The sequence below is a fragment of the Quercus lobata genome, chromosome 3 (genome assembly GCF_001633185.2).
Source record: "Quercus lobata isolate SW786 chromosome 3, ValleyOak3.0 Primary Assembly, whole genome shotgun sequence".
Lineage (NCBI taxonomy): Eukaryota > Viridiplantae > Streptophyta > Magnoliopsida > Fagales > Fagaceae > Quercus > Quercus lobata.
The window spans coordinates 52,300,557-52,372,645 of NC_044906.1; the positions used below are offsets into that span (position 1 = coordinate 52,300,557).

The 72,089-nt window shown below is 37.1% G+C and overlaps 5 protein-coding genes across 5 annotated transcripts; all 5 read right to left on the reverse strand.

Moving 5' to 3' along the window:
• Positions 1-9,282: 9,282 nt before the first annotated feature.
• Positions 9,283-9,777, reverse strand: LOC115981037. Its single transcript, XM_031103227.1, has one exon. The coding sequence runs from the start codon at positions 9,775-9,777 to the stop codon at positions 9,283-9,285; it is 495 nt and encodes a 164-aa protein (XP_030959087.1).
• Positions 9,778-18,239: 8,462 nt separating this feature from the next.
• On the reverse strand, positions 18,240-19,435 carry LOC115981038. The gene is made up of 2 exons (XM_031103228.1): positions 19,086-19,435; positions 18,240-19,014 (listed from the first exon to the last, which is right to left on the reverse strand). Exons 1-2 carry the CDS (start codon positions 19,433-19,435, stop codon positions 18,240-18,242), a joined length of 1,125 nt encoding a protein of 374 aa, XP_030959088.1.
• Positions 19,436-23,487: 4,052 nt separating this feature from the next.
• Positions 23,488-24,456, reverse strand: LOC115981039. The gene has a single exon (XM_031103229.1). The coding sequence runs from the start codon at positions 24,454-24,456 to the stop codon at positions 23,488-23,490; it is 969 nt and encodes a 322-aa protein (XP_030959089.1).
• A 25,481-nt stretch (positions 24,457-49,937) lies between these two features.
• Positions 49,938-50,444, reverse strand: LOC115981040. Its single transcript, XM_031103230.1, has one exon. It carries the CDS (start codon positions 50,442-50,444, stop codon positions 49,938-49,940), a length of 507 nt encoding a protein of 168 aa, XP_030959090.1.
• A 2,109-nt stretch (positions 50,445-52,553) lies between these two features.
• On the reverse strand, positions 52,554-53,115 carry LOC115981042 (uncharacterized protein DDB_G0290685-like). Its single transcript, XM_031103231.1, has 2 exons — positions 52,800-53,115; positions 52,554-52,717 (listed from the first exon to the last, which is right to left on the reverse strand). The coding sequence occupies exons 1-2, from the start codon at positions 53,113-53,115 to the stop codon at positions 52,554-52,556; spliced, it is 480 nt and encodes a 159-aa protein (XP_030959091.1).
• Positions 53,116-72,089: the final 18,974 nt, after the last annotated feature.

Genomic DNA, 72,089 nt, shown 5'->3' on the forward strand with positions numbered 1-72,089 from the left:
AATTTTATTTTTTATTTTGCGCTTAATTAGAATTGTTACAAATTACAATTAAAAATAATTAATATTTATTATCACATCTCACCTACCATAATGTTCACTTCGTAGTTTTCTTCTCATAAACTTACAATATACTCTTTTTTTTTAGGATTTCTATTTTTTTTTTCTTATGAACTATTGAACATTGAGGTCTAATTCCCAATTGTATATCTCCTCCACTATTTACCTATCTTCAACAACAATAACCAAAAAAAAAAAAAAAAAAAAAATCAGAGGAACATAATTTGCTATTCAAAATTAAAGTTTCTCTGTCGCTAAGAAAGGTGGTTCCTCCATCTTCTCTAAGGCAGTAGAATTGCAGTCCCTTCTTGTAAGGTTTTCTCTTCCCCTTTCGTAACAATGTTACATGTAGGGCTAGTGATGTTTTTTCTCTCTTTTCGGGGTGTGGGAAACAGTTCTCTTACCTTATTTTTATTTTTATGTTTATTTTTTTCCTAACAAACAAATCTCTAGTGTTCTTCTTTTTAATTTTGCAGTACTATGGACGATCTCACAAAACATTGGAACTGCCTTTCCCTTTTTGAAAGGGAGGGGGATGATATTTGTTTCAAAAAAGATCTTTGTTCAAAGGAGCATATCATTGTAGGAATGTTCTTAACCCAACGTGCCCTCAATATTGATGTAGTGGCGAGGACTTTCAAGCCACTTTAGAGCGTTGACAATGGGCCTGTAGTTAGTAACGAAGGCGCTCACAAGGTCCTCTTTATCTTCGATAATAAGGAGGATGTAGATTGTATTTTATCTAGTGAGTCATGAAGCTTTGATAAATCTTTGGTTGTTTTACAAAGATATGACAGGAAAACTCCCCTTGAAGAACTGAATTTCGACAAGACATCCTTTTGGGTGCATGAAGACACTGCATTTTGTACCTCTTACGACTTGAGCACCCGTTTCCCAATGATACTCGAACTCTAAGGCCCAAGGCCAATTTAGAGCCTAATCAGATAATAAATTGACTTGAGGAGTGTTAAAATGGAAAATATAACTTTTTAAATGAGCAAAAATTTATTTTTGGAAATAAAATGACCAAAGTGGCCCTTGGCCTACGTATGTGAGTTGCAGCTTGTGTATGCGAGCCAATGCATGCGTACGCAGGCACATTCTTGCGTATGCAGTTATGGTTTCAAAAGCATAAGAAAAGCAAATTTTCTGCAATAATGGTTGAGGTTTGAAATAAATCCCTCATTGTCTAGGAGCTATTCCAAACCTTATTTTTTTCCACTATAAAAAGCCTTACATGGTATATTTTCAAGACACACAAAAATCCCACGGGAAAGACCTAAGATTTACTAGAAAATAGTGAATCAAAAGAGAGTTTTTCACAAAACACCCTCAAGTCAATTTTATTTGATTGGGACCTTCTCTAGCCCCAATCCTTTTAGTTCAACGTTATTAATCACTCTCTTATTGGTTTGTGAATAGATTTGACTGAGGGGAACAATCAAAATCAAGCTTGGAAAATTTTTGTTTAAGGTATTAAGTCTAACCTTTTTTTTTCTTTTTTTTTTCTTCCTTTTCTATTTTTCTTTTGTGTTTTAATCCTATTTTTTTTATGTTTGTACATGTTTTCTTAGATTAACCCTTTAGTTCTTTTCATATTTTGTGTACGTGAGGTTGCTAGTTTGTTGTTTTAAAGTTCTGCTTTGTTTCTATGTTTTTAGGTTTCTGGGTAAGGATCTGCGTATGCATGATCTAGCCTACGCTCGCAGGCTTGATTTTGTGTGCGCAGACTTGTTCTAGCATGCGTGATGTCGTTGCTTAGAAACCCTAATTTTTGTTTGTTTTGTTTCTGTATTCACATGTTTGTTCCGTGCAGCCTCTTCTTTATATGTTTTAAGCCCCATAAGTTCTTGTTCACCATTTAACATGCTTGTTTGTCTTTAACATGTTTAGATTAGGGTTTTATGTTTGTTTCTTGCCTTGATGCCATAGACATGCATTCACATGCCCATTCATGTTGCCATAGGTGCTGTGTTGCTGAGAGGTAAGTAAAAGGCAAGTCATGCATTAGCAATGTCCATGCATTTGTGCTTTGGCCTTAGGATGTGATGAAACATGCTTAGATTCATGATTAGGGTTTCTAGTTTGTTGACGTTTGGTTTATAAGATGTATTAGATGTATGATAGGTTTTCACATGATAGATGAATGCTAGGATTTCTTTGATATGTTTGGTTTTCTTTTGTTTGGGTAGATGGATAAGTATGTTGTTTTGGAATAAAAATGCCATATTATATGCATAGATGTATGCTAGTGTGTGTGTGAGTATAGATCCAAGTGTTGAATATGCTTTTAATAAGGTTAAGACATAAGACACAATGATGGGAGGCTAACCTTAGGGTTGGGCGATCTTGGGTGCCTAACACCTTCCCAAGAGCGTACCTAAACTCCAAACCCATACTCTGGTAGTAAGATCAAAGGTCCTTCCTTGAAAGGACGCTATATTCATGGTTCTTAGACCATATAACTAGGTGGCTACTCCTAAAACCCCTTGTGTCCATAGTGTAGGTCCATAATATACCAATTGGATACAGGAATAAATTAGTGGCAGAAGATATTTGTGAAGCTATTGGTCTAGTTGATTGCTCAACTAAAGCTTCGGAGAGTGAGGGGGGAAGCTTTATCCATGTTTGAGTCACCTTGGATGTTTTTCAACCTATTTGCCGAGGAAGGATAATAAAGCTTGAGGACGGAGAAAAAAAATTGGGTTAACTTCAAGTATGAGTGATTACCTAATATATGCTATTGGTGTGGATGTTTTGATCATGGTGACAAGGATTGTGACATTTGGATCCAAAGCAAGGGCATTCTTCAACCAAGTTCACAGCAGTATGATTCGTGGATATGAGCAAATCAGTCGGGTCCATCCAAGAAGAATGTAGTTTGGGTTTCGGGATTCTATGAAGACAGAGAGGAGAATATTTCCACATGGCAGCGAAGGGAAGGAAAATCCAGTTCGATTCCGGTAACACTACTAGAAACGGTGAACCAACTTGCTAAGGAAACTACAGGATGTGGAAGCAGATTTTGCGAATATTCAAAATTTAGAATCCTACTAGTCTGCGGTTCCAAAAGGAAATTCAACTTCTCCTTTTCAGGCTCACGAGAATAAAGGGGATTATTTTGCTCAGAAAATAAAGGAGATTGATAAGGATCTTAGGATTTATGAGGATCCCCCGAAATCAGTACAGGTCAAGAAATTTAAGTCCTAAAAGGAAACTTCTCCACTTTTTGACTTACAAAATTTAGGGATAGAGCTTGACACAAATCAGAGTTTGCCAAGAAGTCCAAGTCTGGTACCCTTGACTCATAAGGAAGTTATAATTTCTCTCCACGATGTCTCAAACTTTCCTTAGATTCCTGTAGGTTTTGAAATTCCTATCCATGCCAAGTGGAAATGCCACCAGCATGTAGTTGAAGGACTCCTTTCCATCACAGAAGACACAGTTGGCTCAGAATGTCCCATTGATTTGATTACTAATCAGAGTGAGTTACCAAGCAAGAGAATTTTGGTTTCACACAATGATAAAGAAAACATCCCGGTATTGGCAGAGGCTAGTTTCCAACCCCGCTAGGCGCAATAAGTTGCATTGTTTGGAACTGCAAGGGGCTTAGGAACCAATTGGCAGTTCAAGAGCTTGTGAATTTGGTGTAGGCAAAAGCTCTCACTATCGTGTTTGTAGCCGAAACATAGGCGGATGAAGCAAGGATAGACTATGTAAAGGATCGGATTCAGTTTGATAAAAAAAAAATTGTTCAAAGGAATAATAAAGGTGGAGGGTTAGAATTGTACTGGAAGAAAGAAATTGAGGTTGATGTGGAATCCTCTTCATTGAACCACATTGATGTCACAATCAATAAAAATACAAAAGCAGCATGGTGATTTTCTGGCTTCTATGGTGAACCTGAAACTTATAAACAACATGAATCATGGGACCTTCTTCATCGTTTACATAAACAAAACTCCTTACCTTGGTTATGTGCAGGCAATTTTAATGAGATAATTAAACAAACCAAGAAGCAAGGAGGGAGATTAATGCCTCATGGTCAGATGTAGATTTTTAGAGAGGCCTTAGAAGAATGTGGATTTATGGACTTGGGATTCAAAGGCTTTCCATTTACTTGGAGTAAACACTACAACAGTGGAGTTTCGATTTGGGAGAGATTAGATAGAGCAGTAGCTTTTTATGAGTGGTTCTTAGCATTTCCTGGTACATGAGTGTATCACATGGACAGCATGATATCTGACCATAAAATGCTATGGATAGCGCGATCAGAATTGGACTTCTTGTAAAATTAAAAATTATTCAAGTTCGAAGAAATGTGGTTAGGGGACAAGGGTTGTGGGGAAACTGTTGAAGGGGTGTGGCAAGCAAGTTATGATGATGCTAAGAATAGAAGGGTGCTTCGGAAATTGGAGAATTGTGGGAAGGCATTGACTAGATGGAGCCAAGATTGTTTTGGGAACATTCGAAAGGAGTTGGAAAAGAAAAGAAAGGAACTTGCTTGATAGAGAGGGCAGTCTTGCAGAGTGGTGGATCAAACAAGATTTTCTAGTTAAAAAAAGAGATAAACTCTCTCATGGATAAAGAGGAGAGAATGTGCCAACAAAGATCACGTGCACTATATATCAAGGATGGGGACTAAAATACCCACTTCTTCCATTGTAGAGCCACTTAGAGAAAATGCAGAAACTTCATTGTAGGTTTTAGAAATCAAGAAAATGAATGGTGCAATCATCAAGACCAGGTTTCAGATATTTTCTTGGAGTACTACTAGCAGCTTTTCACATCTTCAAATTCGGATAAGCTTGTGGCAGATTTAGACTAAATTCCACAAATAGTTACAGAAGACATGAATGAGATTTTGAGTAGTGAGTTTCAAGCGTGGGAGGTTGAAAATGCTTTGAAATAGATGGCTCCACTCAAAGCTCCAGGTCTGGATGGGATGTCTCCTTTTTTTTATCAGAATTTTTGGGATTTGGTAAGAAAAGATGTAGTTACTTCAGTTCTAGATTTTTTGAATTCGGGCTCTTTACCCAGCATCTCATCAAGCTTTACACTTGAAGTCTTCTCCAATTGAGCTCTGACTTAAAATAGCTCTGCTTCAAGCTTCTTGGTCTTCTCAGCCAAGAAATTGTTCTCGTACCTCAGTGCTCCAATAGTCTGGTTAGCCTCATCAAACTTTGTGGAAAGCTCTTCACAATTAAGTTCCACATCACTGAGCTTCTTGGTGGTCAGCCTATAAAGTTTCTCATATTTCTTAGAAAGCTTGTATAATTTCTCATAGGCTGTATGGATATCATCTTGATCATCCATCTTCTCAAACTTGGATTCCACCAGTTCCTCTTCTTCAACCACATCTTCAACAATCCCATCAGTAGGATTAACAGTGGCAGTGAAGGCATTCAAGATTCCGTCATCCTCATTGTCGGAATCATCCTCAGCCTCGGTGTCGCTCAAGGTAACAACAAGTGCCTTGCTCTTCCCAGTGCTCTTGAGATATGTAGGACACTCTTGCTTCATGTGACCGAAGCCTTGACACCCAAAGCACTTAGGTCCTACGAGAATAGTGTACTGACCGCCATCCCTTGCATCCTTCTTCCCTTTGTCTTGGATCTTGAATTGAGAAGAACTGGATTGCCTACGGTCCTTGTTGAAGCCCTTTCCATTTGCATTCTTCATAAACTTCTTGAACTGCCTGGTGATGTAGGACTTCATCTTAGAATCTTCATCATCTAAAGACTCATCTGTCTCATTGCTCTTAGCCTTCAGTGCCATGCTCTTGCCTTTACCCGTTTTGTTAATCCTAGTCAACCCTAGCTTGTAGCTCTACAGATTTCCAATCAACTCTGTCAAAGGAATCTTGTCAATGTCCTTTGATTCCTCAATTGCCGTAATCTTGGCATGGAATCTCTCAGGTAGAGATCTGAGCACTTTTCTCACAATCTTGGGTTCAGGAATGGTTTCCCCAAGATTGAAAGCTGAGTTCACTATGTCCTTGAGCTTGGCATAGAACTTATCGACCGACTCATCCTCCTCCATCTTAATCTCTTCAAAGCTTGTAGTGAGCCTTTGAAGCTTTGAATCCTTAACCGCCTTTGTTCCTTTATAGGTTGTCTGGAGGATGGTCCATGCTTCCTTAGCAGTTTCAGTGGAGGATATCTTCTTGAACTCCTCATTGGTGACCGCACTGAAAAAGGCATTCAACTCTTTGCTGTTGAAGTTTGCTGCCTTGATCTTGGCATCATCCTAGTCGGTTAGCGCTTCCATCGGCTTGGTCCAGCCTATCTCAATAGCTTACCACACTTTCTCATCTAAAGATTGCAATTTGTCTCTGGTTACAAATTTCTTGAACAAACTTTGCTCAACACTTGTGCAACTTGTGTACACTTTGACGGCCCTTAAAATAATCCTTTTATATGTCTAGGGTTAAAAGAAAAGAAGGCCCAAACACATAATCACGGATTAGAGTCAAAACAGAACTGGAATTCTGTTTTTCATAAAGGTTGACAGATAACTATCTGTCGAGGTGCTGTCAAGCAGCTGTCAAGCCACGGTGCTGGAACAGCTTCTTAAGCTCGATGGATAGCTAACTGTCGAGCTGTAATGAATAGCACTTCTTCAGCTTGAATCTTAGACAAACTTGCATGTCTTCAACACTTGATCTTGAAACACAGTTTCTTGAAGTATTAAACACATCCTAGATTTACCCAAATACAAGTAAAGTGCGTTTTGTCAAAGGATAAACCAATTACATAAAATAGTGACATATGTTCCTAACAAGTGAATTACATATGTCCTAACATTACATATGTACATAGACAAGGAAATAGTGTCGCTCATGCTTTGGCTAAATGGGTGATTAAGTCTCCCAGTTTAACTGTCCAGATGGAAGATGTACCACCAAACATTTTCTTTGTTATTTAGGTTAATTTAGCCTCCTTTAATGAATTATAAGAACATGTTTCATTCTCCAAAAAAAAAAAAAAAAAATTCCAATTGTATAATTCTCACCTACCATGATGAGGGGCATAACTGCATTCATCATGGCACCGATTTAGATTTCCTTAATTTTTTGTGTGTGAGATTTTAGGCATTTAACCATTACCTCTAATTATGAGGAGTTCATTGATTTTCTCATGCACATCGACTATAAATTGTTCAAAGTTTTAACTTTACAAGAATTTAAAATTTTCTTTTCTTTCTTTTCTTTAATAACAATTCGATAGTCATAGACTCACAAGTGAGGGAGGAAGGATTTGAATCCTGTATGTTTCTATTGGAAATATCAAGAAGTGCCAATTAGTTGAGCTACAAAACTCTTGACAAATTATTGAGCTTTGTTCTCCTTCAATAAACACATGGACTTTCAATTTAGGCCTATTTTCATTGAACCACATTGAAGTGTAACCCATTTACAACCCATGGTTAGCATGTGTTTAGTTTCACTTAAAATAAAATGGGTTTAAAGTTTAAACCCTGTTTTTGGGAATCCAATTCCAATAGGTGGGAAAAGGGGTTTCGCGGAAGTCATTCCCACCACTAATGAAATGATATGGTGGTTACATCACTTACATGCAAATCTATAGACACTTCCAATTAGGGATGACAATTTTGCCCCGCCTCGCTTAACCTGCCCTTCCCCGCTTCGCCTTGCCTTGGTTTTCCCCGCCCCTCAAAGTTGGTGGGGCAAGGATGTGGCAAGATTTTAGCCCCACACCACGTGGCAGGGCGGGGCAAAGATGGGTTTAGACTTTTAAGACCCACCCTGCCTCGCCCCTCCCCATCCCCATCCCTCCCCGTGTTGCTAAGGGGTTATAATTGTAAAATTTTCATACTCTAAAACCCTACTATTTAAACAAATATATCAATATTAGCTTATTTTATTCTACTTAATGTGGTTCTCTGCCTTTATTTTGTTATGTGCTATACTATGAGATTTTTATTTATTTATTATTTATTTATTTATGATTTTCTTGTTAAACACTTGGATATATTATTCAATTTTTTCTAAAAATTGATTTGATTTGATTTGATGGGATAAATTTAGTTGTAATTTCAAGTATATTTTTATTGATGAAGTAGGTTTCATTAAAAAAATTGTACTAGTTGTAGGGAAAATGAACTAAAAGTAGAGTTTTACGGGGTGGGGTGGGGCTTCATAGGGTCCCAAGGGGCGGGGATGGGGTGAGAAAGATTTTCCCGTCATGCGCGCCGGGGGGGGGGGGGGAAGGATGGGGCATGACAAAACCATGCGGGGTGGGGACGAAGACCCCATCCTTCGGCCTTGCCCCATTGCCATCCCTACTCCCAATTTGTAACCATCAATAACACAATATCAGAGGACAAAAACGTTATTTTATGATAAAAGAGCAAAATTGTCACCTTGATTGTTAAGTTTTCAAAACCTTAATTAAAAATGAATCTATAAAATCTAACTATCAAAATGACATCTCATGTGTTTAGATTGGACAATTGAAATGCAAGATCAAGTCACGTCAAGATTTGAATAGATGATACGCATTCTTAAGCATGTGTGATTAATTATAATTGATTGTCTATGAATTTAATTATAATTAGTCTCATCACACATGCTTTACGCATTTAATGAATCTTTTTTTTTAAAAAAACAAAAAATAGGAATTTGTGGTATTTGTTTTTTTTAGAACATGGGGTAGTTTTTTTTTATAGGAAGATGGGGTAGTTTTGGTTGTCTACCTGGGGTAGTGGGAAGTTTTATAGAACATGGGGTAGTTTTATAAACATGCTAGGTTTTTTGTTTTTAATTTTTGTCAATTTATTGTTTTAACCCCATTTCTTATGTTTCAAGAATAATTATAAGTTAATTAAATTAGGGGTAGTTTTGACAGTAAAAAAATGCAATAACTAACTTTCTGAATCTTCTATATACCTGGGATAGTGGGAAGTTTTCTAGAACATGGGGTAGTTTTATAAACATGGTAGATTTTTTGTTTTTAATTTTTTTCAATTTACTGCTTTAACTCCATTTCTTATGTTTCAAGAATAATGATAAGTTAATTAAATTAGGGGTAGTTTTGATAGTAAAAAATGCAATAACTAAATTTCTGAATCCTCTTAATGTATATAGATTAATTACATATTATAATCTTATTGGTTTTGGCTATAGACAAGAGTGCACCTATTTTTATTGGATAATTCTTTTTTTTTTTTTTTTTTTTAGAATTCCGTCAAAGGATAACTTTATTAAACTGCAAGTGAATCAGCGTTTACAAAAACTGTTAAATCTGGTGGAACAGACTCCAACCAAATGGTAAATGGATAAGAAAATTTTGCTCTCCTAGCTAAAGCATCTGCTACCGCATTGCCTTGTCTTAGGGTATGAGAGAGCGACCAATTCTTAAAAGAATTTAAATGGGACAGTGTGTCCTGTAGTATGTGACCAAACTTTGAGAAAGTCTTGTCTCTATCTTGCAGTGCTTTTATTACTATCTGAGAGTCCTCCTCCAGGATGCAGCTTTCTATCCCCATCTCTCTTGTGAAGGCAACTACTCTCCTAGCAGCAAGCATCTCCAACACTGTAACCAAGGCAGGAGCATGGATCTTTTCAGAGAGCGCAGCTTTTACTTGACCCGTGTTGTTCCGTATCACCACTCCGATGCCTGCCGCTCCATTTTCTGTGAGGAAAGTTCCATCAAAGTTTGTTTTGAAGTGACTTGCTTCTGGTGGTGTCCATCTCATGCTCCGAGGCTTTTGTTACGTCACCGTTGAGCAGTTGTGCTTCTTATACTCAGATAGATAGTGATGGGCTTCTGCCGTAACCTGTTGTAGAGGCAACATGGTTTGGTTCGTCCTTTTCTTGTTTCGGCGAGTCCATCTGAACCATGCTGTTACTGCAAAAAACTCCCTAGTTTTAGGTCTATTACCGAGCAATTCCCACAAGTCCACAAAGCTTCCTCTAACAACTTTTCTCCTGTCAATCTAGTCAAAATCCCGCACCCATATAGCCCTGATTTCGTCACATTTCCACAGAGCATGTATAGTATTTTCTGGAAAGGAGTTGCAAGCTTCACACTTTGGGCAGGCTGTAATCTTCCTTCTCCATAGGTTTTGCTTAGTGGGGAGTGAGTCTGAACAAGCCCTCCACAAAAAGTGCTTAACTTTCCCTGGTACTTGTAGCTTCCAAATTCCTGACCAGAAGCTTCTTCCACTGCCAAAACCTGAGCCCGAGGCACTATCTCCTAAGCTTTCCTCGCACAGAGCCTTATACCCTGATTTTACAGAGTACATTCCGTCACTGCTCTTTGGCCATATTAAGATGTCTTCCAGCGCAACAGAACTGAGGGGAATAGCTTTGATTCTTTGGGCTTCAAAAGGGAGAAGTTTGAATCAATGATCCGGGAGTCTCACCACCCGGAGACTGGGTGTATCAACTCAGCAACTAAGGCGTTAGCTGCTAGAGATGTTCTAGGAGATAACACTTTCCCCGAACCTTCACCCGGAATCCAATTATCACCATAGATCTGTATGCACCTACCATCACCCACACGCCATTTTTCTCCCATAGTAATCACCCTTCTAGCCTTGAAAATACTTTTCCATGCATATGATCCATTAGCAGACTTTGCTTCGAAAATGGTAGAGTTTGGGAAATATTTTGATTTGAACACCTTGTAGAATAAGGACTCCTTGTTATGAATTAGTCGCCAAACTTATTTTGCAAGCATTGCATCATTGAACTTGCACAGGTCTTTGAAACCCAAACCTCCTTCTTTTTTTGGTTGGCATAAAGTGTCCCAATTTTTGCAATGGATTTTTCTTCTATCCCCCCTTTGCCCCCACCAAAACTTCTGGATCATTGTTTCAATGTCCTTACACAGACCTATTGGGAGTTTGAAACATGCCATCACAAAAGTGGGAATGGCTTGAACCACAGCTCTAAGTAAAATCTCATTTTCGGCTTGGGATAAGATCTTTTCCTTCCACCCTTGTAATTTCCCCCACACCCTTTCTTTAATATAGTTTAGGCTCTCTCGTTTATTCTTCCCGATCACCGCTGGTAGGCCTAGATACTTCTCATAGGCTCTTATTTCAGGCAGCCCCAAGAAGGCTTTTATTTGATTTTTTGCATCAAGGGAGACGGACTTGCTGAAGAAGAGGGTAGTCTTTTGCTTGTTTATTTGCTGCCCTGATGCTTTCTCGTACTTATCCAAGATCTCTTGAATGGTTTTCACATCTCCCAATTGAGCTCTGCAAAACAACAAACTGTCGTCTGCAAAAAACAGTTGAGATATCTTAGGCCCATTACGACAAAGAGAGCAACGTCTAATCTTTTCAGCATGGACAGCATTGTTTATGAGCTGTGTTAAACCTTCAGAACATAAGAGGAAGAGATAAAGGGATAATGGGTCCCCTTGTCTAATCCCCCTAGTAGGTTTGAAAATATTTATGGGTTCACCATCAACCAAAACAGAGTAGGAAACTGTACTAATGCATTTAGAAATAAGGTGGATCCATTTACGACTAAAACCCATCTTTCCCATCAACTGTAAAAGAAATCTCCACTCCACCCTATCATAGGCTTTGCTCATGTCTAACTTCATGGTCACAAAGCCATTTTTTCCTGAGTTATTGGTTTTCATATGATGTAGGGTCTCAAAGGCTACAAGAATATTATCGGAGATGACTTTGTTAGATTGAAAGGCACTTTGTGTTTCAGATATAATCAAGGGGAGAATTTTTTTAAGTCGATTTGCTAGGACTTTTAAGACTAACTTGTATAAGACATTACATAGTGCTATGGGACAGAAGTCAGTGACTTGTTCAGGTTTTTTGACCTTAGGGATGAGGGTCAGGTAAGTGTGGTTTAAATCAGGAGGGAAATGACCATTTTGGAGACAAAAAAGCACAGCCATAGCTACATCATCACCAATAAGATGCCAATAGTATTGATAAAAGATAGGAGGCATACCATCGGGTCCGGGGGCCTTGAGGGGGGCCATTTTTTTTTAAGGCATGAACCACTTCTGCCTTTGTGAATTCTCTTGTCAAGTCTGTATTCATCTCTTCAGTAACTACATGAGGAACAACCTCCAAAACAGTCTCAATGCCATTCGGATTTGAACTTGTAAAAAGTTGCTGATAATAAGACACTTATAAAGCCGATATTTCTTCATTGTCCACACATAAGTTTCCATTGTTGTCTCTGATACTCTCAATCTTGTTTCTTCTATAGCGTTGGGAGGCTTTGCTATGAAAGAAACTTGTATTTTTATCTCCCGAAGACAACCAATGGGCATGAGATCTTTGTTGCCACAACTTTTCCTCCTGAGCAAGCAGTGCCGTTATTTCCTTCTTGATGGTTGATACAGAGTCAAAAGAGCTCCCCTTCTGTGCAGCTTCCTCAGCACTCTTAAGTAATTGTTTTTTTTCCTTAAGAGTCCTGGAGATATTATAGAAATGTTTACTACTCCACCACTTCAACCCCTTTTGGCATTTTTATTTTTTCCCCAACCAAGCTTAAAGTTGGACACGTGAGTTCCTCTCCCCATGCTGCCTTGATGGTATCGTGGCAGCCATCTTCAAAGAGCCAAGCCTGTTTAAAACGCCCTGGTCTATTCTGCCGGGGAGTGATTCCCAAGGGGAGAATCTGTATTGGCTTGTGATCCAACATCCCACACTCCAAATGAACCACTTTGAAAGCAGGGAACATACTAATCCAAGCTCTTGTACCCAAAGCTCTATCCAAGCGCTCCCAAATGACTGAACCATCCGGATAATGCTTTGCCTAAGTAAATCTGTCACCCACATATCCAAGGTCTTTAAAGCCCACTTCGTCTATGACATCTCGGAAACTTTGTATCTGACAGTTTGGTCTAAGACGGCCACCAAGTTTCTCCTCAGTTCTTGTTATTTCATTAAAATCACCGACACACATCCAGGGTAGGTTACTTTGGCTTCCCAACTGTCTTAGTAGGTCCCATGACTCATATCGTTTAGTAGTTTTGTAGGTCTTTTAAAAATTATTAATTGATTATATTTGAAAATGGCGTTCTTTGGAGATTTGGCACTTGGTGGTTAACAATCTGACCATTGATGATGTGAGTTCTTTCTTTCTCCTTTTTAAATCCTTCGCATTTGGTTATGATCTAGTCTCTTCTCTTTCTGAGTTTCTTTGTGACTTTCTAGATAAAATTAAATCCTTGGGCTAGATGTGAGGGGTATGATAAGTGTGAGCGGGCTTTAGAACTAAATAACCACCAAGTATTGTTTGAATGTGGGCATGGAAAGTATTGGTATCTTGGTGATTGGGTGTTGCCCCAAGTTGAACATGTGTATCCTTCTGCCACAATTCCGTCTCATCCTTATCCCACTATTCGGTTGGCTGACTTTCTGACTGATGAAGAGATTGCTCGGGCCCATGATGGTTACATTGTTGTAGGAGCAAAAGGAGATTATTCTAAATTTATCTGGGATCATTTGTAAGGTTGCCTAGTTTGCAGAATGGTATTTTCCTTCCCTGCTAAGATCATAGTTCTACCAATTCCTTTTCCATATGGTTGGTAACAATATTTGCATGTTGGATTTTCAGCCTCCATCTTCTGAAGGAGAGGAAGAGGAAGAGGAAGAGGAAGAGATTCCCTCTCCTCACCATGCTGGTGGTTCTTCTAGTTCTTTCACAGAGACTTATCCTCATTTTCCGGCATGGCAGTATGATGTGATGAGTCCTAATGGAACGTATAGTTCCATGCCTTTGACTAGGCCAGAGCATGTGCCAAATATTCCTTGGCTCGATTCAGTATGTTCTTGAATGTTTAGTTCCTTATTTTCTTGAATGGCTTCTAACTCAGTAGAGTTGTGCTCCAGGTTGATGTGGATCTTGTGGAAGAAAGCATGCGGATGATTGGAGGCTTGTAGTCATTGGATTGTACTCAGTCCTCCCAATATGTGATCAATGATTCCAATTGGGTATGCCATGTTGTTTTCTGAGTATCTTTGTCTTAAGCTTTGCTTGATAGTGTCTTTAACACTTGATTTTGCTGATCTTTTAGGCACATCAAATGGAAACTGCTGACTCTACCAGGAGAGCTTTAGAGGAAAGGATCAGGAGCCTCGAAATTGAAAATCGTCAGTACGATCCCCACTTTTTCTCAAGTCAAGAAGGAAATACTGAAGGTGGCTTCTCTAAAGGTGGATCAAGGAGATCCTCCCATAGGCGAACTCAAAGTCCTAATGATGCATGACTTGTATGTCCTGCAAAACAAAAAGGAAGTGTTCCTTAGACAATCTTGTATTATTTTTCATGTTTAGCTCTTTGTCCTTGGTATCACCTTGGATCATGTAGAAACTTTAACTAAGACAAGTTTAGAATTCACCTGATAAGATCTTGTAGTGCTAATTTAAAATTATCTTGCTTGGCTCTATTGGAATCTGCACTTACTTGCATGAGTTGGAGTTGAATGCCCCTAGTTTAAAATGAATGCATGACTTTTGAAAATCTTGATGTGATTTTTTTTTTTTCAAAAAAAGAGCCATGGGTGAATGCCCTTAGTATACAAAAGGATGCATGATTCTTGGAAATCTCAATGATTTTTTTTCTCTTCTTCCTCCCTTTAAAAAAAAATTTTTGTTGGTTTTTTTTTTTTTTTTTTTTTTTGAAAATGTATGAGGCGTGGACGAATGCCCCTAGTTTGGAACATAAATCCATGAGTCTTAAGAAAACTTGAGTTGATCACTTTTTGAGAACAATGATGCATGTAATGATTTTTTGAAAACAAGTGTGTTAGACTTGTCAGAATGTCTCAATTTAATTGAACAAAATCTTTTTGATTGTCAAACGATCTTAAAAAATTACACGAGAACATGAAACTGCATGAAATTGCATGAGTGTAGGACCGAGGGGCTACGTGCCACTTGGCAATTGAAGAGTGCCATTTGGCACTTTTGGAGTACTGTTTGGGACTTTTAGAGTGCTGTTCGGCACTTCTAGAGTGCTGAATTGCACTGAGCCACACCATGACACTTACGCCATGGTGGGCCGACTCCTTATGGTCTCCCAATGCGCGCTTCGTGTTTACGAATTTTTTGAAAAACATTTACTTCGTTTGTGATCATGAGACTCTCTCCTAGTCAGCTACAAACTCTCTAAAACCTATTTCAAACCTGATTAGGAATTGGTGCAACTTATTTAAACGGATTCTCCTGTGACAAATCTCTACATAAAGGTTAGCAAAATACAATAATCACAAGTAAAAGTCATCCATGGCTAGCAATCATAATTTTTCTCATTCAACAATTCATGACATCAATAGATGGGTTCGTAGCTTTGATTTTAGTACCAAAACCAATTTTACAGCCTTTAAATTAGAGCGAATCAAGGCTCTGAGGAATGTCAAAATCAAGTGGGACTTCCTTTGCGCTGCTGTGAAATTTTGGGATCCTGAAGATCATGTGTTCCGGTTCAACACTGTTGAACTCTATCCGACAATTGAAAAATTCTCTGCTATCTTAGGCTACGATCCTAGTAAAAAATCTATAGCGATTTCATGTGACCCCAGGCATAAGGAATCTTTGTTTAATGCTCTCGGTCTTCCTACTTCCATTACTGATAGTATGATTGAAGGTCATATGGTGAATCTTCATGCCATTATCTCTCAGCTGATTGACAAACACACCTATGGAGTGACCGACAACATGTAGAAAAACTTCAATTTGGCTTTATGCTTTGTGGGAAAATTTTTGCTTTGCTCTGGAAGGCACAGCTTTGTGGATGCTTGAGCTATAAATGTTGTGAGTCAGATTAAGGATGGTGATAATCCTATTTCTTTGATCTTGGCAGAAACTCTTCAAGGATTGGATGCTGTATTTCATGGTGGAGAAACTCAAAACCTTTTAGGGAGTCCTTTGACTTTGCAGATATGGCTAATGGAGCGACTGGACATAATTGCCAAGCCTACAACCAGTAATTATGGGCCTAGCAATTTTCTTAGTAGGGCTGTAATCAAGACTAAATGCCAAACTGAGAGTGACTGGGTGAAATTCTTAGACAAGAAATCTAGTACCTCAATTCAATGGGACTGTTATTGGTGGAAATGCCTACCCCCTTTACTGAGGTCTCCAGGATCAGATTATATTTTCCTTGTTGGATTGTTGGAGAGCAACTTTCGATAAGGGAGACAGACTCTTAAGGCAATTCAAATATGCAAGGAATACCTGGTGGCAAAAGAAGACCTTTCTCTCTTGTGGACACAAATGTTACTTTTGTACAGAACATGCTATTGGGTTTAGAGATGGCTGACTGAGTGGACCAATCTTTTGTCAAGGTGCATTTCCATAAGATGACTACAAAATACTCTAAGTGGTTGATAGACAAGATTGTTGACAAGGAAGCTAAAAGGATTGCTATGAGAGAACAGTTTCTCAGAGACAACCGGGAAAGGCTTGATGAAGGCAATTATGAATTCAAAAGAAGGGACAATACCTATCACAAAGGGAATTGATGATCAACAGAAAAAGAAAAGACTGAAGACAAAGTGATCTTCTTATTTTTTGGCTTTGAACATGTTTATTTTAGAAGTTGATGTAAAAACTCTTATGTTTAGGAATTATTTAGAATTTGCAGGTTAGGGATTCTATTTAAGGTGTAGGCTTTTGGGTTTGGAATTTTTATGGTTTGATTTAGGGTTTGGGCTTTTGGATTTTGTGTCATGACATGGTTTAATGGAATGATTGAATTTTTGGTAATTTTGGTTAATGGGCAAAAGGCTTTCTCACTCTCTCATTTTTTTTTTCCTTTTTTTTTTTTTTTTTTACTCTCCCTTTGCGTAGACCGCTCTTTTGAGTTTTCAACCTACCTCTTTTTTGTTTTTTTTTTTTTTTTTTTTTGTTTTTTTGTTTTTGTTGCTCTAACTTTTGCCTAGATTGCCCTTTCGGGTTTTCAGCCTAGCGAGCTTTTTTTTTTAGTCAAACCTAGGAAGGGAAATAACATAATTCACAACCACCTCAGACGTATTATTTCTTCAATTGATCCATGTTGGTTGGCTCAGTGAAAGGGTTTGCATCTAAGTCCATCAATCTTACTGCTCCCCCAGAATATATCTGTTTGATAATGTATGGGCTTGCCCAATTTTGCTTGAACTTCCTATTTGCATCTTGAACCAAGGTTCGGATTTTCTTCAACACTAAATCCCCTAACTTCAAATCTCTGGTTCTCACTTTCTTGTCAAAAGCTTTCCTAAGCTTCCTCTAGTAACCTTGAATATGATACAAGGCCTTAAGTCTTTTCTCATCTAGCATGCATAACTGATCATATCTGCTTTGCAACCAATTTGCTTCAGAGATTTCACTTTCCAATACTGTCCTTAGTGATCGGACACCCATCTCGATGGGAAGGACTACTTTCATCCCATACACTAATGAATAAGGAATGGCTCCTATGGAAGATCGAATTGATGTTCTATACCCCCAGAGTGCATAGGGCAACTATAGGTGCCAGTCTTTGTAGTTCTTTGTGCTCTTCTTCAAGATTTGCCCTATGTTTTTATTAGCAGCCTCAATTGCTCCATTAGTTTGAAGGTGGTAAGGTGAAGACTTGTGGTGCTAAATGTTTAATTATCGTAGAAACTTTTCTGTTTCCCCTTTGAAATGTTGCCCATTGTTAGAGATAATTTCATGCGGTACCCCGTATCTGTAGATGATATTGGTCTGAATGAACTGAACAACTTTCTTTGAATTCAAAACTTTGTATGAGGTAGCTTCTACCCATTTAGTAAAGTAATCAATGGCTACAAGTATAAATTCATGGCCATTGGATGCTTAGGGTGGATCTTCCCAATAATGTCTATTCCCCATATAGAGAATGGCCAAGGTGATGTCATGGTATGTAGTGGCATGGGTGGCATGTGCTTCAGATCTCCATGGACTTGGCATTGATGACATCTTCAAACATGAGCCGCACAATTGGCTTCCATAGTGGTCCAGTGGTAACCCTGTCTCATTATCTTCCTTGATAGCATATGTGCATTCATATGTGGCCCAGAACTTGACTTATGAACCTCTTCAATTATCTGTTGTGCTTCCTTGGTAGTTACACAAAGGAGATGAATTCCATCATATGATCTTTGGTAAAGCCTTTCACCACAAATAATATAATTAGTGGACAACCTCCGAATGGATAACTAATCATTCTTGTTTGCAGACTCCGACTATGTTCCATCCTTGAGGTATTTTAGGGTGTCTGAATACCATTCACCTTCCCCATCCTTTCCTTCATCTTCTTCTACTATTATGTAGTAGGCTGGTTCTTTTTTTTGTTCCAACACTATCAGTCTAGCTTCATCTTCTTTTGGCTCATCCATCATGGATGTCATGGTTACTAAAGCATCTGCAATTTGATTCTGCATCCTCGGCACATACTGATATTGGATCTTGCTAAATTTTGATGACCACTTTTGTAGACATTGATGATAAGGCATAAGCCTCTCTTCTTTGATCTTCCATTTATTCTGTACCTGAGAGATTATTAGAGTTGAGTCTCCATACACCTCAAACCCTTTCACTCCTAGGCTTAAGGTTGCTTGTAGGCCCATGATGCAAGTTTCATATTTTGTGGCGTTGTTGATGGCAGGGAAGTTGAGTCTACCAGAAAATAGGATGTGTGCCTTTTTTGGAGAAATTAAGAGAACTCCAATTCCACTTTCATTTTGATTTGTTACTCCATCAAAATATATCTTCCATGATTCTACTTCAATCTCCATGGTGTCTTCATCCGAAAAGTCTTCTTGAATCTCTTCAGTTTCTTCTGGTGAACAATGGGCTAAGTGATTGGCAATTGCTCTTCCTTTCACAAATTTCTGAGTCACATACTTAATATCGAATTTTGACAAAAGCAAAACCCATTTCACAGTCTTCCCATCTTGCACAGTTTTTCCATTAAATACTTCAAAGGATCCATTCTTGCAATCAACAGAACCTTGTAAGCTAGCATATAATGTCTAAGTTTACGGGTTGCCCATATGAGTGCTACACATGTCTTTTCTAATGGTGAATACTTCTCTTCATAAGGCATCATCTTCTTACTGATGTAGTATATGGCATTCTCCTTTCTAGTCTCCTCTAAGTATTGTGTAAGTAAAGCCCCTATCGCTATATCTGTAGTGGTAAGGTACAATGACAATGGATTTTCAAGAGCTGGTGGAACAAGTATTGGTGGTTTCATTAGATAACTTTTGATCTTCTCAAAGGCTTCTTGGCATTGTTCATTCCACACGGTTGGGACCTCCTTCTTAAGCAGTCGGAAGATTGGTTCACATGTCATAATGAGTTGAGCTATGAACCTGCTGATGTACTGCATTCTCCCCAAAAATCCTCGGATATCCTTTTTAGTCTTTGGAGGCTTCATTTCTATGATTGCCTTGATTTTGTCAGGATCAACTTCTATTCCCCTCTAGCTTACGATAAACCCTAATAGTTTTCTGGATGTGACTCCGAAAGTACACTTCTTCTGATTCAACCACAGCTTATAGAACCAAATTCTCACAAAGAACTTTCTCAAAGCTGGTATGTGCCCTTCACGGTCATTGGACTTTACTATCATGTCATTAACATAAACTTCTACTTCCTTGTGGATCAAATCATGCAACAAAGTGGTGGCTGCTCGTTGGTAAGTAGCACTAGCATTCTTAAGGCCAAATGGCATGACCTTGTAGCAATATATCCCCTATGGTGTAATGAAGGAAGTCTTCTCCATATCTTCTGGAGCCATCTTAATCTAATTGTATCCTAAAAATCCATCCATAAATGAGAGTAGCGCATGCCCTGCTGTGTTGTCAACCAAGACGTCAATGTGAGGCAATGGAAAGTCGTCTTTTGGGCTGGCCTTATTTAGATCTCGGAAATCTACACACATTCTGACCTTCCCATCCTTCTTTGGTACCAAAACCACATTAGCTAACCACTCTTAGGAATCTTGCATTGTACTATTTTTCTACTTTTTCTTTGATCTTGAGAGTCCATTCTGGCTTCATTCTTCTCAACTTCTACTTGACTGGGTTTATGGTTGGATCTATTGGAATGCAATGTTGTACTATATTTGTTTCAATCCCAAGCATGTCTTCATATGACTAGGCAAAGATCTCTTTGAACTCTGTCAGCAGTGCCACTAATGCATCTTTCTCTGAGGCGGTTAGGGTGTTGCCCACTTGGATCATTTTGGGTTCATCATCAGTTCCTAGGTTAATGAGTTGGGTTTCTTCTTTTATAGGTTCTAGGTACCCATGTTTTAATTCCTTATTATTAAGAGTTTCTTTACCAATTTTTAGAAATAAAAACATTCAAAGCCAGCAAATAAGTAGAATTAGAAATCATATTAAAAGGGACAAAGTTTTTAACAGACTCAATAGACTTAACTGGAAAACTATCACAAATAGACTTAACAGGAATAGAAACACTAGCAGAAATAGACTCAATAGGAATAGAAACAATGTTTTTGGCAGGAGAGACTGGCTTTGCGGTCTTGATTTTCCTCATAAAGTCCTCCATGGGGTGGATGGCTCCCTCACATGGCCAGTTCTTCAACTCAGTCTTGGCTTCCATCATGGCAGGTGGCTCCCAGTAAGTTTCTTCTTCCCTCAGCATTAGTACTGTAGGATCTACATCCATATAATCTGTAGCTTCTTCTTCAACCTCCATATCTATGGGCTTATCTGTCACTAGAGCATCCAGGTGCTCTATGCCATCCATCCATTCATCAAATAGCTCTTACTTGCCTTTATTGCCCAAATCAGTGGGTTGAGGGAGATGCTCTGGCTCACTTCCTTCCATTCTCTCCTCATTATGTTCAGCATTTTCAAGTGTCATAACCCTAAGACTGTGGACCATCAGTTTTTGGTCTAGAGCGACCAACATGGCATCTATGTCATCATGCTCTACAATATGTAAGGTTGGTGTACTTGGTTTTGACTCATAATACGACTCCAATTTCGGAACCTCTCTTCCATGCTTGTCATACCTAGGGCTAGACCTTGAGCTGACATTGGTGATAGCACTCCAATCTAAAAGATGCCCATAGGGATATTCTTTATGATACATTTGGTTGGCTTGTGCATTTTCCTCTCTTGCATCCTCTAACACATTTATCAGCCCGTATTGATCATTATCAATGTCGTTCCACCTGTTAGTTTCAGTATCATCTTCAATTTCTTAATCATAGTAATCCATATCACTGTCATATTCCTTATAGAATAGGTCTGCATCTTCATCTTCTCTATCACTATGGGGTTCACCCCAATTGTCTTCGCTGTATGGGCTATCATAACTTCTATTGCTGTTGTCATCACTATTGGTGCTGCTGTCATCATCACCATGTCCACCATCATTGCTGCTGTTGTCACTACTATTATTACTCTTGTCTTCACTTCCATCTTCATCATCACTAAGGGCTACTCCCCCTTCCTCATCTTCATCATTAGCTTTTAGTTCATGCGGGCTCTTCAACATATGCTGGAAGGCCTCCTAATATTCTTCTTCTTCTATGTTATAGATATGATCTCCAAGGAGCGTAGTCATGGCGTTAGGATCCATGTGATTAGCCCAATCAGTAGGGACCCACGTTGTATCTTCCTTCTTCAATTCTGGAGCGTTATTGTGACAATCTAGTAGTATCTCGAAACCGGGCACTATTGTCTTTGTTATAGGAATGAATCTTGGTTTTGGGAATCCCCAATAACGTTGACTTTCTCCAGCTTTTACAAACTTCCCATTCAGTGTAGGAATGTAGGGCTTTAGAGGTTCTAGAGGACAAGGAAGTCCTTTTGCTTTGGCCTTGGCTCAAGCCATCCTTCTTACTACCATCTCCAACAAATCATCGTCAGTGGGCTTATAGCCTAGCCTAAAAGGTGATGTGGCAGTAGGAATTTCCAAGTCTTGAACAGTTGGCTTCTTTATAGCTCTCCCCAAATTCATTCCAAGAAGGTAGTTCATTCTTCTCATCATTGCTACCACATTATTGTTACCATAAGGAGCAAAGTCTATTGGGATCTTCTCAACTTCTTCTTCTTTCTTCTCAAAACTAGGCCTCTCAATCTCAAAGCCATCCAAAGTCAATGGCTCTTTCTCAGAATCAATACCGTAAACGGGTTTAGGCATAGTCAAAGTATCCCCATAGATGGTTACAATAGCTCCTTCATGTGGAAACCGAACCTTTTGTTATAAGGAAGAAGGTACGGCTTTTGTGTCATAGATCCATGGTCGCTCAAGGAGCATATTGAAGCATGAGGCTATATTAAGGACCTGAAAATCCACCTTCTTGACCATCGGTCCGATGGTAAGCTCTAATGTTATGGTTCCTAAGACTTCTCTTCTACTGTTGTCATATGGCCTCACATGTTGATCGGTAGGCACAAAGTCTTCAATACTCAGGCCAAGGCACTTGCAGTCTTTAAAGGACAGACATTCAAGGCACTTCCATCATCCATTAAAACCATTGGTATCCTTTTCCCCATGGAATCCACAGTGATATGCAATGGATTGTTGTGGTGCTTCCCTTTCTTGGTCAGATCCATGTCGAAATAGGAAATAATAAGTTCCCTATTTATGGACCCAATCATAACATTCAGATCTTGGGAGATTGTGGTTGTTGGGACTTGGATTTGGTTGAGCCAGTCTACTAGGTTTTGTCGGTGTTTGAATAAGGCCATGAGTAAATCCCATAAGGATATGTTGGCTTATGTCTTCTGTAGTTGCTTAAGGAATTCATCTTCTTCGGCAGGTGTTTGTTAAGTGGACTTGTTCAGAGCTCCAACCGGGTTATCGGTCTCTAAATGTGGGGGTTTGAAATGTCTTCCCCCCTTGTGATATGGGCAATTTTGGTTGAATCATGGGGATCAGTGTCTCAGGGTTTGAAGTGTCTCCCCCCATTTGTGGATGTTTGGTTGTTTTCTTGGGGTTTGAAGTGTCTCCCCTAGTTTGTGGATGTTTGGTTGTTCTCTTGGGGTTTGAAGTGTCTCCCTCCATTTGTAGATGTTTGGCTATTCTTTTAGGGTTTGAAGTGTCTCCCCTCATTTATGGGTGTTTGGTTGTTCTCTTGGGGTTTGAAGTGTCTTCCCCCATTTGTGGGTGTTTGGTTGTTCTCCTATTCTAGTACTTCATTCCATATGTCATATCTTGTGAAGGTAACAGAGGTTTTATCCATTAATTCTTCCCACGTCATCATGAAACACTCGGGGAGGTCATAGATCAAGTCGAACGGGTCTTCCTTATTATCTTCTTCGGTCATCAAGCAATTAACCCTTGGTCCTTTCCCAAAATTCTGATTGGGCAAGGGATTGTTAGTGATGCTAGGCCTTGTAGGCGGCGCAATCACTTTATTGTCTATTAGGTCTTGAATTGCATGACCAAAGGCGAAACAACGATCAATGTCATGACTAGGTACTTGGTGGTAGGCACATCTTTTATTCATATAAATCCTGAGGGCAAAGGGTTTGGAATTGGTCTTGGGTCCAAGGGTTTCAGTAACCCTTTTGCTTTTAGCTTATCAAACACTTGGCTTATGGGCTTGTACAACTCATGAAATTCTCTCTTGGGTCTAGGCCCTTGGGGTATTTTCACAGGTGCAATGGGTGCAACCAATTGATAAGGATCATTTTTATGAATATTGGAAACCTTTGTAGTCTTAGAATTAGATCCTAGATTCTTTCTAAACCTTGGAAGGTCATCAGTCTTTATAGTACCATTGTTTATAACATCTTCAATTTGAGTTCTAACAGTAATTAAAGCCTTAAAATTGGGAAAATATTGTGCAAACATATATTTATGGTATACAGGCAATAAGTTCTTTACAACCATGGCTAACTGTTCTTCTTCACTCGGCCTACTTATCATCTGTGCTGCCTTGGCTCTCCACTTGGTGATGAAAGTAGAGAAGGATTCTTTCGGCTCTTGTTTGGTAGTCTGAAGGTCTCTTCTTGTGATGTCCACTTCCATATTGTACTTGTATTGCTTGTGAAACTCTCGACAAATGTCCTCCCAACTTCTTGCTCTTGCATCATCCAGGTTGAGGAACCATCTAAATGCGACTCCGGTTAATGTGTTTTGGAACATCTGAGCAAGTACTTCCTCGGTCGCACCTAAGGGCTGCATAGCTCTCATATAAATATTCAGATGAGACTTTGGGCAACTGGTCCCATCAAACTTGTTTAGATTTGGCATCTTGAACTTGGGTGGCAACCTTGCATTGGGAAATAGGGAAAAAGAATCGTAATCCATAAGTTCCTCCATCTTGCGGGCTCTTCTAATCATCTCCTCCATTTTATTCATCCTTTCATTGATCTTCTTCTCACTCTCTAGGGCTGGTGGATCATGATCAGTATTGTCCCCCTCTTGATTGTTCTTTAAATTCTGAAACTGTTGCATCATACAGTTCATATCTTCCCTCGGCTGAATCTAACTAGCTACCATAGTGTTGAGTAGCTCCTAGGTGTTCATAGGTTCCTCTATGTTTAGGTGTTCTCCCTCTTTTGCCATATTGCTAGAGGCTTCAAACTTCTTATGGCTTGAATTGTCTTGGAGGTCGAAGATGGGGTTGTGATGTTACAGCAGCGGGGTCTCTTCTAGGCTTGAAGGCTTCAGTATTGTGATGGAAGTGACAGGCTTGGAGCTGGAGCTACTGGCTTGAGTGTCGGACTTTAGTTCTCTATGTAGCCTTCCTTCAGTTCTTGACCAGATTCTAGATTGGTTGAGTTAATCAAAGCTAAGACCCGATCCACATCCATTAGTCAATCAAAAAAAAAAAACACACAACATGCAATGGAATTTTAACCGAGACTGGCCTAAGGATAGGTTCTAAGTCATTATGTTGTACAATGGGTTTGTTATTTCATTGTTTCCTATAGCTAGGACACTACACCTCCCAACTTGTAATGTAATGAACATTGCGTTGGTCCAAATGGCATGGTTTGCCCATTATAGTCAACAGGAAATGATCCAGTGACTTTGGGCTATGGGTTGGTGAGTTCGCTACTAGGGACCCAAATCTAATGAAGACTAGTGATCCATGGTTACTACTACCACAAAATTGTTGAAAGGGGTGCATACATTATCGTTTGGATGGCACACACTATGATAGTTAGGGAAAGATTTTAACAACCAAAACAAACAACAAAATATCATACACCAAAATACAACATCCCATAAAACATAAATAAACAAAAAACCTAAATCCAAAGGCTAGGTTACGGAATGGGAAGATGTTAGGCACCCATTCTACCTAGACAAAGTTTGGTCTTCTAGACTCTTGTGACCAATGTACTATGCTATGCATGTCATGCATGATATGTTGAACATGTAAATGAAAAATCAAATCACACAAATTTATGTATGGATGAAATCTCTTCTTTTGTAAAAAACATATATATATATATATATATCATATCTGTTTTTATTGTTAAAAAAATGATTTTGATTTGTCAAAATATTAGATCTGCTTCGTGGGATGTAAAAAAAAAGGTTTTGTGATGACAAAAATTCAGGTCTATTTTGTTATATATAAAAAAAAAGTGATTTTTGATGACAAAAATTTAGATCTGTTTTATTATATATTTAAAAAAATATATTTTCTAAGAAGAAAACTTCACTCATAATCTAAAATTATGCAATCATGAATTAAAATAAACATAAGCACAGTAATACATAATCTCTTTCTTTATTTCAACAATTTTCATGTATTAAGAAAATCAAATTTGAGAAAAATTTAGATCTACATCTCATAAAGATACAGATCACTTTTTGTTTTGAGAAAACTCAGATCTACATCTTAAGAAAGATGCAAATCAGTTTTGGTTTTAAGAAAAATTCAGATCTACATCTTATAAAGATGCAGATCTTTTTTTTTTTTTTTTTTTTTTTTTTTAATGAAAAATTCAGATCTACATCTTATAAAGATGTAGATCTGTTTTGTTTTAAGAAAATAATTGTTCACATGCAAATTTATTGTCGTTCAAGAAAAAGATTATAAAAATCATATAGAAAATATCATGCTTCAAACAAAAGCACAAAAGCACAATTCATAGATATTTGAAAAAGAAAGATACATAACATGCATCATCACATCACAAGAGAAGGGTGAAGGAAACAACCTCTTGCATGAGCACAGTTTGTTCTTGAGAAGATGTTTTAGGGTTCAAAGAAATTTGTTCAATTCTTTCTGAAACCTAAAAACCCTAATTTTGCAGCAACACTCAGAGAGAGGATCAGAAAATATGTGTGGTTTGAGAGTAAAAAATGTATGCCTCTCAGAGGGTGAAAAAAAGGTGGTGAATTATGAGATTGAGTCTCTATTTATAGAGGCCAAAAGACTCTAAAAAATAGTTATGGATGATTAGGGTTTGAATCTAGCAGCATCCTTTAGCGAAAAGATCGAAAAGGGTGTGCATTATCGTCACCTGAAGGCCGTTGGGCCAAAGCCCACATGATGGCAATTCGACACTTTCAGAGTGCTGTTCGGCACTCCAAAAGTGCCAAATTGGCTCTTGGAGGCCGAATGCACTTTCGTGTTCGGGTGTCATTTGGTCTCTCCTTCGAGGGTTTTTTTGACCGGTCCTTGTACCTAGACGTGTTTTTAACCTCCGTTTATGATTTTTTGTTTCTTTTCTAGATAATTTAGGATTATCTTGAAGATAAATACCTTAAAATAAATCTTGATAAATTTCAAATTATCCACAATTTTATTGTTATCCAATCATCCCTTTTATTCCCATGCATGCATCCCTATTTTAAACACTAATTATCAACCAATCACAAAATTATCTAATTAATTCTATTTGCTTAACCAATCAGAATTAATTTAAATTAATCATGTGCGGTCAATTCTACTTAGACACAATGCATGATGACCGTTCAAACTTGATCATGCAATATCTTTCGATCCAATGGTCCGATTTGGAAGCCGGAAACACCGTTACGACCGTTAGAATTTCAAGATCATTTTTATGATATGCAATGAATGAATTAGTGCATACAATGCAGGAACAAATTGATGCATGTGATGCAAGAACAAAATGATGCATGTGATGCAAGAATGAACTTTTTTTTTTTTTTTTTTTTGTACATGGATGGTTACTCCAGTCATCTTCCTTGATTAAATTATGGGTGCAAAATTGAGTGCCTACAGTCACCTCTTCGAGATGACTACTTGGAAGATCTTATCCATCGAGAGATTTTCAAAGACAATTGCTCATCCTTCATAGGGACTCTTGAGACAGTGTACCCTTTCTATGACAAAGCCAAGTGATGACCCATCTCCATACTTTGATCACCCACCTCAAGAAAGCCTAAAACAACCTCTTAGGGTCAGTTTGGATGGACAATCCCAAGCATGATTAATGAACACTTCTGAGATTCTAATCGTTACATTAACACCTACCACTCACATCTCATTATCAGAGAATTAAATCCCTAAAAACAACCCCCATAATCTATATTCAAAGCTTAGAAAAAAATCCAATTAGACTTTAATTGGATTCTCAATTTTGCGTCACGTGTCATATTTGAATTTTTATTTTGTGTAAAGTGAATTATTGAGTGTAAAAATCGAAGTTTCCAAATCTAATTAGATTCTAAATTGGAGTCCAATTTTTCACCATGTGTCCATCTAAGTTTTTAATTTTTTGTCAGGTGAATTATTAGGTGCAAAAAAAATGTAAGCATCCATTACATATTTTAGAAAAGCATGGTTTAAAAAAAAAATGTAAGCTAATACCATGTAATATTTGAATCTCTTATAAAAAAAAATGTATAATTTGAACCGTATAATTGTAATTTTTTTTAATTGTACCTGTGCATATGCATGGGGCTACACACTGGTATATATTAATAGCCAAAGCTTAGATAAAATTCAATTAGATTTTAATTGAATTCTCAATTTTGCACCACATGTCCATTTAATTTTTAATTTTGTGCCAAGTGAATTATTGAGTGTAAAAATCGAAAAATACAAATCCAATTAAATTCAAAAATGGATTTCAATTGGAGTCAAATTTTCCACCATGTGTCCATCTAAGTTTTTAATTTTTGTGGCAAGTGAATTATTAGGTGCAAAAATCGAAAAGCCTAAAACCAATTAAATTCTAAATTATTTATATTTATATATAAAAATAATTTTGTACCACGTATCCCATTTAATTTTTAATTTTGAGTCAAGTGGATTATTGAGTGTAAAAATCGAAAAGTCCAAATCCAATTAGATTCTAAATTGAAGTCCAATTTTCCGTCACATGTCAATCTAAATTTTTAATTTTTGTGGCAAGAGCATTATTGGGTGTAAAAACCAAAGAGTCTAAAACCAATTAAATTCTAAATCATATATATATATATGAGAAAACCATTACATATTTTAGAAATGTATAGTTTTTAAAAAGTGTAAGCTAATACCATGTATAATTTGAATCTCTTTTAAAAAATAAGGTATAATTTTAACCGTATAATTATAATTGTTTTAAATTGTACCCGTGCATATGCACGGGGCTACACACTAGTATATATTAAAGGAGAAAATCCAAATACAAAATTTTTTCTACTCCTCTTGCTAGGAGTTTCCTTTCACATGAAGAGTGAGATTTCTTTCTTCCTACCCTACAGTATGGGTCACAAAACAAACTCTCCTCCACTACTAGGTGTAGGTTTTGTCATTCATCATCATTTTTTCTAATTTTTCTTTCCTCAACATGGACTCGGATTTTATTGAACATTTACAAAAGATTAAGTTAATGGCAGAAGAAGGTGAGGTGATTATAGTACGTGCAGAAAATCGGGAGAAGATATTAGAGGATTGTTCACTTAGTCTAGTGGGAAGATTCCGTACAACTAAAAATATAAACTTCAGAGCTATGAAAAACCTTCTTAGGTCTGTATGGAAGATGGGGAAGGATATGATGATTACAGAGGTAAGGGGTGGGATGTTCCAATTTAAATTCACGATGGAGAGGCAACTGAAATGGGTTATGAATAACGGATAGTGGAGTTTCGAAAATCATATCCTACTATTGCGATGGTGCGAAAAAGGAATGACAGCTTTCTTGGTGAATTTCAAAACAATTGCCATTTGGGTGCAAGTATGGGGATTGCCTTTCAACCTGATCAATGAGGAGGCTAGGAGAGACATTGGAAGAGGAATTGGGAGGGTCATCAAGGTTGACTGTAAGCCATAGCAGCAGACCAAGCTAAATTCCTATATGTCAGAGTCGACATGCCATTGGACAAACCGGTTTGCCGTAGGGCACTAGTCCTCAACCCGGAGGGGGATACGGTGTGGGTGGCTTTCCAATACGAAAGGTGCTGGGATTATGTTTTTGGTGTGGACTGCTGGGGCATGAGGCAAAGGTGTGTTCAGGTCCGAGTGTCAAAAAGGGGGTCGAAGGCAAAGGTGTGTTCAGCTTCCCTATGAAGACTGGCTACGGGCTGGGGGTCGAAGGCAGAGAGAGCAACCAAGAAAGGAGGCACCAAGCCCACCCCATCGACAGCAAACGAACCACCAACCCCCACAGACAACTGACATACTAGTGATGGCTCCTACTCGGTCCGATACCAGCGTGGAACGTGACAATAATGAGGGAGTAATGGACTCAATGATCGCACTAAATGCACAAAATGGTCACGGCATGACCAAACCAACCATTATGGAGGATATAAATCCGGATATTATGGAGGGAATTACTCCAGGAGTTATGAGGGAAATAAACTTGGATAATTATGAGGTTTCAAACAGCAAGGAACTAAATGGGAAGGAGTAACATGCGAAATTAAAGGTTGAGGAATTTATTACGGTTCCAATAGCTTACGTGGGCAATATGGTCAACTCAGGAAAAAATTTTCAACGTGAAACCCTAGCCACACACGAAACTGAGGGGCAGTCATGTGTTTCACATCAAACCACAAGGCCAAAGACTCCTAAGTGGACAAAAATTGCTAGGGAAGCTTCAGCCAACAATACAACAATCATGGGTAGAATAGAAATAGGAAAAAAAAAAAAGATCACAAGTAGGGGCAGCACAAGATGGGTCCAAGAAAAAATCAAGGGCAGCGGCAAAAGAAATTGAAAGCAAAATGGTGGAGGCTGATGACTAGCCCCGCTGAGCACAATGATCACCCTAAGTTGGAATTGCTAGGGGCTTGGGAACCTCATGCAAGCACTGTACTTTCTCACTTGGTGAGAGGGACAGCTCCCGATATTTTGTTTCTCATGGAGACAAAACAGATAGTTGAAGAGATGAAAACTATTCAAGCTGATTTACACTATGAATCTATGCTAGCAGTCCCATGTGTTCGTAGAGCAGGTGGCCTTGCAATGATGTGGAAGGCAAGAGTTGATTTACACATACAAAATTTTCTTTGAATCATATTGATGCTCAAATCATGAATTATTCACCTACACCTTGGAGATTAACAGGTTTTTATGGAAGACCGGAGGCACATTGAAAACATGAGTCTTGGGATCTCTTAAGGCACCTGAACTCTAGAGATTCCATGCCATGGTTGTGTGTGGGTGACTACAACGTGATATTGTCATTAGATGAAAAGAAAGGGTGCCTCCCACGACCACTTAGGCCAATGGAGGAATTTTGCCAAGCACTATTACATTGTGGTTTGAGCGATCTTGGCTTCATTGGAAACATCTTTACCTGGAGGAATGGAAGGCCGAGAAGGGCTTTTGTCCAAGAGAGGTTGGACCGGGCATGTGCAAATACTAAATGGAGGGAAATCTATCCATTTTCAAGAGTGCACCACCTCCATGCAGCATACTCTAATCATGAGCCAATTTTGATTACCACACTGGAAGTCACACAATTTATTAGAAGGAGACGAAAGCCAAAGAGGTTTGAAGAGAGGTGGGCATTGGATTCGGCTTGTGAGGGGGTGATCCGAGAGGCATAGGAAAGAGTGAACCTCACAGGTAGCCGCATGTATCAATTATTTGAAAAAATAAAGGCTTGTCGTATGGCTTTGGTGAGGTGGAGCTGAACTTTGGGCAATTCTAAGGAGTAAATTGAGGTGAAGTATGCAGAATTAGAGGCATTAACCTCTATGAACCTGGCCAAAAATCAAGACAGATTCACAAAGTTCGGGATGAGATAAATTGTTTGCTCTTACAGAATGAATTGTTTTGGAGACAGCGGTTTAGGGCTATTTGTCTTCCTGCAGGAGACAAAAATACAAGATATTTTCATCAAAGAGCCAGCCAACGAAGATGAAAGAACCATATCCGTGGATTCCTATATGAGCATGAACAATGGCGTACATTAGATGCTGATATAGCCAGATTGGCTAAAAATTATTTTCAGAATTTGTTCACAATGTCTAACCTAACAAATTTGGAGTCGGTCTAGGACTCGGTGGATAAGGTGGTCCATACAGATATGAACCATACACTCCTTCAACCCTACCAACCCTACACACCAAAAGAGGTTAGAAAGGCTTTGTTCAGCATGCACCCCTCAAAATCTCCTGGACCTGATGGTATGTCTCCATTCTTTTTCCAAAAATTTTGGCATGTAGTAGGTAATGATGTCATAAGTGCTATTTTATCTGTTTCTACATTCAGGCCATTTTTTGCTTGAGATGAATTACACACACATTGTTCTTATTCCACAAATAAATGAACCCAAAAATGTATCTAATAACCAACCTATCAGCTTAGGAAATGTTGCATCTAGAATTGTCTCAAAAGTCATAGCAAATCACTTGAAATTAATTATGCCCAATGTAATATTGGATTTACAAAGTTCTTTTGTTCCTAATTGGTTGATAACTGATAATAAAAGCGTAGCTTTTGAGGTGTTACACAAGATGAGGAATAAAAGAACGGGAAAGAAAGGGCAGATGACAATCAAACTGGACATTAGTAAAGCATATGACCGGGTTGAGTGATCTTTCCTCCGACAAATTATGCTAAAATTGGGTTTTGATGGAAGGTGGGTTCAATTGGCTATGGCGACTATTCATACAGCAACATACTCGGTGCTCATAAATGGAGAACCACATGGGTATATCTCCCCCTCACAAGGTTTAAAACAAGGAGACCCCTTCTCTCCTTATCTATTTTTACTATGTGCAGAGGGCCTCTCTTCCCTTATTAGAAAGGATGTGGAGACAAATCACCTACATGGGATTTTATCTTGTAAAAGTGGAGTACGCATTTCTCACTTGTTTGCAAATGATAGTTTCATCTTTTGCCAAGCCACAATGGAGGAGGGGCAGCACCTTCTAAATATTCTTGGGAGGTATGAAGCTGCTTTCAGGACAAGCTATAAATAGACCCAAAACATCCATCTTCTTTAGCATAAATACAAGGAATTCTGTTAAGGCGGAAATATAAGCACTATTGGGAGGCAGAATTATGGAAGATTTTGAACCATACCTTGGCTTGCCCATGACCGGAGGAAGATTAAAGGTCAACACATTCAAAGGCATACAAGAGAAAATTACAAAGAAAGTGACAGGGTGGAAGGAGAAATTTATTTCAAAGGCCGGAAGGGAGATACTAATCAAAACAGTGGCCCAAGCCATCCCCACATACACTATGGGAATCTTCAAAATCCCAAATGCCTTATGTGACACTCTAAACTCTACATTAGCTAAATATTGGTGGGTGCAAACAAAGGATGAAAAGAAAAATCATTGGACCAATTGGGAAAAGCTTTGCAGTCCAAAAGCAAGAGGAGGGATGGGGTTTCGAGATATACAAGCTTTCAACCTAGCCTTGCTAGCAAAACAAGCATGAAGACTTATCCATAACACTCACCACTGTTCTATCGGGTGTATAAATCAAGGTATTTCCCAAACTGCTCTTTTATGGATGTCGAGTTGGGGAATAACCAATCCTATGTATGGAGGAGTTTACTTGCAGCAAGAAACATCATTTGTGAAGGGTCCAAATGGAAGGTGGGTGATGGTCAAACTATCGGCGTCAGTACACATAACTGGCTCTCTCATGAATCGGTTTTTCTGGTTGAACAACACCAGGGGTTGTTGGTTAAGGACTTGATAGATGGACACACGAAGCAATGGGACAGGGAGAGGATTTTCGACCTCTTTGCACACAGGACAAGGGTGGAGATTCTGGCTATTCCACTGCAACAAGATATGACCTGGGATACCCTAATATGGGAGGAGACCAAATCAAGATCCTTCTCGAAATCTGCTTACTAGGTAGCTATAAGGATAAGGGACACCACTCAGGTTGAGCACTTATCAACCAGAAAAGACAAAACGTTTTGGAGGAAGATGTGGTGTTTGAACGTGCCCCCAAAGGTCCGAATGTTCCTATGGAGGGCATGCTCAAATATATTGCCAAACAGAGAGAACTTAAATAGGAGAAGAGTGCAGGTAGACCCCATATGTGGTATGTGCTGCTAGAAACCCGAATCAGTTGGACACCTATTGTGGGAATGCCCCCTAGCAAGGAACGTATGGGCTCTCTGTTGTGGAAGAATTCAAAAATTCCCAAATACAAACTGTGACTTCTTCATGCTTCTCCAAAGGATGCTGAAAAAACTAGCGGTGCATGATGTGGAGAAGTGGGTAGTAATGGCTTGGGCAATCTTTTACGCGAGAAACAAATATTACTTTGAACAGGTCCAACTCCATCCAAGAGACATACTGAAGGGGGAAAATGGTTTTTTGCAAGAATACCAAAGATTCATACAGGCACAGCAGTAAGACAGAGAGGTCGAGGGTCAGTAGTGAAGCCTACGAAGGATCAAATGCCATGCATCAATACTTGAGTATTATTTTGTTTTTGTATTTTATCCCCTGTTTTTGGCTTGTTGAAACAGGGCATATATTCCTTTGTATTTACTGTTTTTATATCAATAAAAGTTCTACCTATTTACCTTAGGAAAAAAAAAAAAAAAAATCCAATTGGATTCTCAAATTTGTGCCATGTATCCCATATAATTTTTAATCTTTATGACTAGTGAATTATTGAATGTAAAAATCGAAGAATTCAAATTCAGTTAGATTCTAAATTAGATTTCAATTGGAGTCCAATTTTGCACCACGTGTCCATCTAAAAAAAATGAATAATTTGAACCGTATAATTGTGATTTGTTTTTAATTGTACCATGCATATGCATGAGATTGCACACTAGTAATAATAATAGTAGAAAGAGTAATGCTACAACGACAAACTATTTTACAACATTATTACAAACTGCTGATGTGGCCAGCATCTTGTTGGTTTTCATCTAGGCCTATTATGAGAGACTGCAGAAAATATTAGCTCCAAAATAGTGCTCTCAGAAAAGGGGTGAGGTATTACCACCTTCCCTTTTCAGGATTATATGTGGAGTTGCCACTTATTTTTTTGTTACAAAAAAATACACAAGGTACATACTTCAATAATACAACCTCTCATTAATTTGAATGAATTACAATTTGATAAAATGAAGTTTACATGGCTTTGTTTCCTAGATTACAATCTAGTAAAAAAATTACAAAGTTTTGTTTCCTAGATTACAATCTAAACAAAAAGGATAATGCACTATCTACAAACTAAAATCTAGATTCAGGGGCTAGTTACAAAATGGGAAGGTGTTAAGCACCCATTCTACTCAGACAGAGTCTGGTCTTCTAGACTCTAAATGACCATTTATATACCCATTTAAATGATGCATGACATATTGAAGTTCCCAAATTCAAGATTAATTCATTCTTTAAGGATTCAAAATTTGCAATTTTTATTTAAGAAGAAACACAAAATTGGTGATATTTTACATTGAAGAAAACATTTTTTATTATAAAAAAGGTTTAGATTTGTATTTAATGAAAATACAGATCAGTTTTTATAAGCAAAAAAATTTAGATTAGTTTTTTTTTTTTTTTTTTTTAATGCAGAAAAATTCAGATCTGTGTTTAATGAAAATACATATCAGTTTTTGTTCAGAAAAAATTTTCAGATCTGCATTTAATGAAAATATAGATCTGTTTTGTTCTGTAGAAAAATTTCCAGATTTGTATTTAATGAAAATACTGACTAGTTTTTATGTGCAGAAAATTTTAGATTTGTAATAAATGAAAATACAGATAGTTTTTTTTTTTTTAATTTTTGTTAATGGTTTATTGCAAATCTTGAAATTTAAGGAAGAACCAAATCTTAAACCTAGACATGTTAATCAACTATTAAACAACAAATTAAACATGTGAACATGGCAGAAAAAAATATGAACAAGATTGTATCAGCAATGAATTAAATCAAACATAACATTCCTGAAAATCATGAAAATCATGCAATGAACAAAACACATATATCAAATAAGGAAGAAAAGAATAAACAAAGAGTGAGAGTAAAGACATACTTGCATAAATATACCCTTCAATGAAAGAATATTTTAGAAATCAAAGAAGTTTAACCTCTTTGAGATCTAAAATATGTTCACTTACAAGAAAGAAATTCTTAAAGTCAAGGCTTCTAGAACATCTTTAATGTAAGGGGAGCAAAGAAGTCAGAAAAGAAGGGCCCTAATTCTGATGTTTTTTCCCCTATTTATAGAGGTTGGACGCTTGAAAAATAAGCTGAATAGGATCAGATAGGAATTGGATTGCGTCGTTATCCCCAAAAATTCGAAATAGATATGTTTTAGCTTAATTAGAGCATTTCCGGGCCGGGCCTTAGAGTTGTGCTAATCGGCACTTGGGAAGCGCCGATCAGCACTTGCCATGTGCCAATCGGCACTCCAAGAGTGCCCATTGGCCCTCTCACGTGCCAAGCCCCACTTCCAATTTTGGTTCAATTTGGACTCTTTTTTAGGGATTTTCTGAGTCGGGAATTGCACCTGGACTTTTTTTTTAACTCGTATTCTAAAATTAATCCCTTTTATTTTGATAATCAGGTCTTTAAAATAATGATTATCTGATAGATAAATATTTTAAAAGGACTTAATTATCAACAATTCCCTTGTTATCTGATTATTCATTTTATTCCCATGCAAGCTTATTTCTGGCAAAAGCCAACAACCAATCACAAAATTATTTAATTAACTTTAATTGTTTAACCAATCAGAATTAATTTCAATTATTCACATGTGTGATTGGTTTCACCCCTATACAATGCATGTAGACCATGAAAATTTGATCTTGTGATTTCAATACGACAGTCCAATTTGGGAATTGGGCATACCGTCGCGATTGTTATAATTTCAAGATCATTTTTATGATATGCAATGGATGATTTAATGCATGTAATGCAACTATGACTTTTGGGTATATGAAATGGTCATTTTAGCCATCTTCCAATATTAAATTATGGGTGCAAAATCGAGTGTCTACAAAATGCCCCTTGTTGATAGAGCTTGCAAAGCAAGTGTCAATGTAAAACAAAGACACTAATTTTAACAGCCACGATTTAATTGAGGTTGACTTTTCAAAGATTTCCTAGCCCTAGAATCTAGACCCATTGGACATAGAACTAGTTGTTGTTTTGAAAAATGAGAACTATGGACATCTAATCTACTTTGATAATTGATGATCCTGAATAAAATCTTGAATGCTAATAAGATAATCGAGAGCTATATTCACTCGACTTGGAATGTTGATTGAGAACTATATCCGACTCAACTAGAATTCCGAAGACAAATGAGAACTATATTCGACTCAATTTGGAATTCTGGAGACGACTGAGAACTATATCCGGCTCAATTTGGAATTCTAGAAACGACTGAGAACTATATCCGGCTCAATCTGAAAATTTGAAGGTGACTGAGAACTATATCCAGTTCAATCTAAAAATCTAAGGGCGACTGAGAACTATATCCAGCTCGATCTAAAAATTTGGAGGTGACTGAGAACTATATTCAGCTTGGTCTAAATATCTAAGACAACTGAAAACTATATCCGACTTAATCTGGAAATCTAGAGGCAACTGAGAACTATATCCGGCTCAATTTAAAAATTTGGAGGTGACTAAGAACTATATTTGACTCAATCTAAAAATATGGAGGCGACTAAGAACTATATCTGGCTCAGTTTGAATATCTAAAGGTGACTAAGAACTATATTCGGCTCAGTTTGGAATTCTGAACTTTGCCTGCAAAAGACCAAAGTCTCGCATTAGAATTTGAATGTTTGGTGTTTTATCGCTCCATTATTTGAGATGCGCAATTTATCTTTTTTCTTCCCTTTTTTTTAGAACCTGGATTTCCCTTTAAAATGAAAAACCATTGATTTTCAGTGTCCTTCGAAAAAAAATTTCTTCATCATTTTTATTTATTTTATTTTGAAATTTGAAATTTCCTTTTAAAATTGGAACCCTTTATTTTTAAAAATATTTGAAAATTTTTCTTCATTTTATTTTTAAAAAAAACTTGAAATTGAAAACATCTATTTTTGAAAATTGTTTTGAAATTTTTTTTTTTTTTTTTGTGAGTTGACTGAGTCAACTCGGTCAAACATGAGTTGACTCAACAACTCATGTGACCACTTAGAGAGGGGGAAAGGGGGGGGGGGGGGGGCGGAATTTTGGCCCCCCTTATTGTCTCCATCTCTCTCTCTTTTTTTTTCTTTTTTTCTTTTTTTTTCTTATTCACTCTCTCTTCTTCCTCCATTGTTGCTATTCACAAGCTTCTTCCATTTGCATTTTCTTCATTTCCACACCATTTCTTGCTTGTAACATCACTTTTTTAGGCTTCTAAACTTGATTTCTACCATCCCTTAAAATATCTCTTCAAATCCTTGAGTTTTTTTTAGCATCCTTGTAAAACCCTTTTTTTTTTAAACCCATATCCAAACCTTCATCTTTGCATTTCCACGGCATCTCCTCATGGACAAACTTACTTTCTTACTTTCAATGGGAAGAAGTATCATCCATCCCTAGAATGGAAGGATAAAGAGGGGCTCCTTCAAGACCCAATCAACCATGCTCCACGCTCATCCAAGAAAGATTTCAAGGTGAGCTCCCCCCCCCCCCCCCCTTTTTTTTTGCTTTTTGTTGGTAAATTTGTTGATTTTATGTTTTATTAAGAACTTTATGGTGGGACATTGTCATTTTGTTGTTGTTTGCTCTTGCGGGAATTTTGGGACATTGTATGATTTGGGATACCACTTGCACTTTTCATTTTCCAGGTATTGGTGAGATGATGTTGACACCCTGTGACTTCTCAGCCATTACTGGCTTAAAATTGGGTGGTAAAAGAGTTGAAGTCAATGATTCCATCTCATCAGTGGATATTAGAGGTCTTCTGGGTGTGATGCCTCCAAAAGTCAGGAGTAAGAATATACCTTTGACGTGGCTGTACTCCAATATTGATAAATGCGAGACTATAGCAACTAGCACTCATATGTTCATGCTTCTCTTCATTGGATCTCAATTATGTTCGGACTTGGGGAGCACTGTGAGTTTACGTTACTTGTGGAGTTTGAGGGATATTAGCCAGATCAAAAATTATGATCGGGGCGGCATGGCTTATGCAACCCTCTTGCATTTTATGACATAGCATTCTCGTCGCAATCTTTCAAGCCTAGGAGATGCACCACTTGTTTGGCAGGTGAGGTTTAAATTCTTTGTCAGGCATATTTTGTAGGGTTATTTGTATTGTTGTGTTGTTGTTAATGTGTGTTGATTTTTTTTTTTTTCAGGTCTGGATGTATGAATATTTTGAGGTTGGTCCGCAACTTTTAGAAGATGTTGATGATATGTTTCCAAGGTTTCTTCATTGGCTGCCTAAGTATCATCTGTCAGTGCCTCCCAAGCGTTCTTTGCAGGCTTGGCATATGGTGATCAATGGCTTAGCTGCCGATGATGTGAGTTTTTTGTTGTTGTTTGTTTTTGGTGGTTTTGTGTTTTTGTGTTGTGTTGTGTTGTGTTTTTTTTTTTTTTTTTGGTATAGATGTGGTTTCTTTTCATTCTAGGTTCTTTGTGATTTTTAGATGTCTTTAAATCCTTGGCTTGGATGTGAGGAGCATGTGAAGTGTGCATGGGCTCAAGAGTTGAATAGTCGTTAAGTGTTGGTTTGACTATGGCCATAGGAGATATTGGTTGGTATCTTGGTCACTGGGTACTGGCTCAAGTTCAACACATGTACCCTTTTGAGACGATTCTTGCCCCTCCTTGTCCTTCCATCCGGTTGGCAAACCTTTTAGCTAATGAAGAAATTGCTCGTGCTTCGGTTGGCCACATTGTTCCGGGGACACCAGGAGACTATCTTGAATTTGTCCAGGTTCAATTGTAGGGTTGCTTAGCTGACATCTCTAGAACATCGGTAGCTTTCTTTCTTTCCCAAATCAATTTACATTATGGCTTGCATCATCATCTTTTATTTTCTTTGTTTTTGCCTTTTGTGATCATATCTGCATGTTGCATTTTTAGGCTTCATCCTCTAAAGTGGAGAGTTCTCCTCTTATCAGTGCTGGTGGTCCTTCTAATTCCTTCATGGAGACATATCCTCACTTCCTAGCATGGCAATATGAAGTAATGAACCCTGATGGATCTTTCAGCTCTATGAATCTAGACCAGCCAGAGTATACCCCAAATGTCCCTTGGACTGACCTAGTATATTCTCAAATCTTTTAGTCCTTTGTCCTTATTTTTCTTTCATTGAGTTATTTCTGAAACTTGCAAATTTGTGCTTCAAGTTGGTGTTGATCTTGTGGAAGAAAGTATGTGGATGATTAGAGGTTTTTAGCTAGTGGCACACACTCAATCTTCTCAATATGTGCTCAATGAAGTGAATTGGGTAAAAGATGATGCTCCTTTAATGATTTTTTATTGAAATCCATGGTAATAAATTTAACACCTGTCTTTGGCGATCTTTTAGAACAACTGAATGGCAATTACTAAGGCCAACACAAGATCTTTGGAGGAGAGAATTAGAAATCTTGAATTTCAGAACCAGAAACAAGAATCTCGGTTTTATGCAAGTCAAGAAGGAGACACAGAGGGTGGCTCCTCTAGGGGTGGGTTTAGGAGATCTTGCTATTGGTAGACTCGAAGTCCGAATGATGCTTAACTTGTATTTTATTTTCCTGCAAAGGCAAAAATATTCCTTAGTTAGACAATTTGTACTAACTTCCTCTTTTAGCTATTTCTCCATGGATTACTTTTAGCCTTGTTGAAACTTAGATGAGACAAGTTTAGAATTCACCTGATGAAGCTCTGTAGTACATAATTTGAATTTATCTGACCCCTTCTAATGGGATTTGAACTCATCTAAATGAGGCTCAGCCGAATGCCTATAGTCTGAAAACTTATGCATGATGATTTTTTTTTTTTTGAAAAGAGGTTCTCTTTTATTTTTTTAATTTTTTTTGAAATCGGATCTTCAACTTGATTTGTTTCAAAAAAATGGGATAAGGCATGACCGAATGCCCCTAGTTTAGAAAATAGATGCATGATTTTGAAAATTCTTGATTTGGTTAATCTTCTCTTCTCTTTTTGAAACAAATGATGCAAGTGATGATTTTTGAAAAATGGATAAGGCATTGCCAAATTCCCTAGTTTGGCAATCCATGCGAATTGTTTGGAGAAACTTTATAGCACAACCATTTTTTTTGGATTGAAAAATAGAGCCCAAACACAAAACAAGTCAATTTGGTCATGGCTGGGGCCAATCAGCACTTGAAGAGTGTCGATTGGCAGTTTAGGGTGCCAATAGGCATACCCAATTTTGCCCCGACTCCTCTATTTTTTCCAATGCGTTTTCTGTGTTTTTTGAAAAATATTTTCTTTGTTTTGGACTATGAAACACTTTCCCAGTTAGTTGCAAACTCTTTAAACTTATTTAAACCTAGTTAGAGACTAGGAGAGTCTACTTTAGCATTAGACCTACAAACAAACCTTTGCATCAAAGCTATCAAGAAACAAAAATCACATACAAGAATTATTTATGACTAGCAATCAAAATTTTCCTTATTCAATCACACATGATATCAATAGATGGGTTTGTAGTTTTGATTTTGTCACCAAGACCAATTTCATTGCCTACAAGCTAGAGGGGATCAAGGCTCTAAGGAATGTCAAGATCAAGTGGGATTTTCTCCGTGCCGCCGTGAAGTTCTGGGATACTGAAGACCATGTATTCCAGTTTCAAATTGCTGAACTTGGTCCCACAATCGAAGAATTTTCTATTATTCTAGGTTATGAGCCTGGCGAAAATTTTGTAGCAATTTCTTGTGATCCCAAACATAGGGAGATCTTATCTGATGCTTTAGGGCTTCCTACCTCAATTACTAGTAACACAATTGAATATCACATGGTGAATCTTTGTGTAGTGGTTACGAGGCTTATTAATAAACGTACTCATGGTGTGTTTGACAACATGTAGAAACTTTTTGGCTTAGCTCTTTGCTTCATGGGAGAATTCATGCTTTACTCTGGAAGACCTGGCTTTGTGGATGCTCGAGCTATAGGTATTGTCAATCAAGTTAAGGATGGTGATAATCCTACTTCTCTGATCTTGGCAGAAACTCTTTTAGGACTAGACTCTATATTTCTTGGTGGAGAGTCTCAACACTTTCTTAGGAGCCCTTTGACTCTACAGATATGGTTAATGGAAAGGCCCTAGTAGGGCTATTCTCAAGACCAAGTGTCAGATTGAAAGTAACTGGGTGAAATTTCTGAACAAGAAATCTAGTATCTCAATCCGATGGGATTGTTATTGGTGGAAGTGCCCACCTCTTTTGTTGCGGTCTCTAGGATTATATCACATCTTCATAGTTGGATTAAGGAGAGAAACTTTCTATAGGGCTAATAGACTCTTAAAATAATTCTAGTATGAGTACAGAATGCCTGGTGGTAGAGGAAGAAAACCTTTCACTCTTGTGGACACAACTCCTACTTTTGTAAGGACTATGCTGTTGGGCTTGGACATGGCTAATCGAGTGGATCAATCTTTTGTTAAGGTTCACTTTCACAAGATGACCGTGGAATATTCTAACTAGCTAGTGAACAAGGTTGTAGTTAAAGAGGCTGACATGGCTTCTATGAGAAAACAATTTCTTAAAGATAACCAAGACAAGCACGAGGATAACAACTATGAGTTCAAAAGGAGAGACAAAGATGACAAAGTACCTACCACAGATAGAATCAACGAACAACCAAACGAGAAAAGACTGAAGAAAAAAATGATTCTTTTTTTTTTTTTTGGCTTTGAACATGTTTATTTTAAAAGTTGGTGTGAAACTCTTAGGTGCAGGAATTATTTAGACCTTCAGGTTTAGGGTTCTGTTTAGGGTTTGATTTGTTTAGGGTTTGGCTTTTTAGGGTTGGTTTTTTTTAGAGTTTGGTTTAAGGTTTTGGTTTTAAAGTTTATGTAATGGCATGGTTTAATGAGATGGTTGAATTTTGACAAATTTTTTTTCCTTTTTTTTTAATGGGTGAATGGTAGGTTTGGGTAAGTTGTGACCAAACCAATATATGATTGCCTACGTACCTCCTTGGTAGAAAGATCAGGTCGTCACGTAGTTCATTTTATTTTCCTTAACTTTTGCCTAGGTCGCCCTTTTGGGTTTTCAACATAGCAGGCTCTCTCACTTTTTGTTTTACTCTCCTTTTGCGTAGATCGCCCTTTCGGGTTTTCAACCTGCCTGTTGTTTTTGTTTTTGTTTTGTGTGTGTGTGTGTGTGTTTTTTTTTTTTACCAAACCTAGGAAAGAAGATAACATAATTTACAACCACTTCAAACGTGGTATTTTTAGTCTAACACCTCAAACGTGGTATTTCTTTAACTGATCCATATTAGTCGGCTTAGTAAAAGGGTTTGCATCTAAGTCCATCAACTTTATCGCTCCCCCAGACTATATGTGTTTGATAATATATGGACCTGCCCAATTTTGCTTGAATTTCCCATTTGTTTCCTGAATCAGGGCTCAAATCTCCTTCAGCACTAAATCTCCCAACTTTAAATCTCTAGCTCTTACATTCTTGTCAAAAGCTTTTCTGAGTCTTCTTTGGTAACCTTGAATGTCACTAGAACAAAATGTTTTTTCAGTGACAAAAAATTCGTCTCTAAAAGTCCAGTTTTTCGTCACTAAGGACCTTTAGTGACGAAATCTACTAATTAGCGATGAAACTCATTTCGTCATTGAAACCTCGTCGCTAAAAGTACTAGCGACGAAAAATTTCGTCACTAAAAGTCCGATTTGTTTAAAAAAAAAACTTTTAGTGACGAAAATGTTTCGTCACTAAATGTTTTCCTTGCTAAAAACACTATTCAGTGACAAAAATATTTCATCACTAAAACTATTTTCAGGTACATATAGTGACAAAAAAGTTCGTCACTAAAACTATTTTTAAGAAAATCCTAGCACATATAGCAATGAAAATTTTCATCACAAAAACCATTTCTTACAAAATTCTGCTACACTTAGCAATGAAATATGTAGTCACTAAAACAATTTTTTGTTGTCGTCACTAAAACAATTTTTTGTTGCTATATTTGTGATGAAAAAATTCGTTGCTAAAACTTAATTTCTCTTTTTAATTTTTTCATGGCTTTGATATTAACCTATAACCTATCATTACATTATTAAAACCTCACATTTGAATAAAACATTTATTTCAACAACACATTTATAAAAAAAGATCCATACATTCCCCAAGTAAAAAATAAAACAAGTATCCAATTCAAACTTCTTCCATACAATAATTGTTTGCAACACATACAATAACTCAAGATGTTTTATAACAATACAAAAAGTGTAGCATAATATAATTAGAACCAACGGAAGATGTCCTCATATGTCGTCAAGTAATGCCAAAAATAAATACCCTAAAAGCCACCAATAAGAAATTTGCACAAATATAAAAATAATACTACATTAAAATTGTAAAGTAAAAACATTAACTATGTTATAAGAAGCATTTCTAACAATGCATTAATAGTAGCCACACTAATGAATTAAAATCACAACTCCTAATGTATAAGTTGTAGAAAGCTAATATAGATTTTCAAGTGTAATATAATACAATTGGTTTCAAATAATGCATCAAAAAAAGTGGTCACACCATGTAGTGCGGGTCAATTGCTAAAATAAAGTACTAACCAATAAGTGTTTTAACTTGAAGATGAACCACCCCCATAGGTAAAAGTGTCATCATAACCCTTGCTCCTCAAAAAGTTAAGAATATTCTTTTGGACCTCTTCTTGCTTATCTCGCGCCTCTTGCTCCCTAGCTCGCTCCTCTTCATCCCTAGCTCTTGCCTCTTTGAGCTCAATTATCTCACTTTCTAGCTGATGGATAACTCATGCATAATGATTTCTAACATCTAAGTCTATAAGCTACTTAGATAAAGTTATATCCCATTCATGAATGCACAAGTCTATATTAATACTTAAACAAATATACATTGCACACTCAAATACTCCCAATATGAATTTCAACCATCTTATAACACCATGCAAGCCACCCACTTGCTCCAATACAACAACCCACCACAAAACCAATCACAAACATCACAAGTACAACGCTTACAAGTATTGAAATCGAATAAAGTAATATTCATCACTTCTAATTAACAAGTTCCATTCACATTTACAAGAAACTAAAAACACTCCCAATATGAATTTAAACCACCTTATAACACAATGCAAGCCACCCGCTTGCTTCAACACAACAATCTACCACAAAACCAATCACAAACATCACAAGTATAGAGTGCTTACAAGTATTGAAATCAATTAAAGTACTATTCATCACATCTAATCAACAAGGTCCATTCACATTTGCAAGAAATTAAAAACACTCCCAATATGAATTTAAATCACCTTATAATACCATGCAAGCCACCCACTTGCTCCAACACAACAACCCACCACGAAACCAATCACAAACATCACAAGTATAGAGTTTTATAGGTATTTAAACAGATTTTACTTACTATGATCAAGCTAAATGTACAAGTCTGATTTGTTGGCTAGCTTTGGTCTTTGACTTTCCGTAGATCTAAGCCTCTTTCTATTCCCCCACAGCAACCCAAACAATCACTAACATTGTCATCACATTCAACCAAAAACCCTAAAATTTCTTCTACAATACATAAATAAAAAAACACAGTCCAATTATGGCTTTATTAACACTTGGTTATGAAGCTAGAATTATTAAATATATCATAAAGCTTTAGCCTTTTTGTTCTATCAAACACTCCTAATTAGTATTTACTTTTGATTTTATATACACACACACACACATATATATAGAAGTTTTGGCGTTATTACACAAATGGTGTGTCCACTACACCTACCTAATGCACACTACGTAGAATTCTTATCTTGAACTTAATAGATGTGATGTATGGACAACACCAATTCCTTAATTCTTAAGGCATATATATTTCTTTTTTACCTGACAAAGTTGAAAGATTCACTCTTTAAACCTAACAATAGGCAAGGTACAATGTATCATATAGCATATTAGAAAAAGTAAAATAAAATAAAAGATGCAAATTGTCATGAGTCATACTCTTTTTCTAAAACTTCTATATAAAGTCAATTTAGCATTATGAAAAACTCCAAAGGGTTGGTGGACATGTTTTCAAGACTCGTGATCAATAAGGTTAGTTTAAGTCTCTTAATCAAAATACATTAGGATCACTTAAAAGAAATCCATTCTTATAATTATGTTTTTGAGATAATCCTTATAATAATTTAGTGTGTATGAAATGGAGATTATATTTATGAGCAATGAACACTTCTATTAAAAAAGTATTATAAAATTCATATTAAAAAAAAACTCTAAAAACACTCCCAATAATATGAATTTAAACCACCTTATAACTCTATGCAAGTCACACACTTGCTCCAACACAACAACCCACCACAAAAACAAAAATCATCATCACGATATATAATGCTTACAAGTATTAAAAACAATTACATAGTATCCATCACATATAAATCAACAATATTCATTCACGATTCCAAAAAATAAGACACTCCCAATATAAATTTAAACCACCTTATAACTCCATGCAAGCCACCCGCTTGCTCCAACACAACAACACACCACAAAAACAATAATCAACATCACGATATATAATGCTTAAAAGTATTAAAAACAATTACATAATTTCCATCACATATAAATCAAAAATATTCATTTACAATTCCAAAAAATGAGACATTCCCAATATAAATTTAAACTACCTTATAACACCATACAAGCCACTCGCTTGCTCCAATACAACTCAACACAAAACCAATCATCAACATCACAAGTATAAACCTTTTTTAAGTATTTAAGCAAATTTTACTTACTATGCTCAAGCCAAGTGTACACCCGTAAGAAAAAATCCAAAATTATCACAAATAATGAATATTTAACCTGCAAAAGAAAATTCTAATTTATAAAGACTTTATCAATACACTTATTAGCTATCATAGCATAATTGTCACAACCCAAACCTGTACTTCAGAATTTAGAGCATGACTGACATGTTAATATCAAGTTTACCTCAATACTAACACGAACCAACCTAAGCTGAAGATGCTTATCAAGAATAGTTTCTTGCATTTCTTCTTATTTTCTTGCTTAAAAGCCACTATGCTTTTACATAAATATTTCATAACAGTGCCATATCCATTTCATTCTTTAAATATTACATTTGTGATATAAGTAATAGCATCAATATGCTAAAATTATCATATATATAGGATTCAATAAGTCACAAACATAAATCTTTACTTAAATCATGCTTATATGTAATATCTCTAATTAAAAGGTTTTGATGCATAATAATTTCCTAAATAGTCCTTATACTTATCAAATGCACATGTCACACATCCCTTACCTGAAAACAGAAGACGGGAGAGATTTGTATAAGAGGAGCTCAATTGTCCATGTTCTCGTTCTCGTCACCTAGATGAAAGACCAAAACTTATTACTAAAAACTCTTCCTAAATATATAAACTTATACATCAATCACAACCTAAATCTCAAACTCAAGAAAATCCTTAATTCCCATCACATAAGGTTCCCTAAAACACATGATACATTCATCAAACACATTATGTACCCAAACCATAGAGAAACCAAGGCATAAAATTTATCTATGATCCAAACATACCAAAGGATGAGCATACTAATTTATAGCTCAAAAAATTCACCCTAAATTTAGAATTAAATCCTCAAAGTCAGGTGTATTATATGCTGCTCACTGCTCATTTCAGCAGCATATGCCTCATTTGTAAAATACAAATGGGCTGTCCATACACATCCAAACATCATGAACTTTTATAGCACCACTCCCTTGGATATCTACTATATACTATATCAATTTTAGAGTCAAAGCATAAAACCATGATTAATTAAAAATCATACAAAACAACATGCTCAAATCTGTCCTGGCAGAATTTCATGCAACTTAGAAATTAAACCATTATTTTTATATTGATCTAAATGCTGTGAGACCACTTCCATTACAACCATGTGTGCCTTAGAATTCATAAAAACTACTCCTAGAATCCTAATTCATTGAACATGATTTAATCCAAATTCTTCTTGTTGTAAACACCAAATTTGTCACAGTGACAGCTTTAACATGTTTTCTTACAAAATCATCAACTAATAGCAACTGACCTTCACTTCATATGGGTATTTTATACCTATACTATACATGTTAGATTACATGAATAGGCATCTAAAAGACCATGATATCTTCAATCTTTCAAATAGCTAGCACAAAACCACAAATTTCAGCTTCTAACAATTAGATTAGAGAACATAGAACTAAAACTAAAGCAAACCATTACACCATTAAAATACTCATAACAAAAAATAAACATATATACTTACCCACAACTAAAGCTGAAACTTTAATAAGAACAAGCTTTGATTCAACAATTTTACAAAACCCATTAACTCATACTTACACTTACAAGAAAAAAACTCAAAACCCATATCATTTAATCAAATACAAACCAAATATTACAAAAAGCAAAAAAAAAAAAAAAAAATACAATGCTGAAATCAGTGGAGGAAGACAAAGGGAAGGAAGAAGGGAGGTGGTGGAGGAAAAGGGGGAGGGAAAGAAAGGAGAGAGGGAGGTCGAATGAGAGAGGGAGTGGGCGAAGGGGTTCTCACCAACGGCGAGCTGGTCGACAACAGCTAGGGGGTGGGTCGGTGTCACCGACAGGGGGTGGGTCGTCGCTGGCAGGGAGCATCGGCGTCGCCGGCCTGGGGTAAGGGACTATCGGTGTGAGGCTGAATGTGTGAGGGAAAAAAGGGGCTAATGTGAGGCTGAATGTGTGAGGGAAAAAATGAGTTAATGTGATATATATGGCATCTTTAGTGGAAAAATGCAAGTCGTCGCTATTGCTTGCCTTTAGCGACGAAACAAGATTCGTCGCAGATACTCCGCACAATCTTCTGGTTTTCCTTTTCAGAGGCGACTTATTTTCGGCGCTAATTGCTACCTTCAACGACGAAATGGATTTCGTCACTAATAGCATGACCAGCAGCACCTTTAGCGACGAAAGCGTTCGTCGCAAAAAAACTTAAACTTTTAGCGACAAAAAAATTCGTTGTTGTAGATTAATTTGGTTTCACACCTACACTTTTGTTTGGCGCCCTTAATTCAGCACAACCTATAGTGACGAAATCTATGTTTCCTCGCTAAATGTTACTAAATTTTTTTATAAATAGTGACGAAATATAAATTTTGTCACTAAAGGGTACTTTTTTGTGACGAAAATATTTACGTCACTAAAATTCGTCACTATAGTTACATTTTTTTGTAGTGTGTGATACAAGGCCTTGAGTCTCTTCTCATCCATCTTGAATAACTGGTCATATCTACTTTGTAACCAATCCACTTTAGGGATTTCACTCTCCAATACTGTTCTTAATGAACAAACACCCATTTCAATGGGAAGGACCACCTCCATCCCATACACCAATGAATAAGGAGTGGCTCTTGTGGATTACCAAATTGATGTCCTATACCCCCAAAGTGCATAGGATAACTGTAGATGCCTATCCCTGTAGTTCTTCGTACTCTTCTTCAAAATTCACCTTATGTTCTTATTTGCAGCCTCAACTACTCCACTAGTCTGAGGACGGTAAGGTGAGGATTTATGGTGCTGAATATTGAACAGTCGAAGTAGCTTCTCTGTTTCCCCCTTGAAATGCAGCCCATTGTCTGAAATAATTTCATGCGGTACCTTGTATCTGCAAATGATATTAGTCTGAATAAGCTGAGCAACTTTCTTCAAGTTCAAAACCTTATAGAAGGTAGCTTCCACCCATTTAGTGAAGTAATCAATTGCAGTAAGTATAAATTCATGGCCATTTGATGCCTTTGGGTGAATCTTCCCAATAATATCTATCCCTTATGTAGAGAATGGCCAGGGTGAAGTCATGGTATGTAATGGCATGGGTAGCATATGCTTCAGATCTCCATGGACTTGGCATTGATGGAATTTTTGAACATGAATTGCGCAGTTTGCTTCCATGGTAGTCCAATAATAACCCTGTCTCATTATCTTTCGTGACAGCATGTGTGCATTCATATGTAGCCTATAATTTGACTCATGGACCTCCTCAATTATTTGTTGTGCTTCCTTGGCAGTAACGTAAAGGAGATGAATTCCAACACACAATCTTCTGTACAACCTTTCACCACAAATAATATAATTAGTGGACAACCTTCTGATGGTCAATTGCTCATTCTTTTTTGTAGACTTCAGGTATGTCTCATCCTTAAGGTACTGCAGAATGTCAGAACACCATTCACCTTCCCCTATTCATTCCTTCATCTCCTTCTATTGACATACAATACGCTGGCTCTTCTTTTTGTTCCACCACTATCGGCTGAGCTTCATCTTCCTTAGGTCCATCCATCATGGATTCCATTGTTGCTAAAGCATCTACAATATAATTCTGCATTCTGGGTACATACTAGTACTGAATCTTATCGAATTTCAATGCTAACTACTGAAGACATTCATAATAATGCATTAGCTTTTCTTCCTTAATTTTCCATCTATTTTGAATTTGAGAAATTATCAAGGCAAAATCACCATATACTTCCAACTCTTTCACTCCAAGACCTAGGATCACTTGTAACCCCATAATGCAAGCTTTATATTCAGTGGCATTATTAGTGGTAGGAAAGTTAAGCCTACCAGAGAATGGGATGTGTGTCCCTTTTGGAGAAATTAGGAGAACTCCAAAGCCACTTCTATTCTGATTAGTTGCTCCGTCAAAATACATCTTCCACGGCTCTAACTCTATCCCCATGATATCCTTATCTGGGAAGTCCCCTTGGATTTCTTCAGCTTCTTTAGGTAAACAATGGGCTAAATAATCAGTAATTGCTCTTCCCTTTACAAACTTCTGAGTCACATATTTGATATTAAATTTTGACAAAAGCAGAACCCATTTAGCCGTCTTCCCATCTTCCACCAATTTCTCCATCAGATATTTCAAAGGGTCCATTCTTGCAATCAACAAAATCTTGAAAGCAAGCATATAATGTCTGAGTTTTTGGGTTACCCATACAAGCGCTACACATGTTTTCTCAAGTGGTGAATACTTCTCTTCATAAACCAACATCTTCTTGCTAATAATAAATTGCATTCTCTTTTCTAAACTCCTCTAGGTATTGAGCAAGCAAAGCCCCTATTGTTGTATCCGTGGTTGTGAGATATAACAATAATGGCTTTTCAGGTACCGGTGGAACCAGTATTGGTGGCTTCATCAAATAACTCTTAATCTTCTCAAAGGGTTCTTGGCATTGCTCATTCCACACCATGGGAACTTCTTTCTTGAACAATTGAAAAAGTGGCCCATATGTCATGGTGAGCTGAGCTATGAACTTGCTTATGTATTGTATCCTCCCTAAAAATTCTTGGATCTCCTTCTCAGTCCTCAGAGGCTTTATCTCCACAATTGCCTTAATCTTGTCAGGATCTACTTCAATTCCCCTTTGACTTACCATAAATCCCAACAGTTTTCCAGATGTCACGCTGAAAGTACACTTTTTCAAATTCAACTGCAACTTATAGAATTGGATTCTTTCAAAGAACTATAGTAAAGCCAGTATGTGCCCTTCACGGTTTTTGGACTTCACTGTCATGTCATCCACATAAACTTCTACTTCTTTGTGTATCAAATCATGCAAAAGAGTAGTGGCTGCATGCTAGTAAGTGACACCATCATTCTTAAGGCCAAATGGCATGACCTTATAGCAATATGTCCCCTATGGAGTAATGAAGGAGGTCTTTTTCATATCTTCTGGAGCCATCTTTATCTAATTGTATCCCGAAAAGCCATCCATGAATGACAGCAAGGCATGTCCAACTATGTTATCAACCAAGACATTGATATAAGGTAAGGGAAAATCATCCTTCAGGCTAGCCTTATTAAGGTCTCTGAAGTCTACACACATTCTCACCTTCCCATCCTTCTTCAGCACCAGAACCACATTAGCTAATCATTTTGGGTAGTTGATCATCCTCAAGAATCCCACATTGTATTTTTTCTCAACTTCTTCTTTGATCTTAAGAGTCCACTTTGGCTTCATCCTCCTTAGCTTCTGCTTGATTGGCTTCATGGCTGGATCTGTTGGAATGCAATGTTGCACTAGATATATATATCAATCCCAGGCATGTCTTCATATGTCCATGCAAATACCTCTTTGAGTTCTTTCAGTAGTGCGGCTAATGCATCTCTCTCAGAGGAGGTTAAGGTGTTACCCATTTGTACCATCTTAGGTTCATCATTAGTTCCCACGTTAACAGGCTGGATTTCTTCTTTTATAGGTTCTACAGGCCCTTATTTTAATTCCTCATTATTAAAAGTTTCTTTACCAATTTTTGAAATAAAAACATTCAAAGCCAACAAATAAGCTGAACAAAAATCACATTATAAGGAATAGAGTTCTTAACAGACTTTACAAGAATGGACTCTATAGGAACATGATCATAAATAGACTCAACAAGAATAACAATACTAGCAGAGATAGACTCAATATTGATAGAAATAATGTTTTTGGAAGGAGTGAGTGGCTCAATGGTTTTGAACTTCTCTAGAGGGTCTTCCATGGGGTGGGCAGCTCCTTCCCATGCCCAATTCTTTAACTCGGTTGTGGCTTCAACGATGACAGCTAGCTCCCAGTGAGTCTTTTCTTCCCTTAGCATTAGTACTCTGGGGTATTCATCTATATAATCTGTGCTTTCACCATCAACTTCCATATCTGTGGGCTTGTCAGATACATAGGCATCCAGGCGTTCTATGTTGTCCATCCACTCCCGAAATAGGTCTTGCTTCCTTTTGTTACTTGGGTGGATGTATTGGGGAAGTATTCTGATTTATTCCCTTCCATTCTCTCATCTTCGTCTTCAAGGTTGTCTAGAGTTCAGTTTCTGAAACTATGAATCATTAGCTTGTTGTCAAGTGTCGCCAATCTAGCATCTACGTCATCTTCTTCCTTAGTGTATGGAGTCAGTGAGTCAAGTTATTATGGAATGACCCTAACTCAAGAATCTATTTACCATGCTTTTCATATTGAGGGCTTGATTTTGAACTGGCATTAGTAATGCAACTCTAATCCAAAGGTCGCCCATTGGGGTATTCATCATAATCTTCACCTTCAGCTTCTACATCCTCCTCTACATCTTCAACCTTGGCTTCTACATCATCTCCTACATCTTCATCCTCGACTTCTACATCATCCTTTATATCTCTACCCACATCTTCTGCATCATCCTCTATATCTCCATCATAGGCAGTCCACATCATCGTCAAAATGGTATTCATACAAGGATCCCACATCTTCATCTTCTCTATCACTAAGGGGTTCTCCCCTATCATTGCCACTATCTTGGCTATTATAGTCTTCATTACTGCTCTTTTCACTATCAATATCATTGCTTTTATTTTCCCCACCATCTCCAATGTCACTACTACTATTGCCGCCACTATTATCACTCTTGCTATTACTACCTTCACCATCATCACTAGGGGCTTCTCCCCCTTCATCATTTTCATCATCTGTTCCTACTTCACATGGGTTTTTCAATGCATGTTGGCAAGCCTCCCAGTATTCTTCTTCTTCTATATTGTAGATAACATCTCCCAAAAGCGTAGTCATTACATCAGGATCCATGTAATCATCAGTCGGGACCCAATTTGTACCTTCCTCCTTCAATTGTGGGAGCTTGTTGTCACAACCAAAGAACAGTTCAAATCCAAGCACTATTGTTTTTTACTCAAGATCATATCTCGGTTCAGGGAATCCCCAATAGCGTTGACTATCTCCAGCTTTGACAAACTTTCCGTTCAATGTGGGAGTGTAAGGCTTCAAGGGTTCTGTAGGTTTATAACCTAGCCCAAAAGGTGGTGTGGCAATAGGAATTGTCGAAACTTGAGCAGCTGCCACTTTCACCATCTTCCTTAGGTTCATCCTAGAAAAATAACTCATCTTTCTCATCATGGCCACCACATTGTTATTGCTGAAGGGATCAAAGTCCATAGGGATCTTTTCCACCTCTTCTTCTCTTCTTTCAAAACTAGGCTTCTCAATCTTAAAGCCATCTAGGGTTAATGGCTCCTTCTTAGAGTCGATACCAAAAATGGGCTTTGGTATGGTCAAAGTATTGCCAAATATGGTAACTATGGCTCCTTCACGCAGAAACCAAACCTTTTGGTATAGGGATGAAGGTACGACCTCTGTATCATGGATCCGTGGTCACCTAAGAAGCATATTGAAGCACGAAGCTATGTTCAGCACTTGGAATTCCACTTTCTTGATCATTAGCCTTATGGTGAGCTCCAGTGTCATAGTTCCTAAAACCTCCCTTCTACTATTGTCATATTCTATCACATGCTGATCAATTGGCACGAAATCTTTAATGCTCAAGCCTAGGCAACTTGCGGTCTTTAAAGGACACACATTCAAGGCACTTCCGTCATCAATTAGGAACATTGGTATCCTTTTGCCTTTGGCATCTACAGTAATGTGCAATGGGTCATTGTGATACTTCCCCTTCTTTGTCAAGTCATTGTCAAAGTAGGAAATAATAAGTTCCCTACTTATAAACCCAATCATAGCATTCAGATCTTGAGAAGTAGTGGTTATAGGGACTTGAATTTGATTGAAAAGGTCTACCAGATTCTACCGGTGCTTGTATGAGGCCATGAGTAAACCCCCATAAAGATATATTGGCTTGCGTCTTCTGCAACTGCTTGAGGACCTCATCCTCTTCATTGGGTTGACTTGTTCAAGGCCTCTATCAAGTTTTCTGTCTCCAGGTATGAGGGTTTGAAGTGTCTCCCCCTTTATAATGTGGGTAATTTTTTTATAAGTCATTTGATTCAGTGTCATGGAGTTTGAAGCGTCTCTCCCCAAATGTGGGTGTTGGGTCATTTGATCGGGGTTTGAAGTGTCTCCCTCATATGTGAATGTTGGATCATTTGATTAGGGTTTGAAGTGTCTCCCCCCATATGTGGATGTTGGATCATTTGATTGGGGTTTGAAATGTCTCCTCCCATATATGAATATTGGATCATTTGATTGAGGTTTAAAGTGTCTCCCCCCATATGTGGATGTTGGATAATTTGGGATTTCTATAGTATCCTCACTCCATATATCATACCCTATAGCGGACTTCATACCCATTAGCTCTTCCCAAGTCATCATAAAGCATTCGGGTAGGTTAAAGATCAACTCAAATGGGTCCTCTTCTCCTTCTTCTTCAGACATCAAATAATTAATCCTTAGTCCTCTCCCAAAATTATGGTTGGGCAAGGGTTATTGGTGATACTAGGCCTTGTAGGCAGTGCAATCAGTGTCTATTAAATCTTGAATTGCATGACGAAGGTTATAACACTTGTCAGTGTCGTGGCCTGGGCCTTAATGGTAGGCACATTTTCTATTCACATCAAACATTGCAGGTAATGGGTTTGGGACTAGTTTTGGGTCTTAGGGTTTTAGTAACCCCTTTGCTTTTAGTTTTTCAAACACTTGACTCATTGGCATATACAACACATGAAATTCCCTCCTAGGCCTTGGAGGTGGCCCTTGTGATATTTGCACTGGGGCAATAAGTTGGGAAGGATCATTTTTATATATATTAGAGACTTCTGTAGTTTTGGAACTAAAACCAAAATTCTTTTTAAACTTAGGTGCATCCTCATTTTTTATGGTTGCATTATTTATTACGTCCTCAATTTGAGTACCAACAGTAATTAAAGCTTTAAAATTTGGAAAGTACTAAGCAAACAAATATTTATGGTATATAGGTAACAAATTTTTTAAAACAATGGTTAATTGCTCTTCTTCATTTAGCCTATTCATCATTTGTGCGGTTTTGGACCTCCACTTGCCAATGAAGGCAGAGAAGGACTCTTTCAGCTCTTGTTTAGTGGTTTCCAAATCTCTTCTCGTTACATCCACTTCTATATTGTACTTGTACTAGTTGTGAAACTCCCTACAAATGTTGAAAGTTTTTTAGACCCCTTAAAACACAATTGGATCAACCTAGTTAATTAGCCAAGTTATTACTTAGTCAAAATTCCAAATCTAGGTTATCACAATCAAATAATCATATCATGTAAAGCAACGGAAAGATAAATAACACAATGATATGATCACCCAAGAAACCAAACCGGTAAAAATCTGGGGAGGATTTAACCTAGCTATCCTCAAGATAAACCTGAATCCATTATGAAAGAATCGAAGTTTTACAATAGCACTTAGACCACTAACATCCTATTACTACCCACCAGTAGAAACTTACTGACACGACCACGTGCAAGCTCCAAGACCACGGACTCCTTCTTTCTTGGATTCTCCAGCAAGTACAAGCACACCCACTTGTGTTTCTTTAAGTTCTTATGGCAGCAACTGAATGATCATCAAGTTCTTGAACGAATCTCCTTCTTGATAATCCTAAGTTTGTGTAAAGGAAAGCTCTTCACAGATCTCACAAGAGATTTACACAAACAGCAATATGAGTAACACTAAAACGTGGCTAGGGTTTGCCTTATATACCTAGGGCAAAAAAAAAAACCCTAAATGTTTTAAATAAACTAGGGCTGAGTTGGAATTCTGCAGAAAACGCATTCTGCCCGAATTTCGATTGATCGAGCCTAAGCTTCGATCAATCGAACCAGGCCGAATTGCTTTATTAAATCTGCATCAACTTAAATCCAACTTTACATAAATGACACAACTTTGAGCAAGTCTAAAGACGACTAAACATCTTGTTTTGATCATGGTTTGCCAACAATACACATTAGAGTTCTAAATACATAAGATCCTAAGTCTTTTGAACCTAACAAACTCCTCCTTTGGCAATTTGTGACAAAACACAACTAAAAGCTCAAAGTTTACAAAGAAAAGCCCTTTATAAAAAAAAAATGCTCATAAAAACAAATCCAATCCTAACTACTATCCATCAGTTGCAAGTGTAGACAGCAGCTCAATTGAATCAACCTGTATATTTCCTGAAACACTTAAACAAAATGCATAACCGCATATGTGGAAAATACAAGTAAACAAAATAAATTCTTGATTTCAACCAGAACACAATAAAGACATATATCAATGAATAACTTATAAATATAAATCAATAAACAGTTGAAACAAGAAACATATAAAACAATAAAAGTATCTCCCCCTAACATGAATAGCCCAAACAAAACAAAAACGAGCTAAAAAGATAAATACAAAGAGAAGCACTTAGATACAATCTAATCTCCACAAGCTCCAACACACAAAAAAGCTCTCCCCCTGAAAACAAAAACTTTACAAATGCTCAAATATGTACTCCCCCTTTTTGTGACAGAATGCCAAAGGGCAATCAAAATCCATCATCAAAAGGAGGTGGCAGTGAGGATCGTCGAAATTGTGCCAACTCTGCGCGCAAAACACGGATCTTATCGAGCACGTCCACCAAAATCTGTCCATGAGCCGCCTGAACAGTCAAGACATGATCCAACGTATGTCGAATGTCCAAATCATTCGAAGTAGTCGGTGGAGGAACATCAGCATCAGCAGTACCAGCACCAGCCCCCTCTACCGTATCAGCACCTGTAGAAGAGGGAGGAGGGGGAACAACACCAGATGACACACCTCTAGGACGCATAGAACCAACTCTCAAGTGAGCAGCCCTCTGCCTAAGGAAGGTGGCACCTATGGGAGCTATGACATGAACGGGCTCACCGACAGGGAAATCAGCTAGACCAAGAAACAACAAAATCCTATGAATGAAAATAGGATGGATAAAAGCATGAGCAATGGCAGAACTCCTATGAACTTCGTTCAAAGAACGAAGAAACAGATGAGGAAAGCTGATAGACACACTGGAAACAAAAGCGTACAAAAACACACATTGCTCAAGAGGGATGGTGTGGAAATGAGAAATAGGCCACAAAGAATGACACACTATCCTAAAGAAAAGATAGGCAGTCTCAGAAAGCTCAGCAGACGTGATCCGAGGATCAGAATCCCACTGGATAGAAGACCCAATGATGTATGACATAACGTCATCTAAGGGTGGAGACTCCTCATAAGGATAGACAGGCTCTCTAACGACCGGAACCCCAAGAGCATCAGCCACTATCCGAGGGGTAATGGTAAACTCAACACCTTGTATCCAACTCCTAACAAGGGTGTTGGAATCATAGACGTGGCAAGAGAGATTCGAGAAGAACTCTCTAATCAGGGCGGTCGGGGGTGGATGATCTACCTCTAACAAGGACAACCAACCTCTACTCTCAAGGTTTTCCCTAATGTCAAGATCGACCTCATCTAACACAACAAAACGCTCAGCCCAAATCTTTCTTTTACAGTTCAATTTCTCATAGACCTCTCTGCTTTTGTCATTCCTAAACAACTCACTCCTAGAGGGAGACTCAGAAGAAGTGGAGGGGGTCCTATGGGCTCTAGTCTTCCTAGGCATGGTGCTAGGAAAAGGACAAAGACACAAAGCAAGAAAAAAAAAAACAAAAAACCAAGGGCAGATTGCAAGTTAGCACAAAAAAAAGATATAGAACAAAAATCTATATGATGCATGAATAGTTTAAATGTCATGATGCATGCTCTAATGCAGTGCAATTAAGTTCAAATTAAATTCAAGTTCACAAAATTGGCTTAAGCATAGAGTTTCTAACAAAAACCCCCAAAAATTTGAAAACCACTTGTTCAATTTGTAAAAAATTGACCAATTGATCATTACACAAGATAGATTACATAAAATAATGATCAATTAGATCAATTCAACAAGCCAATTGAAATCAATTTGAACAAAATCCCCAAATTCAAATAAATGCAAGCCCTAGAATTTTCAATTTCTCACAAAACACCAAATTGATCAAATTAAGCATCATAGATCATGATTATATCATTATAGGAACAAAACCTAATGATCAATTTTAGAAAAAGAGGCTTGAATCAACAAAAATCCCAATTTGAAAAGTGCCGAAAATACCCAATGAAATGCATGAAAATATGAAATAAAATGCAAAAGGAAGGGCACAATGGACTTACCGGCTTATAGAGAGGAAAACCTTGCAAAAAATCCGGAGGAAAACGACAAAATATTTGTGGGCTAGCCTTGTCCAATTTGGAGAGAGAAAAAGTTTGAAAACCCCTTTTGAAAAGTAAGTTTGAACAAGTCAAATCTGATTTTTAAAAAACCTGATTCACGAGTTTCGATTGATTGAAAATTAGTTTCGATTGATCGAAACAGATAGAGGCTTCTTTAAAAATTTTAAAACAATTTCAAAACAATTTTGATTGATCTAAAACCAGTTTGGATCAATCGAAGCAGACAAAGGCTTCCTTAAACAATTTTAAAACAATTTTGATTGATCGAAATACAGATTGGATCAATCGAATCAGATAGAGGCTCACAAATTTTTTGAGAAAAAAACACAGTTTTGAAAATAACAAAGACACATTTTAGAAACACCTCAAAGCATTGAAATTGATGAACAAAATGCATGAGTATGTGATGACATGTATTTCAAAAACAAAGTTTTAAACCCAGTTTTCCCAAAATTAAGATCACCAAACATTCTCCATAAATTCTCAAGCATCAAATCTGTTTTGCATAAAAACTCAAAGTATTTGCAAACTTGGTTGGTCAGACCAAAGACACACACAATAACATGTATAATGTTTAGCAAAGATTAACTTGTGTAGTGTGTGCAACTAGCAAAAGTTTGAGATACATGTGAGGTGATATGTGTATAGCAATTAAACACAAAGTCTACAAAATTCATCACATAGAATTTGAAGGAGACTATTACTAAAAGAGTTACATCATATAACTCCCACATGTCCTAGATCATAAGCTTGCAATCATGTAAGTTTCTTGATTTTGCCTCATATTGTACACACCAATTTTAAATTATTCAGAAACTTATTATAATAGCCAGGATAATGTACACACCAATTTTAGCAATTATTTGATTTAGATTTAAGTCCAATAATGTGCACACCAATTTTAGCATTTAAACCGAGGCTACACCTTATGATCTTTTTGTGCACGTGCTACACTTTCTCGAGCACAAAATCTTACGATATGCACTAAGGTGTTCATGATTGGCTAGTGAATAGTGGTGAGATGTTTATTTATGCCTTTCTCTAAAGGTTCAAGTTCGACAGTCAAAGACATGTGACTTCAAGATCAAGACAAAGTGATCAAAACCATAAGCATCTTTCCCACACAACATGCACTACAAAACTTCAACTAGTAAAGTGCAATGAGTAAGTTCATCAAAGCTAAACAAAGTACAAAAGACATATTATGTGAAAATAAATTGACCAACCTTGTTTTCAAAAACCAAGAAAATAGTGCAAAACACAACTTGCTTCCTTTTTCTTCCTTTTTTTTTAAAAAAATTTGAAAAAGATAAACAAAAACAACCTAGAATGAAATGCATGAATGTTATGCAATGCAAATCCTAGAAACAAAGAAAACAAAAACCAAAGAACAATGGTCACAAAGAATAGCAATGAAGCACAAGGACCATGTTAGAAGGACTCAATTAGATTGAGTCTTTTGCATCCAAAATTTTTTAGATGCACCACGAGCATTGGAGTTCTTATTCACATGAAAATGATTTCCAACTCCAGGATTGGAATAAAAGTTTAGAGCCTTTACCAATTCACCAATGAGTACCATAGGATCTTGTGCTTGGGGCACAAGTACTTTTAGTTTGTTTGCTTTCTTGGCAACTTGCAACTTGTAACAGTTTGGACAAATGTGTCCAAACTTTCCACAAAAATGACAAACCCATGCAGGCTTATCATGTGACTTATCCTTAGAAAGGGTAGGCTGCTTAGGTTTAGACTCTTTCAGATCAACCCTAATCTTCCTAGGAGGTGTAACTTCTAAGGGTTTGACAACCTCACTCACAACCTCATTCACAAAGGGTTCAGAAGAAGATGAAGGAATAAAGATAGTGGAATTTGGTGTAGACACATTGATGCTTTCTAAAAAACCTAACCCAGTTTTGTCAGAAGGAGACTTTTGAACACTAAGCATATGATCAAGTTTGGAACTAGCAGACCTATTAGATTGTTCTCTAGCAACAGAAAGCTCATGTTCCAAATTCTTAATTTTATCAAGCAAAAGCATGTTCTTAGTCTTCACATTATTCAACAGTTTAGTAGCATCAAGCAATTTAACAAGCAAATTTTTCTTATCAAGCTCAAGAGATGCAATTTTCTTCAAGCCTAATTCAACATTCATAGCATTCTTTGCAGCAACTTTGCAAAGTTTATTGTAGGCTTCTTGAAGATCTGCGTCCTCAGATAGTTCCCCATCAGAAGGGTTCTCTTCAGCAGATACACTTTCATTGACTACAACAGTAGCAGTGAAAGCAATGAAGTTTCCATCCTCGTCACAACCAGACTCATCATCAGAAACTTCACCATCACTAAGGGTTACAACCATAGTTTTACCCTTAGACTTCAAGTAAGTAGGACATTCAGATTTCATGTAACCATACCCTTGACATCCAAAACACTGAGGACCCATAGAATTATTAGAAGATTGACCTATTTTTTCTCTAGGTTTATAAGTGTTGTTAACCTTAGTGGGATCATTCTTCCTAAAGTTTCTAGGTTCAGCAGTGTTCTTATTTCTTGCCCTTCTGTTGTTGTTTCTAAGGAAACTCCTAAAGTTCTTGGCAAGGTAAGCAATCTCTATAGCAGAGAGCTCATCATCAAATCCACCAACATCAACATTATCAACTGACTTAAGAGCCATTGATTTGGATTTGCTAATCTTAGGTAGGTCCAACTCATAGGATTGAAGAGATCCTACAAGTTCATCAACAGGGATGGAGTCCACATCCTTGCACTCAGTGATGGTAGTCACCTTGGGTTTAAAATCTTCAGTCAAAGATCTGAGAATCTTCCTAACAATTTTAGGTTGATCATAGATTTCACCCAAGTTATATGCAGAATTAACAATATCATTAAGTTTAGCATAGAATTCATCAAAAGATTCATCATCAAACATCCTAATGCTTTCAAATTTAGAAGTTAACTACTGCAATTTGTTGATTTTGACAACCTTTGCGCCTTCATGCACAGTTTGGAGGATATTTCAAGCAGTATAAGCAACCTCAACATTAGAGATTCTCTTAAATTCCTCCATAGAACCAGCATTAAAGATAGCATTCATAGCTTTGCTATTGAACGTGGCTGCTTCTTTTTGAGAAGTTTTCCACTCACTAACAGGAGTAGTGGGCTTCTCATATCCGTATTCAACGGAGATCTAGACTCTCTCATCAATTGATTTCAGGAATGCTTTCATCCTTACTTTCCAATAAGCATAGTTATTCCCATCAAAGAGAGGAGAAATAACAAGAGAATGTCCATGTTCCATGACAACAGGGGTCAAGGATCAGCTTAGTGATCAAAAGATCAACAACAAGAGAGCAACCCGCTTTGATATCACTTGAAAGTTTTTTAGACCCCTTAAAACACAATTGGATCAACCTAGTTAATTAGCCAAGTTATTACTTAGTCCAAATTCCAAATCTAGGTTGATCCAATTATTACTTAGTCCAAATTCCAAATCTAGGTTTAAAACACAATCAAACAATCATATCATGCAAAGCAGCGGAAAGATAAATAACACAATGATATGATCACCCAGGAAATCAAACCGATAAACACCTAGGGAGGATTTAACCTAGCTATCCTTAAAGTAAACCTGAATTCACTATGAAAGAATCGAAGTTTTACAATAGGACTTAGACCGCTAACATCCTATTGCTACCCACCAGTAGAAACTTACTAACACGACCACGTGCAAGCTCCAAGACCACGGACTCCTCCTTTCTTGGATTCTCCAGCAAGTACAAGCACACCCGCTTGTATTTCTTTAAGTTCTTATGGCAGCAACTGAATGATCATCAAGTTCTTGAACGAATCTCCTTCTTGATAATCCTAAGTTTGTGTAAAGGAAAGCTCCTCACAGATCTCACAAGAGATTTACACAAACAGCAATATGAGCAACACTAAAACGTGGCTAGGATTTTCCTTATATATCTAGGGCAAAAACACAAAACCCTAAACGTTTTAAATAAACTAGGGCTAAGTTGGAATTCTGCAGAAAACGCATTCTACCCGAATTTCAATTGATTGAGCCTAAGCTTCGATCGATCGAACCAGGCCGAATTGCTTTATTAAATCTACATCAACTTAAATCCAAATTTAAATAAATGACACAACTTTGAGCAAGTATAAACACGACTAAACATCTTGTTTTGATCATGGTTTGCCAACAATACACATTAGAGTTCTAAATACATAAAATCCTAAGTCTTTAGAACCTAACAAATGTCTTCCTAGTTTCTAGCTCTATTGTCTTCAACGTTGAGGAACCATCTAAGAGTGACTCTAGTCAAGGTATTTTGGAACATTTTTGCCAACATTTCTTTAGTAGCTCCTAGGGGCTGCATGGCCCTCACGTACATCTTTAGGTGGGATTTGGGGTAGCCTGTGCCATCGAACTTGTCCAAGACTAGCATCTTGAACTTTAGGGGCAATCTCACATTTGAGAAAAGCGAGAGATTTTGGTAATCCATGAGATCTTCCATCTTGTGGGCCCTTTTGATCATCTCCTCCATCTTTCTAATCTTCTTCTCACTCTCCGAGATAGGGGGATTCTAATTGGTCTTATTTTCCTCTTGGCTACCCTTCAAGTTCTGAAACTACTGCACGATAAGGTTCATGTATTACCTTAACTGAATTTGGCTTGCCACCATAGTGTTTAGTAGCTCTTGAGTGTTCATTGGCTCTTCAGTGTTTGGGTGCTCTTCCCCCTCTGCCATGGTGACAAAGTCTTCAGATTTCTTTTGGCTGTGCTGTCTTGCAAGTCGAACACAGGGTTGAGATGTTGTAACTGCAGAGTACCTTTTATACTCACGGGCCTTAGTACTATGATAGGCTTGGAGCTAGAACTACTAGCTTGGCTAGTGTTCTTGGATTCTCTTTGGAGTCTTCCCTCTGATCTTGACCAAATTCTCCCCTAAGAAAAGGCTTGGTTGGGTCAAACAAAGCTAGGTCCCCATCTTCATCTATATCAATCTATCAACCAAACAAACATACAAAGAACGTAATGCAATTTTAACATGAACTGGCATAAGAATAGGTTCTAAGTCATTACATTGTAGGGTGGGTTTGTTGTTTTGTTGTTTCCCATATCTAGGAAATTACACCTCCCAACTTGTCATGTGATGACCATTACGTTGGTCCAAGAGCATGGTCTATCCTTTTTAGTCAACAAGAAATGATCCAATGACTTTGGGCTATGGGTTAGTGAGTTCACCACTGGGGTACCCGAATCTAATGAAGACCGGTGATCCATGGTTACTACCACCATATATTGAGATAGGTACATGCATATTTGTTATTTTGATGGTACACACTATAACAGTTAGGAAAAGCTTTTAACAACCAACATGGCAACTTCAAACAAAATATTATACAAATAATACAAGACATAAAGAACTAAACAAAAATATCATACAAAAAACAAGGGTATATAATTGGTAATTTGAAGTCTAATGTGAAGCTTAGCCCTCGACATCCTCAGCGGAGTCGCCACTGTGAGAGACTGTAGAAAATACTAGCTTCCAAATGGTGCTCTAAAAAAAGGGGTGAGGCATCAACAACTTCCCTTTTCAGGATTATATTTGGAGTCACCACTTATTTTTTTGTTACAAAAAATAAGAAAAAAGAAAAAAAAATACACAAGGTACATACTTCAATAATACAACCTCTCATTAATTTGAATGAATTACAATTTGATAAAATAACGTTTACATGGCTTTGTTTCCTAGATTAAAATCTATTAAAAAAAAATTACAAAGCTTTGTTTCCTAGATTACAATCTAAAAAAGAAAGGATAACACACTATCTACGAACCAAAATCTAGATTTAGGGGCTATGTTACAAAATGGGAAGGTGTTAGGCACCCATTCTGCCCAGACGAAGTCTAGTCTTCTAGACTCTAAATGACCATTTACATATCCATTTAAATGATGCATGACATATTGAAGTTCCCAAATTCAAGATTAATTCATTCTTTAAGGATTCAAAATCTGCATTCTTTATTTAAGAAGAAATACAAAATTTGTGATATTTTACATTGAAGAAAACATTTTTTTATTATAAAAAAAAGGTTCAGATATGCATTTAATGAAAATACATATCAGTTTTTTTTTTAAGCATAAAAATTTAGATTTGTGTTTAATGAAAATACAAATCAGTTTTTGTTTTGAAAAATTTTCAAATCTGTATTTAATGAAAATACAGATTTGTTTTGTTATGCAAAAAAAAATTTTAGATCTGTATTATGTTTTGTTATGCAAAAAAATTTAAAATCTATATTTAATAAAAGTACAAATCTGTTTTGTTATGCTGAAAAATTTTCAGATTTGTATTTAATGAAAATACAGATCAGTTTTTGTTCAGAAAAATTTTCAAATATGTATTTAATGAAAATACATATCTGTTTTGTTATGAAGAAAAATTTTTAGATCTGTATTTTATGAAAATACTTACTAGTTTTTATGTGCTGAAAATTTCAGATTTGTATTTAATGAAAATACAGACCAATTTTTTTTTAAAAAAATTGTTTTAAGTGGTTTATTGCAGATCTTGAAATTTAAGGAAGAACCAAATCTTAAACCTAGACATGTTAATCAACTATTAAACAACAAATTAAACATGTGAACATCGCAGAAAAAAATATGAACAAGATTGTATCAACAATGAATAAAATCAAACATACATTCCTAAAAATCATGCAATGAACAAAATACATATATCAGATAAGAAAGAAAAGAATAAACAAAAAGTGAGAGTAAAGACATACATGCGTGAATATACCCTTCAATGAAAGAATATTTTATAAATCAAAGAAATTTAACCTCTTTGAGATCTAAAATATGTTCACTTACGGAAAAGAAATTCTTAAAGCCAAGGCTTCCAAAACGTCTTTAACGTAAGGGGAGCAAAGAAGTCAAAAAAAAGGCCCTGATTTCCTATTTATAGAGGTTGGATTCTTGAAAAATAAGCTGAATAGGATTAGATACGAATTGGATTGCGTCGTTATTCCCAAAAATTCGAAATAGATATGTTTTAGCTTAATTAGAGCATTTACGAGCTGAGCCTCGGAGTTGTGCCAAACAGCACTTAGGAAATGCTGATTGGCACTTACCCTGTGCTGATCGGCACTCTAAGAGTGCCGATTGGCCCTCTCACGTGACAAGCCCCACTTCCAATTTTGGTTCAATTTGGACTTTTTTTTAGGGATTTTCTGAGTCAGGAATTGCACCTGGACTTGTTTTTAACTCATATTCTAAAATTAATCCCTTTTAATTTGATAATCGGGTCTTTAAAACAATAATTATATGATAGATAAATATTCTAAAAGATTTAATTATTAGCAATTCCGCTATTATCTGCTGATCCATTTTATTCCCATGCAAGTAGGCTTATTTCTGGCAAAAGCCAACAACCAATCACAAAATTGTATAATTAACTTTAATTGTTTAACCAATAATTGGTATCAAAGCTCCAAGTTAGTTGATCCAATGGAGGTTAATGCTTCTATTGCCAAGGTAGACGTAGTTAAGTTTGACAGGATTGGTAACTTCGAATTATGGCAGAGAAGGCTTAAAGACTTGTTGGTATAGCAAGGTTTGGTGAAGGTTTTGTATGGAAAAACAAAGAAACCAGAGAAGATGAACAATGATGAGTGGGAAGAACATAAGATGAAGGCAATGACTATGGGTACAAGGGAGTACGCCTCAGTTGAGTGGACCATGGCGGAGAAAAATGGAATCGCCACCTAGATTAGGTCTAGGAACCATGTTTAGCCTTTTGGGATAATCATTTACATGCATGGGTCTACATACCAGATTATGGGTTCAAAGTTTGGGTACGGTTTGGGAAGGTGTTAGGCACCCAAGACCGCCCGGCTTATAGGCCGGCTTCCATTATGTGTTGCTAGGCCATATTTAATTAAAGAGTTTATTAAGAGAGCCTTAATCCTTAACCTAAATATACCTTATGCACTTAAGGAAATAGCCCACACAACATATTAAAACATATCACAATATAAAAGAAACAAATTGAAAGTTCAAATAGTGTAAAAACACCATTGAACGTTTAAACCCCCAATTTACAAATTACCAATTCAAGCTTTATATCAAACAATTAATGTGCGAAACATGAACAAAAGCTTAATACAGAATTGGTAAACAATCTAAGCCAATTAAAATCACATCCACAACAGAAAATAAAAGGCAAAGATAAAGGGAAGAGAGATGCAAACACAAGGACAACACACGATGTGTTTTCGAAGAGGAAACCAAAGCCCTCGGTGTAAAACCTCTCCGCCGCCCCCCAAGTGGTCAATAATCCACTAGAAAATGTAGTTGAGATACATGAACAGCAATAAACCCTCCAAGCCTAATGTACCCGATGTACCTAAGCCCTCCAAGCTTCTTGCTCCAACGAGGTTGCGCCGAACCTTTTTCTTTTCTAGCATACCGGATTCCGCTATAATCCATAGCATCCGCCATCCTTGGCATCTTCCAATGCTTCCCAAAGCTCCAAAAACACTTAACACTCTAAATAGGTGTGGGTAGTGTTTGGATAGAAATCTCCTCTCAATAGTTATGACAATGAGAGAGGGAATGAGAAGAGACTACAAAGATTTCTCTCTAAAAATGAGTAGCTCTCTCTAATTAGGTGGGTGTTTTGAAGAAACCTCTCTTAGGGTTTTTCTTTCTGAATAGCCACCTATATTTTGTGGGAATGAGGGGTATTTATACTGGTGTGAGAATGGAATGCGAAGAGTCAGTTTTTCCAAAACAGGGTTGGCTGGCGACTTGACCTCGCGACTTGACTAAGTCGCGAGTTCAAGCTGCGAGCTAACTTAATGGCCAGTCTGGATTTTTGTCCTGTAGTGCTCCAGGTGGCATGACTGTTCAGCTCCCCTGCATGCTCTATGCGTGCGCACCTTTTGGCGGCTTGCAAGCCGCGAGCCTCCCGCGAGTCTCTGCTTCACTGCACAGTCTTGAGCATTTCTTCACACTCTCTCACACACTACCCTTACATGATTCCCACCTAAATACAGGGTTTCTAAGTGCTGTATTACAAGCAAATATGTCACGGAATAAAGCCAACACATGGTTGATTAAATTCAACCTTACAATCTCCCTCTTTGGCTATTCCGTGACAAAAACAACCTAAAACAGACTCTAGACTTAAACGTGAGTTTGGGAACAATGGCAAAACTCACTCACACCTAAATCTAGAAACTGTGAAGCTCTTGAATCATATGAACATGAATCTCCTGAAACACAACAATACACTATGATCATTGTATGCAGAAAAGCATGAAATGCATATAAAGCAGGCATGATGTGATTAAGCAAAGATGGAGTTAAGAAACAAACCATGGCTTGATCAAACAAGCAATCACTACAAGGTAATGACCACAATGCTCATTCACACTTGGAATGAACACTTGAACATATAAGCTAACAAGAACAATGCAAGTTACTTGTATGCTTAACACTCAACCAATGCATAATACACTAAGTATATGCATCTAGGAACAATCCTACAAGGGCACAAGAGTGACAATACTTAACAAGAAAATGCATGACATTTAGTTAGAAGTACTGATTTAACAAAGCATAAAGGCTGCATAATGCATGGTACAAACCATAAAGCCTACAGAAACCCTAAAAGCTTACAAAAGCGACATGGGTACAAAGCACAAAATACTGAATATAAACTTAAACAATATAAACTAAAAGTGCTTAAAGTTTCTCCCCTTCAAAGTGATGAGAAGCTGTGATGTACTTGGAACATATATACTTGTAACCTGAAACACTTGCATAAAACACATTAGACCTTCAAGGTAAAGCAAGTAATAAAAGAACAAATATAATGTAACAAGTAAATTACGATCAAGTAAACATGATGAGAAACATGTGAACAACTTGATCATACACCAAAATAGTTATATAGAAATGACTACAATGATCACATAGCAAAGCAAATGATCATCCGAACATGCATTCAATGAAGCACAATAGCATAGGGATATATGCATGTCCAAAACACAAACATGATGCAATGAAAACAACGAAGCATAACTCAAAACACCATAAAGCCAACAAGAAGGCAAACAAAACAAAGTTTTCTAATTAACACAATGTCTTCTCCCCCTTGGTATAAGCATCTCCCCTATAGAATATCTCTCCCCCTACAAATGTGCATGAGAAATAGAATTTCTCCCCTTAAAGATGTGCACAAGAGTCAAAACAAGAGTCATATAGAAATGACAAAACACTCCGGTATACTCTCTAGAGTATACTCTCCCCCTTTTTGTCAGGAATAGACAAAAGGTCAAAAAGAAACAAGGGCAAGAGATAAAGGTACAAACAATGCTAATGATGCATGAGGGGTGCGAGATGAATGAGAAAATGAAGCTCAAACCTAAGACAATATAAAATGCTACAGAGTATAAGGTAGACATGACATGCTAGGATGAAGAAGCAAGATATAGACTAATGCATGACAAGGGTAGCAAAGGTGTGTGCAAGAGGTGGCTAAGTGCAATGCATGACCAATGCATGAAAAATGCACATGTGAGACAAGGTGTGTTAAATACACAACCAATGAACCAAACATGTTTCTGATGAGGAAACATGAGAAACCCCAAAGTTTGGTACTCATCGGAGTCCAAACAAGCGAGAAAATGTCTAAGAGGCATTTTATTAAACACCTAGCATGCACACTATGAACAATAATGTAAAACAATGCATGAACAACATGAAATCCACCCTTAATACATGTTCTTTCTGCCACAAGGGGCCAACATCCAATGCAAATCAGCAGAAGAAACCAATCCCATGAAGAAATTTGACAAAAAATTAAGTTTTCCCAACCCCTATAATAAAAATCCCAACCAAGAGCACAAAACTCTCCAAAACATAATCTAAGGATCAAAATTAATGAAAAGAGTTTATAATTACCTTAGAGATGTTAATGGAATGAAAAACCATTCAAATTGATTAGGTTTTGATGTAAAAATAGTGAAATAGGGGTTTAAAAGAGGATGGGAGAGGTTTAAAACAGGTTTCCCACAAAAAGCCATTTAAAAAGCGATTTTTGGGCGTTTCGCGACTGGGCGAGTTGCAAGGTTTAGTCGCGAAAATTTTTGCGAGTCACGAGTGAGTCGCGAGCAAGCCGCGAGTGAGTCGCCAAAAGCTTCTGGATGAACTCGCGACTAGCTAGTCGCCAGCTGAGCCGCGAAAAACTCTGACACCTGTTTTTTCAATACAGAACATGTTTAAACAATGAAAAACAAAGTAAACACTAAACATAAACACAAAGAGTGATAAAAATCACTTCCAAAAACATATAAAATGATCAAAAATCTTATTGGATTGAACCATATATGATAGAGCACACACACATCACATTTAGACAAGTACAATCTAACAAATGAATAAGACATTCATTGAACATTAGGCATGTGTGTTGTGTGTGTGTGTGTATCAAATGTGGAATAGTCCTTAGTCTAGAGTAAAGTTTGAATGATCAATTCAATCAAGTCATACACAACTAGTACTAAGTCAAGTGGTCTATCTCAATTATAGAAATGAACATATATGACCTTCCACAAGAAAATGATTACTTACGATAAAGCTTTTCATTTGGCTTCTTTACAATTCATAACATTTGATCATTTTGAATCAAAACATCTCATTTTGATATCGATGCCTGAAATTTGTGATATTTCAATTTGATGAACAAGCCTTTGGCTTTTTGGGCATCATACATTTTCATATAAGTCGCTTTTCCTTTTTCCTAGTCGAATACTAGTATGTGCGACGGCTTTTGCAGCTCATTATCTCTTTTTATTTTGAGATTTACATTTATTGAGCTCTTTAAGTAATAAAAATAAAAGAGTGGGAGGAGATATAAGCACAAGTCTACGCATGTATCAAAACCAACATGACTATTGACTAATCATTCATGACAAGCTTGAAGATCAATTTACAACAATCACACAAAGATGTCAAGATTTTTCCCACAAAGAAATAAGTGCATAAAGAACACGCTAAGCTCGTAAATGCACAAAGTCATTTGTACAAAAGTACAAGGCCAAATTCACATGTGATATGTGCTCAAACATATGCGATCAAACTTTTTGAATTTTTCACTTTTTATGTGGTTTTGGATTTTTTTACTCACACAAATCTGAAATATAAAAGTAAGATAAAAAACAAAACAATGCATACAAATAAATGCAAGATGCACAAAATGCATGAAGATATGACATTTAATGCATAAAGGGTCTTACAAAGATTGAAAGAATTAAATCAAGGACCAAAAGAGCAAAAGCTTAACCATAGGAACCCTTCCTCATCCAAACGGAATGATTGTTTAGAATGAGTGTCTCATGGGAAGTGAGACGAGGGTTGGAAGAATGAAAACTGGAGATGCACATAGACAAGGACGTAAGAGCATTAACCACTTTCTTCAACAACTTACCATTTTCCATCCAATCCGGTTTAGCTTTCAAAACACAACTTCCAAAAAGCTCAAGTTTCTCTTTTCTTTTGATTCTCTTAAGAGCTTGAAACTTAGAGTAATGAGGTCTTAGATGACCAAAGGCACCACAATGGTGACAAACAATATATTTAGGTCCATTAGGCTTTTTGGGAAGGGGTCTAACAACAAAGATTTGTTCTCTTTTTAACTTGGGGCATTGGGGTCTTATGTGACCGATCACACCGCAATGGTGGCAAGTAGGAACAAACTTAGATCCACTCAATTCCCTAGATTAGGACCTAAACAGAGGCTTAGGCTTAAGAGCCTTTCTCTCCACTTTTTGATTTCTTTTGTGTGGAGGAATGTACACCGATTTGTCCTTTGAGGTAGAACACACAATAGGCACAAAATCGGGTACCACAACATGATTGCAACACATATTTTCTTCCATTTTAGCAACAGGTTCAGCAATCAAACACTTGGCATGCATCTTAAGAGATTCATTTTCAGATTTAAGATCATCAACAAGTTTGTTAGACAAAACAAGTTTAGCATCCAAGTCCTTATTTAAACATTCAAACTCTTTCAACTTTTCAAGAGAAATTTCAGCAAGATTCTTATATTTCTCAACCAATTTGTTGGATTCATTGAGTTTAGCAATCAAATCATCCTTTTCACAAACTAACTTGCTTAAATTCTTTTGAAACTTCTTAGCTCCTTTCTTCAAGAGTTTGTCAACAACACCCATAGATTCAAGTAACATGTCATCACAATTCTGAGGATGAACACTCATAGAGGCATTTTCACAAACACATGGCATGTTACAATCAACAATATCCATAGAAGCATACAAAGTATTATCCATGGCAAAACACACAAGGGGTCAAGGATCACACTTAGGTAATAAAACCAAAACAAGTGTACCCGCTCTGATACCAATTGAAAGTTCAAATAGTGTAAAAACACCCTTGAACGTTTAGACCCCCAATTTACAAATTACCAATTCAAGCTTTATATCAAATAAT

What these genes read in the sequence shown, in the direction of transcription:
- LOC115981039 (XM_031103229.1), bottom strand. Translation starts at nt 24,456, where the DNA reads ATGAACTGTATGATGCAACAGTTTCAGAATTTAAAGAACAATCAAGAG.
- LOC115981042 (XM_031103231.1), bottom strand. Translation starts at nt 53,115, where the DNA reads ATGGATCCTGATGTAATGACTACGCTTTTGGGAGATGTTATCTACAAT. An exon ending in TGATAGGGGAGAACCCCTTA is followed by an intron (nt 52,718 to 52,799) that starts GTGATAGAGAAG and finishes ATGGAGATATAG; the next exon opens with AGGATGATGCAGAAGATGTG.
- LOC115981038 (XM_031103228.1), bottom strand. Translation starts at nt 19,435, where the DNA reads ATGAAGCCTCCAAAGACTAAAAAGGATATCCGAGGATTTTTGGGGAGA. An exon ending in ATGATGCCTTATGAAGAGAA is followed by an intron (nt 19,015 to 19,085) that starts GTATTCACCATT and finishes ATTATATGCTAG; the next exon opens with CTTACAAGGTTCTGTTGATT.
- LOC115981040 (XM_031103230.1), bottom strand. Translation starts at nt 50,444, where the DNA reads ATGGACCCTTTGAAATATCTGATGGAGAAATTGGTGGAAGATGGGAAG.
- LOC115981037 (XM_031103227.1), bottom strand. Translation starts at nt 9,777, where the DNA reads ATGAGATGGACACCACCAGAAGCAAGTCACTTCAAAACAAACTTTGAT.